The 72,089-nt window shown below is 38.1% G+C and overlaps 5 protein-coding genes across 6 annotated transcripts in view; 3 read left to right on the top strand and 2 right to left on the bottom strand.

Annotated features, from left to right (window-relative positions):
• The window catches only part of pax3a (paired box 3a), a gene marked incomplete at both ends in the record, with an annotated part of 24,489 nt that extends 12,837 nt beyond the window's left edge, over positions 1 to 11,652 (bottom strand). Inside the window, 4 exons of the mRNA XM_079453648.1 lie at positions 9,500 to 9,643; positions 9,887 to 10,016; positions 10,708 to 10,943; positions 11,568 to 11,652. Of these exons, the coding sequence (XP_079309774.1) occupies positions 9,500 to 9,643; positions 9,887 to 10,016; positions 10,708 to 10,943; positions 11,568 to 11,652 (595 nt within the window). The remainder of the gene's footprint in view (positions 1 to 9,499; positions 9,644 to 9,886; positions 10,017 to 10,707; positions 10,944 to 11,567) is intronic.
• A 16,770-nt stretch (positions 11,653 to 28,422) lies between these two features.
• Positions 28,423 to 43,070, top strand: acsl3b (acyl-CoA synthetase long chain family member 3b). The gene is made up of 17 exons (XM_079452498.1): positions 28,423 to 28,633; positions 32,598 to 32,825; positions 32,918 to 33,068; positions 33,358 to 33,558; positions 33,858 to 34,035; positions 35,769 to 35,878; positions 36,488 to 36,626; positions 36,970 to 37,120; positions 37,215 to 37,338; positions 37,553 to 37,624; positions 37,708 to 37,847; positions 37,929 to 38,101; positions 38,575 to 38,649; positions 39,064 to 39,255; positions 39,412 to 39,526; positions 39,661 to 39,818; positions 40,573 to 43,070. The coding sequence occupies exons 3-17, from the start codon at positions 32,919 to 32,921 to the stop codon at positions 40,728 to 40,730; spliced, it is 2,136 nt and encodes a 711-aa protein (XP_079308624.1). The 5' UTR covers positions 28,423 to 28,633; positions 32,598 to 32,825; position 32,918; the 3' UTR covers positions 40,731 to 43,070.
• Positions 43,071 to 50,912: 7,842 nt separating this feature from the next.
• scg2b (secretogranin II b) lies at positions 50,913 to 54,322 on the top strand. The gene is made up of 2 exons (XM_079452980.1): positions 50,913 to 50,992; positions 51,841 to 54,322. The coding sequence occupies exon 2, from the start codon at positions 51,846 to 51,848 to the stop codon at positions 53,577 to 53,579; it is 1,734 nt and encodes a 577-aa protein (XP_079309106.1). The 5' UTR covers positions 50,913 to 50,992; positions 51,841 to 51,845; the 3' UTR covers positions 53,580 to 54,322.
• ap1s3b (adaptor related protein complex 1 subunit sigma 3b) lies at positions 54,277 to 65,062 on the bottom strand. 2 transcript variants are annotated; one of them, XM_079452981.1, is made up of 6 exons: positions 64,905 to 65,060; positions 62,423 to 62,601; positions 58,850 to 58,958; positions 58,120 to 58,257; positions 57,112 to 57,195; positions 56,593 to 57,016 (listed from the first exon to the last, which is right to left on the bottom strand). In XM_079452981.1, the coding sequence occupies exons 1-5, from the start codon at positions 64,905 to 64,907 to the stop codon at positions 57,142 to 57,144; spliced, it is 483 nt and encodes a 160-aa protein (XP_079309107.1). In that variant the 5' UTR covers positions 64,908 to 65,060; the 3' UTR covers positions 56,593 to 57,016; positions 57,112 to 57,141. The 2 variants fall into 2 exon arrangements, with proteins under 2 accessions (XP_079309108.1, XP_079309107.1); XM_079452982.1 differs by lacking the exons at positions 56,593 to 57,016; positions 57,112 to 57,195 and adding an exon at positions 54,277 to 55,028 and having other exon boundaries at positions 64,905 to 65,062.
• Positions 65,063 to 69,176: 4,114 nt separating this feature from the next.
• Positions 69,177 to 72,089, top strand: part of dhrs12lb (dehydrogenase/reductase (SDR family) member 12-like b) — a 6,742-nt gene continuing 3,829 nt past the window's right edge. The window contains exons 1-6 of the mRNA XM_079452544.1: positions 69,177 to 69,671; positions 70,202 to 70,335; positions 71,312 to 71,394; positions 71,575 to 71,670; positions 71,763 to 71,844; positions 72,037 to 72,089. The exon at positions 72,037 to 72,089 is cut by the window's right edge and continues 9 nt beyond it. Coding sequence (XP_079308670.1) covers positions 69,616 to 69,671; positions 70,202 to 70,335; positions 71,312 to 71,394; positions 71,575 to 71,670; positions 71,763 to 71,844; positions 72,037 to 72,089 — 504 coding nt within the window. The 5' untranslated portion in view covers positions 69,177 to 69,615. The remainder of the gene's footprint in view (positions 69,672 to 70,201; positions 70,336 to 71,311; positions 71,395 to 71,574; positions 71,671 to 71,762; positions 71,845 to 72,036) is intronic.

Genomic DNA, 72,089 nt, shown 5'->3' with positions numbered 1-72,089 from the left:
TAGTTCCACAAACTGTTTACATACAATCTGGAAATGTTCTTACTGAATTTGTATTTTAGTCTTATGAAAAATATTGCAGCTGCCAACCACAGATTGCTAGATTTCGTGGACAAAACACTTATGCATTTGGACACAGAAATGCAGGTGTATGTATCTTTGAGCAAAGAAGCAAATGAGAGAAAAGACAGTGCCAGCTTTAAAGGTTAAATTAAAACAGTCACGCAAAGCAGACAATTTTGTATTCACTGGGGCCGCCCGAATCCTGGAGCCACACAGGAAAGGCTTCTGCCCGCTGCCAACGTGCATCACTCCAGGCATCTCACAGGACTTGGAAAGAATAGAGAAAGACAAGGCTGTCCTTTTCCACTTATCCACTCTCAAGCATGACAGAGACGTCTCTTTACATGCTATTTTCCCCAAAAGTCTGAGCTATTTTCAGCAGACAGCGGCTGTAATAATCAGCTTTGAGGAAATGAAGTCAAAAGTTCTTGTTTCATCTCTACTATCCAAACCTTTCTAGACTTAAATCTGGCAAACAAATCAGAAATAGTGAACACAAAAAAGACATTCATCCAAGAAAGAAAACAATATGTCTATATGTGTGTAAGGTTCTTTAAGCAACATCACATTACCAAGTTGCAAGCAAAAAGGTTTTTTCTTCATCTTTAAGTTTCAAAGTTGATTTTATTAGTTAGCACAGCAAAAAAAAGTCTGATGCTACAAACCGCAATCTCTAAATTACACTGTTGCATTTGGCATTCTCTCTCTGTCTCTCTCTCTCTCTCTCTCTCTCTCTCTCGGGGAGTTATTTGGCCTGATCTTTTGTTGGCCTGTTTAGTGGGAATGGTGACTGAGCTCTTTGGAGTCTGATTTCCACGCTCCATCTGTATGTTCCATGAGCTCGGTCCGGGCAGCATTGAAGCCCCTGTCACCTGCCTGGCAGGGGGCGGGGGGAGGGAGGTGGGCACAATGAGGGCTGGACGCAGGGCAATGGGGGCTCCGCAGGGGAACAGCGGGGGGCCGCCCCCAAACCCTTTCCTTCTCCATGGCCAGGGGGTTACAGAGGTGGAGGGGGGTGAAGGTGGGGGGACCATACAGAAGAGGGGGGGCATCGCTCAATGGCACCTGGGGGACCACTTTGGTGACTAAAGTGGGGTGTGGGAATACTGATTCTACTTTAAGATGAACTCTCGTCCATCATGTCCATTTAGAGCACTGACGTACGCTAAACAGGCAACTTTCGCAAATATATCATTTATTAATCGCTTGTTTTTCTTAACTTCATGACTGATGAAGCAATGACATGAAGGTTAAAGATCCATGGTTTTCATTTCAACAAATGTCCTCTCGCCCGATTGGAGAAATGGACCTAACATCATAAAGCAAATCCACCCTGCAACCTTAGATAGCCACAGATAATTCCGTTGGATAAAAGCATCTGCTAAATGATCCTAAAATTTTAAACATATAAAACTAAATTTGCTTGAATTTTTATTCCATCTTATTTCATTTATACATAAGAAAAATATTTTGCAACTAAAACAATGAAACCAGATGCTTTTCTTACATTTTGATAAAGAAATTGAATTCTGCTATAAGATGCAAATCCTTTTTCACTTTACAAATGCCTTAAAAGGCTTTGCCAAGGATGGCAGAGAAGTTCTGTAACGTAATTTCTAGAAGAAATGTCCCACCAACGTATGATCTGGTATCAAAAACTGGAGAAAAATCTGGAGACAGTGACAAACCCAAAGCATTCAGAGAGATGTTGTCCATCACAACTTCAGCAGGACAGGAATCTCACACTGTGTCCGCTTCCTAAAGCATACCTGACTTCAATATACCACCGACAGCTCCCACATCTATCTCCACTCCTCCACTCTGCATCTCTATGTCTTTTACCATCAAAATATTCATTGAAACAAAAACAAAAAATACTTCCCTAATAAAACAGTAAAGACATTACCCAAATTAATTGAATGATATAAGCCCATGAACATGAATATAAACATGAATGTGAATGTCTAAAAAATGATACGATTTGAATACTTTGTCTTCATGAAATCTTAAACATTGTCAAATTCAATTAGATTATTTTAGTATGATTTAAATTTAAGAGATTTTTACAATTTGGGAATTTAATTCAATTATTAAGAAATGTAATAATACATTGAGAATTATAATAATAATTTAAATAATGTTGCGATTAACGAAACCATTTTTTGATTGTTGAATATTGCATTGCAATGCACAACAATAGTATTGTTAATTTGTAAGTTTGTACTGTAGTTATGCGTCATAACATTTTTTTTTAGTGCCTGGGTAAAATTATAGCAATAATTTGGTGGACATTAGTCTGCACAGCAAACCATGTCTCAGGATTCATATTCCATTCACACACACAAACCCCACAAACCTGCAGTCCCAAATTGAGAGAGAAAGAGAATGAGAGAGAGAGAGAGAGAGAGAGAGAGAGAGAGAGAGAGGGCGATAGAGAGATGATCACTCTGCTGAAGGAACTTAAAGGGAATGTGCTGAATTCTAGCGTTAATCAAAAGCAAACATGAGAAGGTGGAAAAACAGAAGGCAAAATGACGCGAAAAAAAAGTCTGCAGAGAAATCGATCCAAAGCATGTTTGCTGACTTTAAGAATCTAAGAATTTGTTTAATTTAGAAATCAAGAAAGAAAACTGTTCCAATTCAACCACATTTCCAGACATTTTATCCTAAGGAAACGTGAGATTACTTCCATCTAAAACGTTTTTTTTTATCTAAATGCTCTCAAAGAAACAACTGAAACTTCTTATATTTTACTTTTCTACACCAAAGTCAGAAAACACCTGGTAAGTTCAGGCGCTTGGGTACTGACACAAACTTTGGCAAGCTTTGAGAAACAAAGACGCAGCCAAACGCAACAAAACACAGATAGATAAAGTGAGAGTAAACGCAGAGGGATGCTGGAGCGAGAGAGCCCCGGTCCACACACGACCATCTGGGCAGTTTATAGCTCCTGGTAGGGAAGACTCTTCTCCTCCTCGGGGGCTGTTAAATGGTCGGGTAATTGAGCTCATGACATGTGTTCCCCAAACAAAACAAAGGAGAGAAGAGACAAATGAAGCATTTATTTGCGGAGTGGAGGAGTGCTGGCCCTTTCAGTCCTCGCCCCGGCCAGCCACTGGTGAGTGAATTAAGGAGTATATAGAATCCCGGCAGATGCAGCGAGAAGAATGGTTAACGGAACGATGGCGACTCCATCTGGGGTTGGCATTTTGTTAAGAGGGAGGAGCGGGGAGTCACTCAACTCGCTAAAGAGCCACGACCCCAGCAGCTGCCCCGAGAGAAAGAGAGAACGAGAGGTACGAGGAAAAAGAGAGAGACCAAGCGAGAGACAAAACATATTTGCGTTTTGTACGTTCTGACCAAAACATGATGTAGCTTAAATTGCTTTGGACAAAAGCGTCTGCCAAATGCGTATCATATAAGTGAATTCATGGCATCACTCAACCAACGCATCTACTGTACAATTTCGGGCCAAATCATCATTATTTCAAGTTGACCCCGGAAAGGAAAACCTTAACATCATTAAAATTACACAAGGTATACAAATATCATACAGCATCAGGGTACCGTGGCATTACCATCTGATACGGTCACTTACAAGAAGACGCAATCTGTTGTTCTGTGCATTAGAAAGCTATACGTTAAGATCTGTCATTGGAAAGGGACACGGGGACCATAAAGGAGGGATGCTGGGGCATTATGGGTTCCCAGCATGCATTGCTTATGATGTCGGAACGGAAAAGAGGTGCATATTGCAGCATGGAAACACTCCCAACAACAGGACAAAGCCAAAACTCAGCACCCACGCAGCGATCGCACCACAGGAACACACACCACATGCTCTTAAATAGAAGAGCGTGCATTATATTGACATTATATTATATTTATGATCTTGGCAGACGATCTCCTACCAAAAATTCTAAGAGGAACATGCAAACATTGAGAAAGTACAGGTTAGGTAGATCACATACTACACATACAACAAGTGACATATAAAGTGTAGATTATGACCTTAGATCACTTGAGAAATTTACTTTTTTATAATCATACGTGACCATGGATGATTTAACACACTTCCTGTTAAACAAAAATTCACGAAATGGATGTTAGAAAATTAAAAATGCGAGCTTTAAAATATATGTTTTGTTTCAATGTGTTTTTTCAAAACTAGTCTTCAAAGCTTATTTTTTAGCTAAAAGATCAATTTAAGGCAGTAAAACTTTGCTACTCATTTCCTGTAGCAAATCAGATTGCAAGTTCCTGATTTTCATAAGTAAATGCTTCATAACATGACCATTTACAAACATATTGCCTTTGTCTTCTTCGTTTTGCATTTATTGACCGTCATAGAGACCCCGTTACCTGTCAAACTGAACAAACAAATTATTTTAACCCGCACTTCCAACAGAGCGAGAGTTTGCACAGTCAATGACCCAGGACTCCCCCTTGACCCTGCCCAGAACAGCTCACCCTTCTTGGGGTACGAAAGAGGGCTGACAACCCTGACTCTCTCTTTCGAATAAAATAAGACCAAATAACCAAACTTTAGAGTTTTGAAAAATAGTATAGCTTTGGTTCATTATCTTTTGCAGAACACAAAAGAAGATATTATGAAGAATGCTGAAATCAGACTTCCGTTGTTGGACAAAAAACATTCCAAAAAACTAAAAGACATTCTTAAAGGCTTTAAAAGGGGGAATTTTTTTTATTTATGACTGAACTATCCCTTTAAATCTCCCCCTCAAACCCAGTGCACAAGCTACATACAGGCAACAGTTGGAGTATGTTAAAAAGTTCCAGTCGCTGATGCCAGCAGTCTTTTGTAAACTCTCCAAAACTGAACCTAAATTATTTTTGTCTGAAAACAAATCAGAAATTGCATATTAGAGCTGGAAAGGAAGATTTCTGCCGTACGTGAAAGTTCTGCATGTGTAGCTTGGATGAAGTCGAAATCACGAGCTAACAATGATCTATTGTAGAAGTTGGAGTCACCAAAACAACAGGACAACATTCACAGCACATTTCGACATTTTTCTGCTATAATTTCTTACAGATTCACATTACGTGACTCTCTCTCTCTGGAATCATTTGGCAGTTGAGAAGTGAAGTTCTTCAAGTTAAGTGATTGACAACACTGTCTAGCTTTTCTCAATTAACTGCCTCATTGTGCGGCTTTATGGCAAGGCCCCTGAAACCCTCGACCTTTCCTTTCCCCTCCTTTTCATACCTCCTTTGCCAGTGTTTCACTCCCTCAAACACTTCCAAGAAAACAGAGCACTCTATTCTGTGAGGAGCCCCTATTCTCATTGACCTTCTATTGCTCACTTTTTCTTTGAGACACTTCAAACCGTCTTTCAGAGGAGAGGACTGGAAGAGGAGTCCATCAGTTGGCAGGGGCCGGACCGGGTTCGACCCCGTACCCCCGACTTCAAAGATGGTTTGCATTCATTAATTGTTCTTTGAATTAATATTTGAGGATCACAATGCTGGTGCCAGCGTGGAAAGCAGAGCTAATGAAGCATACAGGCGGCATTCATTTGGAGATAAGCTTGGTGTGACCGTGTGCGTGCATGTTGTTCTGTTCCAAACAGAATGACGAATCACGCTGAAACGATTTCCGATCATACATTTCCCTATGTGCAAATGCAAAAAATGCTGCACATAGCCAAAAAAGCAAAACAGGACGTTTGGTTTAATAGTAAGTATAAATGTTTAATTAGTCTGAAGATGTGTAACACAGAAAAACTGAAAGCGTCGGAAGCACAAAGATTGTTCGTTCTGATGAACAGAGGGCGGATGACTACTCATCTCAAATCCCGCAGGGCCCTGGAATCACGACTGAGAACAATTCCAGCAGGGAGAGAAGGGCCCTTGTTTATTGATCAGAGAGATGTCATTCTCCAGCACACAAAAACATCAAATAAGCATTTACAAATCAAACTAAATATAGCCACAATCGCCTCTTTGTGGTGTAATTTTGGATGAATATTTTAGACAGTTCAGTGGTTATACGAAAAAAACAAGTAAATAAAAGGCACCAAAATATCCGTTTAAGCTCATGTCACGCAAATGTATATTCCTGCTCATCCGCTCTTTTTTTCTCTTCGCACCCCCCTTTTCTATTGAGTATCCATCCAGTCAGCAAAGCAGGCAAAAGCCCTATTTTATTTACACAAACAAAGTCTTCCTTGCTCTCTTGGACAAAGGCAGCTGATTCTTTCATGCGTTGTCATTGCTTGATTCTCTCTGTCCTCCTGGCTATTGGCCTGCTGGGATACAATGAGGCCAGGAGAAAAGCAGCAGATTGTTGGAATGCTGCTCAATGAAACTAATTATTACATGTTGACTGCGTTCACCATGGCACGTCTCAAAGCACTAAGCTTATTCAATTGGCCTCAACGGGACTCCCTTTCAAAAAAACTTGATCCCTTTGACTGTTTGTATTTCTGAGTTTTCTTTTTCGCCTGCCGTGAATGAGAGTCTGTGAGAGAGGGGCCGTGGCTCTTTGATGACTTTAGTTACTTTTAATTAGCTAAATGAGGCTCGAGGATTGTCAGTTTTTCCAAAGTTAATAGTATAGGGAAAAGGAGGGGAGCCTGGCTTTAATCGATTCGCTCATCTCGGACGGATGGACCGAAAGGTGCGCTGGTTGCTGGAACTTCAGCCATTCTTTCAAAACGAGTTTAGGTTTTCAATGCATCAATTCGATTATCACGAGCAGTGTTTTATCAATCATGCTATAGCCAAAATTTTCTAATTGATTCTATTTTAAAAAAAACATACTATTTTATAGGTAACCACTTCTAAAAAAATATCTGTAATCAAAAATAAACAAAATAAATAAAAAACGAAATCAAAGATTTCACTTTCCTAGTGTCCATAAAACAGCTTCGAGCACCCTCAAATTTTTAAAAGCAACTTTTAAGGTGTATTCCAAGTGATCCAGCATTAGCAAGCAATAGTCCTCTACACTGCCTTTTCCCAGACAAATAAATCTGAAGGAGTCCTCGCTTTGATCTCAAGCCTTTAAGGGGCCCAACAATAGGTTTTGAGGGAGCAGGGGCCCGGAGCCAACACACCCCTCTTACCCGACAACTATAGACTCAGCAAACACGTACTTAATCAATATTTGGCTAGAGAACACCCTCTTAATTCTGAAAACACCCTTTTGAGATTTTAACGGAGCAACAAAAAGGAAAAAACAACAACTCCCACAAGCAGGGAGGAGAGAGTGAAATACAGCCAGTGCGGAATCAACCCACAGCAAACAAACGGAAGAGAGAGATTGAATGGAGAGAGAAGTTTACAGTGTGTCAATGGAGATCAGGACTCATTGAGTTTTATGATGTAGACACATCTACATGTGAATAAAAGCCAGAGGTGATTGATCCTTCTAGGAAAACAAAAACATTAACCCTGCTTTGAAAAGACTGTTTTCCTTTCTGCTTTCTCTCTGTCATTCACTGTTTTGTTCTTTTTCAATGCTGATATAGACACTAGAGTAACTTTGCTCTAGCTGATTTTCCTCAACCTGGACTTGTGACAAAGAAAGCATCTTGTTGTTAAAGTCTTATCTTAATCGTCTGACTTTTTAGCCCCAGAAAGTTGCATGGAATGCATTTCTGCTGAGTCCACGTGCCAGAGCAAGGCTGCGCGTTTCCAAAGTTCATATCAAACTATCTGCAAACAAAAACATATCGACAGTCGTTTGTTAAACTAATTACCAACTGATCTGTATTCGTGATGGCGGTGCGGGAAAGGGAACGAAAAGGGCAGTGAGAAATGAATGCGCGCCCCGGGCAGAGAGGAAGGGGGCGGGTTTTTGTCCTGAGATGAAAGTGGGGACGAATAAAGGGCTCGATTTAATCTACTAGAAAAGGTTTTCATTGCAGTGACTGAGTATAATGTGAGCCAATTGTAGCGCGGCCCATGACGCGGGGCAAACCGAGCGGGCAGAGTGCAGCGCGTATCCAGAGCGCATTCTCTCCACTTGACATCTAGAACAAACTTTCAGGCTGTTGGGGGTTAGAAGAACGCGCTGCCTGTATCAATTTCCAAGTTATTATATACAACTCCCTTTTCCAACATGCCTGAAGGCTATCTGCTGCGTTGATGTTAAAGCTCGTAGTGATATTTTGACACCCTGTTTTGAGTGTTTCCAATTTAATTTCGTTAGTGAAATTCATTATTAAATGCTTTATTTTCATGCGGCGACGCTTATGTTTCATTAAACAGCTTTGGACGCGAAACTCATTGTGGGCAATATACAGGTATAGAATATATAGATATAGAATTGTCGTAATTTGCGGTTGATTGTTTTATGGAGTTTTAAAATTAGAAATCTCTAATGGCATCATTTATCAACAGTAAACAAAAGGAAATCCGAATAATTCATTCATAAACACTCATGTTCACAACAATCGACAAGTTGCTCATAACAATTTTCTACTTTAAGCACCCAATACTGAAATATTGTAAACGCCTATCTGAACGTTTTATTTTGTTGGTGAAAGTTAAAAAATTCCAAGAAATGATCTAGGTAAATGGTCACTTTATTCAGGTCTAGAAGTCTATAAAACACTTCTGAGCCGGGACTACGGTCATTCCTGAATAATTCATCTCTCATTGCCCGTCCATAATGTCCGCTCTGCGTCTTTTGTTGGAACGTTTTTTCTTCCTTTCTTTCCAAATTTTGAAAAGCTTGGAGTCTTTTGTCAGGACCAAGCCACTGCTAGGCCGAGCTTTGTCCTGGGGAAACTGAAGCGTGAGTCTCATGGACTCTTTCGCTTTTGTTTCCCAAGTTCATCCTCAAGTGTCCGATTGTGCACTGCAGGAGCGTCTTTAAGCGAACGCTATTCTTGGACAAATGTTTGATTTACTGATTCGGCCAGTTACACTCCGGGAACGTCTCGTTTTAAAAGGTTAATCTGTATTGGTGCTGAATTCCAATAAGATAAAAAAGCAATGAACGAAGAAAGTATTATTATGTATAATAATAATAATAAAATTACTGATAATAATAATAATAAAAATAGCCTACTAATAGCAATACTACTATTACTGCTGCGACTACTTCCACTAATAATAATAATCATCCTAATTTTAAATGTAAATTCAACCTAAAACTTTGGATGCCACTTTAAATCGCAGTAAACGTGTCTATGCCATTGAAATACGTAGCATTTTAAATATAGCATATATTTATGACGTATTTTGTCCTAAAAAGACGAATAGATATGTCTTACTTATTTTACCATTAAAACAGTAGAATAGGACTATTTAATTTGACTATTTTTCAAACTTGTTTGCATGAATTTTACGAAGATGAAAACGAGAAAATGAATGAACTTATTAACACACAGGCCAAAAAAAAGCGCCAAAAATACCAATAGGGCTACAAGTTTTGCTCATCGCGTGCAGAAATAAAGTTAACACTCACATCTGTCGCCGAGAATGCCGTCGATGCTGTGTTTGGTTCTTCTTTCGTTTTCCTCGATCTCCCTTTTTTCAACATCATCATCATCCTCATCCTCATCTCCGTTTCCGCCAAATTTACAGCGCAGCATGCGGCTGATGGAACTTACTGCGAGGAAAATATTAAACCCTTTATAAAATGATACAAGCCTTGTCAGGGCAACCACAAGCATTGCTTGAATATTATTTTAACGCTTGAAATAAGCCACGATGGGGCGTAAATGTGCATCCACCAGCTTTGGAAAACACGTCATCTGTTTTCCCTAAGCAACAGGTGTGGGCAGTAATATCTTAGCATGCAACTTATAAAGCAGATAGATTCACAGAAAAAAATCCATATTTTATTGAGTACCTGAAGGCACGTTGTTTCGGTCGCAGATTCCATCTTTCAGAAGTTTATCCCGAATCTCCCAGCTGAACATCCCTGGATTTACTCTCTTGTATTCTTCGATTTTCTTGTCCACATCGGGAGTTGTGCTCTGCTATCAAAACCATTTTAACTTATTAATATAATATGTTTCATCTCAGATTATTTTCTACATAGTAATGAAGTTTACAGAATTTTCCTCAAAAGATATATTTATTTTTTTATATATTTTTAATGCTTTGTACAATTAAATGTATGCTGTCGTTGCATATTGGAATAGAACATAATATACATAACATCGATCTGTTGTTGATGAATCTATAAAAAGTCCTTCTAATAAAACAACAGTAAATATCCACTGCTATTGAAAGTGCCCCAAATACAATCAAAAGCAGTTTTACACCTGATGATATAAAAGAAAGTTTTACAATTTCACCATAACTTTTTATTCTTTAATTATTTAGGGAATAATATATGCACTGTTTTGAGGCCCTTAAATGAATACGATGAACCTATAATGTAACACCAAGTAGGTCTGCAATAATCGGCAATTTCGAGACAACTTAAAAATTCTGTTGTCCAAATAGTTGCTTGCAAAGAAATAATTTCCTGAATTTAAGGTACTGCGCAGAACCTTTATAATACTTTAAAAACGTGCACCATCCAGTCTGTCTTTTAATGTACACAATGCTAAAATTGTGGTCGTAAACTATGACCGTTTCTCATATGACTGGTGTGAACTTTTCTAAATACAATTATTAATACACAGAGTAGGCTATTATAAAATGGCCTCTACGATGTCCTACCTTGGGTTTGCTTCCACCGATAGCACCGGGCCGAATGGATCCGGTCTCCTGGTACCTGCATAAAATTTTGGACACGCATCCGTGGGAGACGCGCAGTTGTCGGGAGATGACGCACGGCCGTATTCCGTGATGGGCCATCTCTACTATCTTATGGCGGATGTGATTGGGCAGAGGGCGTCCGTTTATGAAGACTCCACCGAGCTGGTTCACGCGGCCCTGACCTAACGGCGTGGAGACTGCGGCAATGAGAGGCAAAAGGTTATATCACTGAATGACACTTTGTCAGACTGTCTAAAACGAATTCATAACGCTAAAAGTGCATATAAAAAAGTTCACATAAAATGATAAACGTAAGACAGGTGATCTAACATCAATAGAACATAAACAACAACAAACCACTACAGCTATATTACAAGTATTAATCGTGAACCCTAATTATCTTTATTATGATGATAAATATGAATACATTCTATTTCTGTTAGGTAGGTTAATAATAATATGTCAAACTGTGATTATAAATTATTAGTGATTATAGGCTAATTTACAATCCTGTAACACATGTTTTAATAATAAAGTTTTCAGAATGAACCAAATGAAAAAACCCGAAAGTGTTTTATATGTTTTAAAAAGTATCCATTATTATCAAATATAATAGCCTAACATAAGCGTGTTTAATAAGTTCAACTACATGCTATTTTGGGACTAAAATTATTTATTTAAATGTTTCAAATAACTTTAACAAAGCCATTTGTTTCCTTTTTAAAAAAGAAGAAACAAATAAATCGGTTTAAGGGACAAATCGTAAAACTTTTGACACTTGCAAGTTCAGGCTGTGTTAACCAGAGATGCTAACGTCTTACCCTCCAAGGAATAGCCTCCTCTCGGGTAGTTCTGGGGTGGCGTGGGGCGCATCATCCTGGAAATGCCACCCGCAAATGCGGTCATATCTCCGTTATTTCTGCTAGAAAGGTAGAAAGGATGCGACGGGTCCTTGCTGGAAAAGTGGAGTTATCCAAAGTCGACGCGCTTGTGATCAAGTGTCAGCGAGTTGTTGAACTATCACCGCTTTAGCGGAGATGATGCGATACCGCGTAAAGTCAACTTCAAAAGTCAAAACGTCGCCGCCACTCTTCTGAAGTTAATCACAGATGTCCAGGTTTGAGGTCGCTGTTTGTTTCTCAAAGCAGTTTTGGAAATAAATCTCTGAGATGCGTTCCGCTGTTGTTGACACACTTGTTGTTGTGAATTGAAACGGCGATCAGTGGTGAAACATTTTATGAGTTGTAGAGTTGTTGGATCCTTCTGACCAACGAGGACTGTGATTGGTCCGGGAGGGAGGGACTTAAGTTCTGGGACCACTTGCCGATTGGTTCAGATTCTGAAACTTTCTTCTGCCATGACCTCGGGAGTTCAAGGCGATGTCTGATAACATGCTCAAGAATAAACCGGCGCAAGTAGCAACACATAATTCAAGAAACGCGTTATTTTCATTAAAATAGAGAATATTTGATTTCAGCTAAATTAGAGTTTGGTTCAATGCAATGACTCAGACCTGGGTTGAGAGTTTACCTGTTTTACCTTCTGTTTACCAACGAACTCTTTTCCTGGTCAATATTACTATTAGACGTATTAGAAGTGTATGTTAGCCGTAACTTTATATAAACCCCAAAAACTGCAAAACGCAGAGGTATTTATTGTATGCACGCAGACAGTATAGTCACTACAGAATGAAAGCAGCAGCTCGCGGGGGTCTCAGCAGGGTATGACGCCGAGAGTGCTGTAAAAGCTGTCTGTAGTGAGGAATACAATTGCGAAGAACCGTTATTTATAACGCAGAGACATTCAATATAGTCATCCCACTCATTCTCTTGCATTGCAGCGGAATTCTCTCCCTCTCTCACTCACAGCATCTTACATTCACACGCCCCTCCTCTGTTCCCTGAAGTTACTGAAGTTCCTTTTCTTTACGGGAGCTCATTGAGAACCTCACGTCAGTCAAATGGCCCCCTTCATTCAGTGAGTGAGAGACCCCTGATCAATCAGGAATCACACTTTCAACTGAGCGATTCGCCTTAAAAAAAATTGCACATAAAAATAGGTTCATATTTGTTGTTTGCTTTATGAGAATAAACATTTACCCATTTCCCATTTAAGGCACACGTATATATCATTATTTGTATGAGCTCCTCGGGAGTCGAACCCACGAGCTTTGCGTTGCTAGCACACGCTTTGCCAATTGAGCTACAAAAGCAGGAATAAAGACACAAATTAATTTGGCAGAGTTTAATCTATCAAAAAGGCGCATAGAATCACATTCGTGTGAAATAATTTTATTTAATGTCACATCATTAACATATCATGACATATCACCGATGCCGTCTAATTTCCATCAGACTAATGTGACAAATACGCTAGCTGTCATCCCAGAATTATCAGCTGTCCTAAGAGACGTCGACAGTTCAATCCAGAAGTAAAGTGCACCTCTGCTCCTCGCTCCTCTGGGTTACGGGCATTATCGCATTGCTGTGTTCAGATGACCATGTTTCGCGGCTCGCTGAGGGCGCCGCGGATAAGCGCATGTTATTGCCGTGCACGGTCCCAGGTGCTCCATAAACGGATTAACGCAGAGTCGTGGTGCGAGGAGCCCGCGCGCCACAGGCCAGGCTGCCCTCAGAACAAGGCAAACACCACAGCAGCCTGTCCTGACTTTAATTGACATCTGAGAGTTTCTGCCGGATTGGCCGGAGGGACAAAACATCAAAAGTTATATTATTGCAATTAATGTTTACATTTTTCCACATGAGTTCGATTTAATCTGTTGGTATGCATATCCACTCAACACCATATCCCATAACAGTCTACACAGATTTCACAGATAAAAGGCTAATTACTGATGATGTTCATATTATTGGTCATATGGTTAATGATAACTTTTTCGTTTTGTTGTTGTATATAGGCTACCCGTAGACGAGTATAGCTAATTAAAATGTAACACCACCATGTTTTTTTAATATTTGTTTTCGATGACAATTTCGTGATGAAAAAAAGATTTTTAAACCCATAAAATTATTTTTGAGCTCGACCAATCATTCGAAGAACCTAAAACAGCCGCTCATAATGCATAAGTTTGATCTCCAGCTGTAAAACAATTGTATTAACACAAAAACTAACTCTTTAATGCATGCATATTTCATACTAGTATGGTTTTCAAAACAAAAAGCTGCAGGTATGTCTTTCACAATAGGCCTACAAACCTGAAATATTATTACCCTAATAATAATTGCATACTTGCGTAACGTGCATTCTGATTATTATTAAATTTTCGGTGCTATTGGTAGGCTATATGCCACTTTTGGCGCAACGGATTGCTTGTTAATTTTTTCTCATCTTTATCACTGTTATTGCCTTTTTGTCTTGCATGCTGTATGATGACGTGCAGACTGCTTGCGTGTGTGTGTGTCTGTGTGTGTGTGTGTGTGTGTGTGTGTGTGTGTGAGAGAGAGAGGGAGAGAGAGAGAGAGAGAGAGAGAGAGAGAGAGAGAGAGAGAGAGAGAGAGAGAGAGAGAGAGAGAGAGAGAGAGAGAGAGAGAGAGAGAATACCTCATAGCACACCCACATCATACCTCGTTTTAATTAATTTTTGCATTACATATCTCAGAACAGCCTGATATGAACAAATGTTTGCAAACATGCCCCCTTTGCCTCGTACAGTGTATTAAATAATGTTAGAATGTTTTCGGATTGAATAATGTCTATTGCACACAATAGGGCTCGTGGTAACTCGATATGACCATAAAGTGAGTGTGGATATAAGCGGAATGAGGAGAGACTCAGTTTGATTATCTTTAAAGGGATATTGGATATCCGTGTCAAATCAATTTTGGAGTGAAAAATCCAAGGCAGAAATTTTCTACATCGGTGGAAGAAAAGACATCATAAATAAAGAGGCAAACGCCACACTGGAGAAATGTAAGCGCCCCTGGTTTAGTTTAGGCTCTTAAACCAAATATCCCCGGGATGTGTTTCGTAGAACTCTGGAAAATGCCATTATGATTAAACTCAAGAACAATGTTTCAGCTCTGCGGAGTGCCTCAAAAACGCAGTGATAGACTGAAAAGCAGAAGCGATGTGACTGGGGAAAAGGTTTGATCTTTACTCTCGGCAGTATGTCATTTATGATAGTAATTTATTTTATTAAACTTTGTAAGATTTGGATGATCGCTAAAGGACCTGATGAATGCGCGATGTCGTTGTCTGTCAGTATTTAAATTAGAATTTCACAATACAAAAGATTATTTGTATTTAAATGCATTTTATTTTTATGATTTATTTATTTATATATATTTTTTTACTAGGACTAATGATTTAATCGGATTGTTATGATGTATTGTTATACCTAGTATTATTGTAAATATTTGATCATATTAACTTAAATATTTTTTCTATGATAACCTCTTTGTTGCACGTCATTATTCAAATCAAGTTTCCCCTTGGTGACAAATATATTTCAATTTCAGTTCAGTGACAAACATCAAGTGGCCTGACACAATCACACATTAAATGTCCAGTAACAGTTACAGCACTCATATAACACACTGCTAATGGAACAACAAAGAGCAATGTTGGCAAAATAACTGTTGTTGAACATCCCTCCCTACTGTGGACTGCTTAAGTAAATATTTACCACTCGAGCTGCTGTGGGAAACACGTCGCTCTTACAGTAAAGTGACAAACCACTCAATAATAGTCCTCTTCACAATGGAAGCTCGCTGTTGTGATGACTTTATTTACCCAGGGTCATTAGAATAACTATGTAGGGATAGTTGTTAGCGGTTTCCTTCCCATGCTAAATGCGTTTGCTCTGGCATGGCACAGCTCAGTAACAGGAACTGGCAACAATGTAAAAAATAACTTTGATTTTATTTTTCATCTTTTATATACCTATTTGTATGTGTCACTAAAGTACATTCACTAAACTAAAATAATTTCAAATGTCAAATCAAATGTATCCAATTGCAAATAAATGCATGCATAAAAATAAAATAAAACGCATTTGTAAATGATTTTTTTGCTCGAAATTGTATATCGACCAGGCCTATTTATAGGCTATATAATTGCATTGCATATGATGTGTACAAACATTGATTGCATTTGCTTGTAAATTATCATTGCACATATTATTATTGATTCCTGTCGATGTCTTACATATGAAAATGGTGACACCTCACCTTCACCCTTATCAGGCTTTGCTAACGAGTTTAACAGTCTCCACTAATGTTACATTGAGCCGCTGCAAACGGTGAAGTGTTTGATGGTACTAATTAAACGGTGGTAATGAATGTAAGTATCTCAAGGCAATACAGTAGCGCTGGAATTCAAAGGAAATTAAGACTTTTGCATGACACAGGGTAAATAAAGTCACCCAGTAAGGGCGAAATGGCCTTTGGAAATGAAGCGTTTGTTCTGAGGGCCTCGGGGCACAGTAATGTCTCTACATGATGGCAGCGGGACAGGGAGTTTATTGCCCCCGTGGTGAACCCCGGGGCCAGTGTTTCGGCATTATCGCTCTCAGGTGATCAGGGGACAGTAGCGCACCTCTCAACAGGTGGTAAGCCTCAGACATACGAGGATTCCTCTTCTGGTTCGTGGTTTGAAATACGTACGCGATCTGCTTCTAAGGGAAAGCCCTCCCTCGCGTTTTTGTATCTGTCATCAAAATTCCATGCGTTAAAAGGTATAGCTAGTTCACCCAGAAATTACAATGCCGTAATCAGTAACTCATTGTCAGATTGTTCCAAACCTTTTGAAATGTTTTGCATAACACAAAAAAAATATTTGGAAGAATGTCAAGTAACCAAATCTGACCCCGCTTTGTATTTATTTTCCCTACTATGGCAGTAAATGGGGGGGGGGCGAGATCTGCTGGGATAAGGACATTCTTCCAAATATTTTCCTTTGTGATCATCAGAAAATATACATGCATACAGGTTTGGAACAATCTGAGGGTGAGTAAATGATGACAGAATAACTATACCACTTTTTTACAACCACTTCAACTTCCTCAAGCTGTGAGGTGCCAACAGCTTCTGACCACAGGAGGGCGCTTGGAACATGAAAAAGACACAAATAAATAGTTGTGCCACTATTTGGTGTGATTACAATAGCCGATAAATATTTCACGACGAAGACTACACAACTTAAGAACTTATAGGGGGACATAACAGTTCATCAAAAGCACAAAAAATTGTAACTAAGTATATTCTTAATATGTTATTTCTAATAGTATGACATTCATTCATCTCTGACTGAAGAGCAAGCGTCCATGTGGTAAATCCCTCAGTCCGTCTAACATTTTTTTCCCTCTCAACATCTGACCAAACTGAGAAAAAGATCAGGCGAACGGTAAACACCACAACCCCAGTTCACCATCAGCATTAGGAGCTGTGTTGATGTTTGATGATTCAATTGATGATTCGATTGAATTACTCTGAAAAATTAAAGGCAACTTATTTAAGCTGATCATAACTAAAGAAAATAAAACCATACACTTTAATATTCATTTCAATGTGATCGGTAAGTTAGTTTGAAATAAGCGCTGTAAATGTGCTCTGTTCAGCATTGTTGGAAAAAGGTTAAATATCCTGAAGAAAGGTACTAAATATTTTAGATATCTTGGATGTAATATTACATTATTAAATTAAAGGACGTCTATATTTTCCATAAATTCAAGTGATTAGCGACTGCGTGTTATTTCAGGACCACCGCCTGCGGACAGCTCTCGCGCTCTGCGTTGACACCTCTTGAGTTCCTTTGAGTGTTCTGTATGATACAAATGTATCAATTCAAACAACAACAGTCCGTGCTTTATTTGATGTTTAAACGAAGCGACTCACAGCGGAGAGCCTCAAGAAGACAAACACTAGAATCTTAACATTTTATTACCATTATTAGGCCTGCCATTTAATAACAAATTCAATACTTAAATAAGACATTTATAAAGCAAATAAAATAAGTAACAATATTTTTCAAGAACGCATGGGCTGTCACACAAACAATGCGTAATGTCTCTGTGTGCTGGACTGAGCGATACAGAAACAATCTGTTTATGAGCTAATATTTAAACACTAATATCTGTAGTAATAAAGCAGTCAACGCAAATTAAATTTTGGTTAACAACGCCCAGCAATGCCACCTAGAGGTGTAATCAGGTAACAACGCGTGACTTCATCTATTATGTGCCTGCTAATCTAATGGTTAAACTGGTCCAAATATGACTATTTCTGAGTAACTATATGACATACATTTGTGTAATGAAAAACGTACTTCCTAGGAACATGTCGACTGCTCTTCTATTGGTTTATTTAAAAAAATAACCATACTTTTTCTCAACAGGTGTTGTTCTAGCATTGTGAAACCTGAAAACTTGGTATAGCACCTCTCATATTATTGCCTCCCCATACATATCGCTTCATTGTTTCCTCATTCCTCCGAGTTGCTTTGAACAAAAGTGTCTGCGAATTGCCTAAATGAAAATGCAGTTGATTTCTACTGTATAAGAACGTCCCTTTATCAAGCTTTTGTTTTTGTAATGATTGGATCATATCAGATTATCAGTCTCTCGCCATAGTGAAGCCTGTGTCCTCTGCTTTACCCCGAAGAGGCAAAGGAAGGCGTAGATCTGGGATGATCTGAGTTCTCCAGACAGCCTCGGGCTGAGATGATCTCTCACTGCAAACATCTTCTAAACAATGCTGTCCTTTAAACATCTATTCTGAAAAATATCTGTTAATCATGAGCTTTATTGCTGCAGCTGAGCTATAAATCTTTACATGCCAGGAGTTAACACGTAATGTTTCAGGCAGAGAACTAGCTACAACACAGCTTTAACACCAACTATTACGCATACACGTATAGTATACACACAACATCAGGTCACTGGTATCCTCATATTTGACATGAATATGACAAATACAAAATTGTTTTTAATCTTTGAAGAGTTCTGTAAATTGTGTGAGACACACACACACATACGTGCCACTAAGATAGCCTTCTGTTCCTTCTAAGGCGGTCACAAGGTTAATGTTAAGAGGGTAGTTCCTGTCAATAGCACAAGTCACAGTGTGTTTTTTAACTATGTGTAATGGATTTATGATTCATGCATAACGTAAGCACCAGTCTTAACAGCATTTAGACATGAAATCCATGTCAGTAATAATGCATGAAAGCCATTCCCCAGCTATTAGTCTGAAAACGTGTCAGATCAGAGTAGATTGAACAGATAGGAGAGAATTAGACAGATGAATCACTGAACGAATCATTTGAATCAGTCAAGAATTGAGGTAATAGCTGCCTATTATTAAAAAATGAAGTCTTTTTACACAGTGTATGTACGTGAAGCTGTTGTTGGACACTCCATAAACCAAAAGAGAAAATATTTGCTCTTTAAAACTGTTCTTTATACTCTCCAAAGCACAATGAGGATTGTTTAGCTTGAACTAGAAACCAACCCGTTGCCAGCATTGAGCTTTGACCACCGTGGTACACCACACAAGTTTTGTTTTCAATTAAATTGCATTTAATAGTATGTAGCACAAAATGAAGAGATTACAGGTGAGACCTGAAACGCAAAAAGACTGATGGTAAATCTAGAGCTTTTTTGCATATAAATGGGATGTAATTTCACCTCACGGATGGCAGGAGAGAGAAGAACCCAAGCGCAGGCAGCAGTAGCGCACACACAAAATGTTTATTGTAAAATAAAAACCCACGATGGGGAAAAAGACTGAAACGTAACTAAATATAAACATGAAATCAAAACTTCCCACGAAGGGGGCAAAACTAAATAGGTCCAAGAACATTATAAATTATAAGCACGCCAACTTGACTGGTAACTGGACCAAGGGTACTCCGAATACAAATGCGGATAAGCATGATAGACATGTTATGTTCAATGAGAATGAGAATATGTTCAATAAGACAATATATAGGGAAATACTAATTAGGGAAGATTGAACAGGGATGGTGACGGGCATGTGACAAGGATTAAACATGTAGGGGACAGCCTGGACAGGTGAACGGAATGATATACTAAAGGGGCGTTAACAACAAAACAAGGGGCGGAGCTACATGACAAAGACACCGGTTACAAAACCAAAACAATGCCATGCCCTTTCTCCAGATAAAACACATGGGTCTGACATGATCCTGCCACAAGACTCGAAAACCAAGACAAGGAGAGGCAGGATCATGACTATATCCTATGACTATGCTTAAAGTTTGCTAAATCAATTAAAATGAAAACAATTAAGTTATTGCACAACTGTACATTTTGAATACTTCAGTCATTGCACAACTGTATCTTTTTAATAATGTTTCTCGCCTTGGAATCATAAGGTTTTCTGTATTCTAAGCGGTTTTGAGAGAGCAACCTTCAATGGTTTTCCATTCCAGTTGACTTTGTTCCTTAAAACTTTTTATTTTAGAATTATAAATGTACCAAAATGTACACAACGTAAAGTGTGAATATTTGGAATAAGATTACGTGAATAACTCAATTTTTACAAAAATGTCAGACAGAACCCTATAATTCCAAGTGTCAAACTATTTATCGTGATTAAACGCATCCTGAATAAAAGTTTGGGTTTATAAGAAAAGTGAAAAAGTTATATTGTGTATATTTTATCATATGGGTCAAAGACGAAAAAGGGTCAAGCATAGAAGCATAAAAATAATAAGTGTAATACTGCTTTAGATGCATTTTCCCCTTACTTACAGAAGACGCCCAAAAGCATAAAAACAATAAGCGTCACAATGGGCATCTTCTGTAAGTAAGGGGAAATATATATATATATATATATATATATATATATATATATATATACTGTATATACTGTATATACTGTATATATGATTGGTAAAAATATACATCTAAATATTTCCTAAATATGTAAACGTAAGTATGTGTATGATTCGTGTTCATAAATTCAAAATGTATATGCACAGGTCACATGAAAACACAAACTTTTATTCTGCATGCGATTAATCAGATGACAGCCCATGTTGACAATATTTTCCAGCGCTTTTGTCTAAGGTGGGACACTTTGTTATAAAAAAATTACAATAATCTATAATGTACACATAACTTCACTAAATCAAACAAACAGACTACACATTGTGGCTGAACTTTAACCCTAAGTAATACCTCCAAATGGTTTAAAAAGTCTCACATCAACAATGCAGGGTTCAAAAGACATTGTCCACTGTTTTCTGAGGAGAGTTTAATCAAACAAAGTGGTCTTCTTATGCGTGCACCCTCACAGAAGGTCATCTACATACGCCAACACAAGCCATATCTGTTTTGAGATAGTGTCGCCTGTCCACAGCGGCCGGTCTCTCCAGCGCTGCCCCTTTTTTGTTAATGGGCTGCCCACTTCAGGCCTGACCAGCTTTTGAAAGAGACCCTGGAACAAAGCAGGTATTTGTTTCAAAAAAGTGTTATTTTAGGAAGAGACTCAGAGGTCTTGAGTTAAAGTCGCCCCCTTTCGAGGTCATTCAAAATCCTCCTCTCTCGGCTCGGCCTGACCATGAATACAGCCACTTCAGTGCCCTCGGAACAAAAGGGCAGGAAGAATGCAGGCGACTGGGGGAGCGGCAGGCCCACTGGGAGGGCAGGACAACATGCTGGCTCAGACTCGGAGGAGGGAGTCTGTTTCAACCAGTCTGCCAGGCTTAAAGTTAAAGATTACCTTTGAAATGTGCACCCCTCCTGTCTCTCTCTCTTGCCATCTCTCAGACCTGCGGGCAGGCGTGGAGAGCAGTTAGATGAGTCTCGGAGAAGATCCTCTTTGATGACAGAGAAGGATCTTTTTGTTCTCTAATCCTTCTCTGGTCTTAAACATTTTAAGCCCAACTGGTCCTCAAAGAGAGGCTATGCTGAAGCCCGGACCACAATGGACACATTCTTCCACACCCGTGCTTGCCCTGGACAGGGAAGAATCTGCCCTCATATCTCTCAAACCGTTACAAAGTTCAGAGTCCCTCACAAGCCGGTCTTCAGCACGTTTGACTTTCACAGCAGGTTGTCCAGGCGAGCAATAAGGTGCATATTAAAAGCAATGTTAAACTCAACAATTCTGATTAAAATGTAAATGTATTAAAATGTTTCACGTTAACATAAAACAACACTAATGTATTTTTGCTTGCTTTGTTTGTTGTTTAATCATACTCAAACTGTACTTGTTTCCGAAGGCATTGGGTGGAAAACATAAAAAAACTAGGGGGCTATTGATTTGAATACACTAAAATCAGATTAGTGAGATATTATACTAAATATTATATTATATTGATTTAATTATATTAGATTGAAATGCAGGTTTGACATGAAAAGAGAGTAAATTATGACAGAACATTCATTTTTGTGGTGAACAATCACATTCATTTTTTTATGGAAAGCTGCTGCAATGATTTAAATAAACAAATAATGAATAAAAGTGTACTAAAATAATCCTGGAGACACCTTTCCTATACTGACAAGGCTACAGACACTTGGGGTGGGCTCTTTTCACATGGCCAGTAAATAATAACCTAGAAACCACAAAACTATTCTAACATCATGACAGCAAGACAAGCACTACTCACATTATCTTCAGCAAGCAAACTAATCTAATTTATTGCAAAAGTCTTAGGTATGTTATTATTTTCAGCCTCCAAAAATGGCAGTTAATTACATCGTCGGCTGTTAGTCAGTAGGAAATACGAATTAACATTTAAAGAGTTCGTTTGCAAAATCAGATAACTGCGTGTTTACGTTTATTTACTATTTTATAGTTTTGTGCATTCCAATTAATATCAATAATTGCCTGTATTTGTAATAATCCAGTGAGATGCAAAGAGAGAACTTAATCAAACGTATGACAGACTGGACATTCAAAATCAAAATCTGGACATTCTTTTTAAAACAACAATGAAGAAAGCTGCTTTTCCTTCACTATTTGCCCCGACAACAGTCTAAACAAAAACGAATAAACTACATTTTTATATAATAAAGAAATGGGTAACACTTTACAATAAAGGCTGTTAACATTAGTAAATATCTAGGCTAACATGAACTAATACAATCAATATCATTTTTCAGAATTTATTTTGAGGGATTTCCAGGCCTTCTCGTAGACATCATGGAATACTTTCTCTCCACAGGTATTGGTCTAGCTTTTTTTGATAGTAACTTTTTATTAGCACCTGTTGTATTATTGTTTCTGTATGGCATATGGCTTATTGCTCCCTGGACTCTCTGTAAGTCGCTTTGGATAAAAGCATCTGCTAAATGACTAAATATAAATGTAAATCATGGTTATAGTTGTTGTCAAGGTCCAGAAAAGTAGTAAAGGCATTGTAAAACTGGTCCCTCCATTCATCCGCCCAACTTAATTTTTTGAAGCGACGAGAACGCTTTCTTTGCGTAAAAACAAACCAAAATAACGACTTGGGTCTATATGTTCTCCTCTGTCATGTCAGTCTAATGTGCGCGTTCACCAGAGCACTTCGCACATTTTGATTTGGAGAAAAAGTTTTCCTTTAAATACTGTTAACAGTTAAAACTTTTGAATGGAAAACATTTTAGAACATGCTGAAATTAACATGAAATAAGATAAATGCTTTGGCGTGGAAGCAAAAATGTGATGACATTGGTCTTTCTCAGCCACTGTAGTGCTTCAACATGGAGACTTGCAAACTTACCGCTAGTTGCCACTAAAAATCACACAATCGTCTTTTAACTAATACCTTATTGTAAAGGATTGGCAAGAAATAAATAGGCAATATTTATATTTGATTTGCAAATCGTGCCATTCAAATCAAGCATTTAACCCAAAGTCTTCAGATGATGAGAAAATATTTCAGTCAAAGTGCAAACTGTTGACTGGTATCTGACAATATGATTATGAACAACAATGGATATACCTAAAGTAACATGAACAGACAAATTGACACGGACACAAATATTCATACAGCTTCAGGCCGCTAACAGAGAACAGGGGGCTTGTTTTCTTGTGTCACCTGGCCAGCAATCATTGCATTTGACACACACATGACAAGAAAAAGATGAAAGCGTTCTTAAACAGATTCTATCAGCCCTCCAGCATCACTCTCTCTCTCTCTCTCTCTCTCTCTCTCTCTCTCTCTCTCTCTCTCTCTCTCTCTCCCACACTGATGACTTCATGGAGACCAGTGTTGCCTTGTCTGTTGTAATTGGGATCAAACTTTTTAAATAGATTACTGTTAAAACAATATAAGAAATTAAAAGGAGATGTTAACACTACTGGCAAAAATTATTGATCAAATCACAGTATATGTCCAGACCCTAATTAGCATATTGACATCACAATCAACCGGAAAAGACTGCACTTTTAAAGGTTCTTAATGATGTTTTGTTATCTGTGGACTCTGGAGACGCTGCCGTTATGGTGTTACTTGACCTTAATGCAGCATTTGACACAATAGACCATCAAATTCATATTGCACGGTTAGAGCGATTGGTAGGGTTTCAAGGTACTGTTTTAAAATGGTTAAAAATAGACGTTTTCAGTTGCCTTGGGAGAATGTACATCATCTTCAGCTCCACTTACATGTGGAATTCCTCAGGGATCCATTTTGGGTCCTGTTTTATTTTCATTATATATGCTTCCAATTGGGTGTATTTTTTAAAAGACAGCATATCCTTCTACTGTCACGCTGAAGAAGAAAAGTAGCTCACTAGGGCCGTTTTATGATTAAGGGAGAGTGATGCATGCATTTGCGTACACTCATTGTCTCTCTGTTCTTTTGTGTTTGAGAAAATTTCATTGAGCTTTTGTCAGACAACACTGGCTAGTGCACTTACATGTGTCAAGTGCACTTACATGTGTTGGTAATGAGACACCACATGGCATACGGTGAGTGCACTTATGGTTAAGTGGAAACAAGAGGTGACCTGGGGCCGATTCAATAAGGAGGTTCAACCAACACGGAGTTCAAATGTGAACTCTGAGTTGATTTACACTAAGATGCTAAACTTTTAGCTTTTGGTTTCAGAACAGCTGATTTGAGTTAATTCAATCACCTCAGGCTTACGGTTGTTGCTAGAAGTGATACAGCTACGGCCGGAAGTGATGCAGTCAAGTCATAAGATTAAAATAAATTAGATCAGCTAATGCTGACCTACCCCACGCTAAACCTAACCATACAATAATAAGAAAAAAAGTAATTAGCTGTTAAAATTATTCGGTATTGAAATGCGCATGCCCAGTGGAGGTGTTTCTATCTCTTCTAGCCAAAACCTTCCAATCGCCTACTTATACTAGCCCTAATAGTAGGTAGCCTACTGTTTTTGTGTTGAAATAGTAGGTACTCTTGGGTGCATGGCAAAAGAGATTGCACACACTGGGACATACTTACAGGAAACGGAAGTGGCCGTTGTTACCTAGACAACATTATGGCCAATAACTGACACACACATCAAAATACAGCTCTTCTTTCCATTAAGCTATATATTCATTCATTATTTTGTATTTAATGTCTACTGTATACTTACATTTGGTAATTTTGTGACACATCAGTTATATCATTTATTAACTGCGCCTAATCGCGGTGAGTTGTGGGTAATATCAGTGGGTGTCCATCGTTCTGCACTTAGAATTTCTACTGGAAGTAGTAGACCATCCGTGAATCTTTGGAATACTATTTAATATACTATTATAAATAATTACTATTTTATACTATAAAATCATACTATGATTTGGGACATACCAATTCAACAATACTATTAGGACGGATAGTATGCTGATTGGAACGCAGGGCTTGGCTTAAGCCACAGTCAGACTTGACTTGAGTATGCGAAGACGTTCGGAAATAATGAAGGTAGAATTCAATTGAAACGTGTTGTGTAAACACTAATGGTGCAATTACATGTTTCTGTCTTACTGGTTATTTTTTGCTAATTTTTCTGCTTTATAATTGTTTTACAAAAAAGCCATTAAGTAACCTACAACCAATTTGTAATACTTTTATGGCTTTTGGGGGTTTATTTCTCAAATCTGTCAAGAAACAACAGGTTCCCATTGTGACAACTTACCCCATATAGTGTCGCAAAACGCCTCATTGTTATGTTTACAAAAGAACCTTGTGTGATTTGTGTTTGTTGCTGTGCAATAATGAGGAACATGTACAGAAGCTTTTTGTAAGAGTTTAAGTTATAGTTAACCATACAATAGTCCTTCCCTCTATTATAACTAACTTCAATCTCACTGAGTATGACCACATGATAATGTAGTGAGCGACCTCTGCTGGCTTGTGCAGCAACTCTTTTAAAGGCCAAATGCTTTCTCAGGTTTGAAGATATGCTTTGGGATGGTGAAACTTTTCTGAATGCAGTATACTTAGTTTATGGTGTTTTTATATGTGTATCTGTTCTAAATACAGTAAATGAGTGCACAGTTTTCAAATTGTGCATAAAACCGAGGAATGAACATTTAGATTTACATTTACATTTAGTCATTTAGCAGACACTTTTATCCAGAGCGACTTACAAGAGTTCGGGGAGCAATAAGCAATATGTCATAAACATTGTTGGCTGTTATCATCTTTATTTTAAGCCTTCATACCCTCAAACAGATATATAAGCATTACTTACCCAGTCGTGTAGATTCAGTTCACAGAAAATATAGGTACCTTATACAATACCTGTACCTGGTTGAAGATGTATTCTTGCTTGCGCCTCTGGCCTTCAAGTTTTATCAAAAGTTTGGAGTGTGATTACATTGGTTAGGGTAGGATTCTCTCAAGTGTTGCTAACTATAATTGCCCAGCATAAATAAAAATCATATCAATTGCTAAATCTAATAAAGGACAGAAAAAATTAATCAAAATAAGTAAATTTGTCCCAAACAAGCCAGCAGATCAATGTACGTACTGTACACACGTATCAGGATTATGGAATTTGCCCTGATCATGTGTGTGAAGCTGTGTATAAAACATTACAGAAATGATTATAAGAGAACTCTACGTTGAGAGATGTAGCCTAGTCTTCTCATAGCTGAAAATAATATCAACATTTATGAGAATTTAAAGCTAATATAAAGCTTCTTGCAAGGAGATTGAGAGTTTTTGACTGCATTTGTAACAATTTAGTATTTTGACTATATTCCCAAACATCAGCTCTCACTATCTTTCTTAACCAGGAATCATAAAATACAAATGCCAAAAAAATGAGGGCTGCCTCGTGACATGGTTTAATACAAAGACGGTTTAATGCTGCTCAAATGTGCCATATCTACACCAATATTACATAATTGTAACTTAAAGTGAATAGGCTACATTACGTATAGACTAAAGGGCTCAATTTAAGGCTGGTTTAAGAAAAAAACATTGTTATTATTGATCTTGATATTGTAATGATTTTAAATGTCAAATAAAACATTTAACAACTAATCAAACTGCATGTAATATGGTTTTAGACTTGGCAGGCAAACCATTTGAAGCGGACATGTTCTGCCTTTATTTATCATCGTGAGGAATACAAAGTGTGGACAAGCTGAAAAGCATGTGTCTTAAGGTGAAAGCGTGTGACTTGAGAGCTTGGCAGCATGTCCACAGTCAGTAGACGAGCCCAAATGTTGTTGTATAAAGAGCATTCTGAACGTGTCCAAATGTAACGTAAATAATATGAGCATTGATACTTTTGTATTTTGTACCAAATAAAAAGACAAAATCACAACATGCCTAAGCTTTTGTGTAGTTAGCTATATGTTAATTAAGGGAAAGGAAATCTTCTAAATTATTCAGCAAGAGGCAACAAACAAACACGCACATCCAGCACCTCAATATTTGAGGAAAGCAACATCACAACAGAACTAATAATCATCATGTTAAAAAAATCAGACTTGTTCATGTCGCAATGCATGTTGGGTGAGGCCATAATTTATCTGCAAACTGCCTTATTGTGTATGCAATTTATTACTTTACGTTCTTTAACATTTGAGGCTAAAATATGTATTAAAATATTGGAAATATTGGAAACGTATAAAATAGTAAAATGAACCATAGTAAACATGCACTGAAATTCCTCTTATGCGGCACATTTGGTCGGAAAAGTTGTTTTCTTCACTTTTTGTGTGAAGAGCATCAGCTAAATATATAAATGTAAACTCATCTTCGTATGAAAATCTATGCGCCGCCCGGGAATCGAACCCGGGTCGCAAGAATGGGAATCTTGCATGATACCACTACACCAGCGGCGCCCATAGATGTACACGGTAGTCTCATGTCATACTAGCCATATCCACACATATCGATGTTTTTAAATCTGAATGATATACCAGACAGATTTTTTAACGTTAAGTTTTGCTTATCAAACTTTGTTTACTAGCACGACGAAATATTCAGACATTTCATTCATATTATTTACCAAAACAATGAATGGGAATTTTCTGGGAATATGTGAATCGGAACTGCCAGCTGTTCGGGGGGATGCAGCATTGCTCACCAAGAGCCACCAAAAGCATTAATGACAGTATTGCTACGGATACACATCTCTATTCTACCTGCAGCTAAAATCCAATGCACAACTTCGATAAACATCCACACGAATTTACAAATAAATCAATGAAATCAATAATGACCGCTTGTAACCCCGGCCTGACGTCACAACAGCCTCTAACACGCGCCACCCGGAGCCAGCCAATCGAAGTGCGGAGGACCCGGCCCCTGCCATGACAACGCTTCCATCACTTCCGGACTGAAGCGACGGCCGGTGCTTGCCAGAGACCGTAATATACAGCGACCCAGAAAAAAACAACAATCCTCGTTTTTTAATCATCGCGTCAAGCTGTATTGTTTGCCTGTGCCGTTTTAAATGGGATTGTTGTGAGTCTGACTGAAGAGGCGGAAGAATAAGGTAAGCGTTTATTGTTTGTAAGCACTGTGTTGCAGATGCGCGCGGAAAGGGTTGGTTTATATTTTAAAGACTCGCATAGGCGAAGAAAAAGGCAAGATGGGGGTTATTGCTCACGTATGATGATCGTACATGGTATGACAGATCGGAGCAGCTAGAGGAATGCGGGATACGGGTGGTACTGGAAGTGCATTCCTGTCATCCTTATCATCATCCAGGCCTCTCCTGTTATCAGACATGCTTTCGTGCATACGTACATACAACACTCGTCTTCCCCACGATTTCTCTCTTTTACCCACATATATATGATCTAACATTTCTTACCCCATCAGCTGGGATGCTTTCGTGGAAACCAGGTGGCATTGCAAAATTGAGGACGATGTGTTACATGAATAAGAGTAGAGATAAGTGGCACGGAACTGCAGTTTTTTGTGGTTGATTTATAAAATAGTGGGTTAACATGGAAGTCCAGCTTTATGTATTTGTACATATGACAGTAGATGTTAAAGATGTTTGAAAGATGTACTGGCTATGTTCATAGACAAGATTTTACTTTATTATTCATTCGTCTCAAAGATTCGTTTTGATAGACTATATCCAGCATATTCATTTAAGCATTTTGTTGAGAAGTGACATCGTATTTAGTTGTGTTTATGACCATTTAAAGAGCTTTACACACTTCAATGGTGTATGCCGGATACATGTATTGACATTTTAATTACACGTGTATGTCACCAACCATGTTTTTATTTTTGAGGTATGGATAATCTTAACATGTTTCACCACCGTCCGGTTAAACACTGTTCAAGTCTTACATTTTCTGATAGCATAATAATGCATTCCGGTATATTTCCACGGCTGTCACCCATATGATTAAACAAAACTTAATAAGGTGATATTTAGCTAAATCCTCAATAAGATTAATGATGACATGATTAAAGGATGAAAATGTGTTTTCGTCTGAACTGACCTTTAAAGGGATACTTCACAAAAAAAATTCATTTACTCACCTTCGAGTTGTTCCAAATGTGCGTACAATTCTTTGTTCTGGTGAACACAGGGAAATATATTTTGAATAATGCTTATAACCAGACAGAGCACAACACCCATTCACTCCCATACCATTGTAGGAAAAAACAATATAGTCAGAAGTGCCCCAGAACTGTTTGCTGTCCTTATTTCTTCAAAATATCTTCTTTTTTGTTCAGCTGAACAAAAAATGATAAAGTTACGTTTCCTACAATAGTCAATGGGTGATGAGATCTGTTTGATTATAAGCATTATTCCAAAAATCTTTCTCTGTGTTTATCAGAAAAAAGAAATGTATGCACATTTGGAACAACTCGAAAGTGAGTAAATGATGACAGAATTTTCATTTTTGGGTGAAGTATCACTTTAATACTTGTCCTATTTCAGTGATTCAGTGATATTTTAATAGCTCATTTTCATGGAGAGAAAATGCATCACGAAAGATTAGAAACTGAAAGCTGTCTGTGATCTTTCACAAATGCTGATTTAACAGTTTTCTCATTTTCTTTTAATTGTACAGCACTTTGGTACAACACTTTGGTTTATAAATAATCTTGATTTTGACTTCATAGACTATGCAGTAATCACTTGTGAATTACAATCAGTAATTCAATTACAGGGCATGATTTACACACGTGTAGTTTGTGACAGAATAACGGAGTACCACATGCTCAACAGTTCTTGGTTGTGAGTTGACTTGACTTTTCCTTTATTTTCACACCCTAATAAACTGGCCAAACAGGTCTGATCATACATAGTAAGCTTTGGTGGTGCCTGAAGGGTGTTGTGGGTAACGATGGGGATTTATTTAGTAATCCAGCGGGGTGTGTGTTTAAAAGGCCTGCTTTAACTGACATGTATTTCTGTTCCTTGGGTTTGTTGGGTGAGCCAAACAGTGTCTGCACTCGTGTGTCTGTGTTGTGGAGTTTGATCACAAGAAAAAAGGCGCTCTCCAAACTTTATTTTTGTTTCATTCCCTGGTGTGGTAACATATGATTGGTTCCTCCTACCCACCCACATTATTCAAACTACTTTCAGAGTAGGCTTGTTTCCCTTCCATGATACTCATTCTCAGTAAATAAGTGCCGAAGTATGGGAAATACTGAAATCATAAAGCAATAATATGAAAAAACATATGGTTATAATAGTGTGCAATAGTGTTAAATGGTGTTAACCGAAATCAAAACCTTCACGAAACTCAGTATTTTGACCTTGAGCAGGTCTCTCACGTGTTTTTTTCAAGAGAATGACTGTTGTGTACTTCAAGTGACTTTTAATAAAAGCTTATAATGCCAAATGACTGTACTAAATTAGGGTATAATTAAAATCGAGTCATAAGATATCTCCCTCTCTCCCTGTCTGTGGTTTTGTGTTGTCGCAATGCAGGTGAGTTTGTATCAGATTGCTGGGGGTGATGATATGTGATGCCTAAATTTGGCTCAAGATATTCACTGTACAGTATCCTGTAAACTAGTGTATGTCCTGTGTACCATTTCATCACATTCGTGCTGGGTGCCTTCAATGAGCATCAATGAAGTGACTGAGGACTGAAGTTGCAGAGAGGGTGTTATAGAGGGTAATTTTTCATTTACGAGAATGTGTAGTACATTTGCTTTAAAAATATCAATGGTAAAGGTGGTTTGATTGCACCTGGTTATGCCCATCAAGGATTTGATTTGTAAATATGGAGTTAACAACCTAAGTGAAAGGAAGGTTTCAAATGATGTTCCACAACAGGTTCACTTTAACACCACTAATGTAGACATTTAGGAGTGAGTTAAAGGAACAGTTCACCCGGTCTTCAATTATTCAAAATCTGTATGAATTTCGTCCAAAACTGTCTCTTTAAGGTGATAAATTCTGTTACACAGAATATGTCTGCATAGTACACTTCTGTGTAGTCTGTGAAATTCCAGTGGTAGGTGGTCAGTCACATCTAAGTGTTACCTGTCTCTAGTCGAACATTATTTGATATTTCACAGGAGTCAGGGAATGTGCTCTGTGTTATTTCCACACCATGCTCAACTTTCAGAGAGTTGGAGGCCAGTTACTTTACCGTATGTTGATTATCACATCGGTTGTCTGCTCACAATCGACCACCCACAAATAGCTGCTTAAGGAGCCTGTTTAAGAAGTCTCGCTAGAAAGCTAGCAATAATGTTTTCTGAGGTATGAGGAGCATTGTGGGTTTCTTTTTATTTGTTATTCATTTTAGGTTGTTTTGCACGTCTGAAGATCGCAAAGTAGGACACAAACGAAGCGCTGCTGTTTTACATCTGTTAAGTCACGTCTGTATGAAGTGATTTGTATAAATGTCAATATATGGGTCATTATATGGGTCGCTCTGCTCTCTAGATATAGTACCGGACCCTCAAAAACCCACTCAGGTTGACCACAATTCCCCCGATGCTGAAGCTCACGGAGAGCAAATGTCTGCAGTACAGCTGATATTCCAGAACGTCTCTCGTTCATCTTTTTGACCTTCCTCTTGAGTTTTGAAATAAGCTACACATCAAGCGTTGAACAAGTCTGTGGTCTGTGTTTTTCCTATAGGGAAAAAAATCCTTCTAATTTGTGACCTTAAATTGTGCAAAAATATTTCAGTATTGCTCATGCATTGCTGCATTAATGCAGATTTTGTATATGTCATGGATATGTTTATCCACCCCTATCTCTTTCTCCTCAGCACACATGTGTTCATGAACAGATCTTAAACAGAAGAGTCTTCATCCCTCAGGGCAACAAAGCCTTGTTTATTTGCAGATTTCACAGTCGTCACTATTGCCAGCTGTCCCCAGTTAAATGGCAACACAATGCCCTATCAGAGCCATGGCTTGGCAGCGCAAATGACACGTCAAACTGTGACGTTAATTGAGTCTGCATATCTATCCTGGAAAGTGTCATAATTTTCATTGCTTCTCTTTTAATTTCTTTACAGGAGAGCTCATCCTGATTCCCGGGAGTCTTTGCACACTGTCAGAGCTGGAATCTGGGAGTGGGACAAAGAAATGGAACAGGAAGTTGCCCAATCAGCCAGCACGCTTGACTAAAACCATCAGACAGACACATTATTTACACCACACAAAACACTAGCAAAGAGGCTAATAAGACCCTTAAAAGAGGAGAAACCCCATCACGTACGGAGAAGCGTAAAGAGCAATACAGAGTATGTGTACGAAAACAAATAAATAAAGAAGTGGCACAAAAAGAAACCATGTATAACTGACTTCACTTTTTCCTCATCTCCTGATCTCTCAGGATGAAGTTGAAGGAGGATATGTCTCCTCTGATTCTGCAGGTCTTTCGATCGGTGGTCTGGGTTTATTCAGTCATCACGTTCATACCTTGGTATCTGCTCTCGGGAGCCAGCGAGAACCAGGCCCGAGCCAAACGGATCAAAGCCCTTTCAGTGAGTACATCTATGGGATTAAGCAAACCCTGTAATACCTTAAAAGTACAGTAAATGAATAACCGGACGTGATCATAAACTAAAAATAAAACGATTGTCAAGCTTGGCTGAGGGGATTTGAATCTCTCTCATTACTTACTGATTTCACTCAATAAGTGAGTTGCTGGTGATGATGTTTTATTTGTGTGATGAACAAGGTGGATTTAGATTTATTTCCAAAAGGACAAGGTTGGTCCATTTAACTCCAAATCTTTTCCCATGACCTCATTCTGGTCTCTTGTGCTGTCAGGTTAGTGGGAAAACTGCAGGGCCGTACCGGGCGGCGAACAGCTTGCAGCGTCTGGTGTCCTCGCTGCACGAGGGTGTAGACACGTTGGATAAAGTGTTTGAATACGCCGTAGTACATTTCCCTAAAAGAGACTGTCTCGGCACTAGAGAGCTACTGAACGAGGAGGATGAAATTCAGCCTAATGGCAAAGTCTTCAAAAAGGTACAAAAAATTATCCAAAGTGTTCATTATTTTTTGTTTCTCTGTGTCTTATAAATACACTTACCACATACGTACAACATTAAAGTATAGGTCCTTTCTGTCTAAGGTTATGTAGACAGATCCCGAGAGAACTCGTTCGCAAGCTCTCTTGAGTGTGACTGCACTCCAGAGGAAATGCTTCAGTGGTCTCTCTCTGTAAACAGTGCGTTTATCTCCAGCCTGCTATTGTCCAGAACTGTTAACATGATACTGGAGACAAGAAATCACATGTTGCCTTTCTCCATCTTCTCTCTTGCCAGGTGATTTTGGGGGATTATAACTGGTTGTCGTACGAGGACACTTTCTATCAGGCTCAAAGGTTTGGCAGCGGCCTTGCTGCACTGGGTCAGAAACCCCTGTGTAACATCGCCATTTTCTGCGAGACACGGGCGGAATGGATCATAGCCGCTCAGGCCTGCTTCATGTACAACTTCCCATGTGAGCACAGACACACACATGCAGATGTCCTGTAGGAGCCGTATTGTGCTTAGTAGAGGAAAATGGAGAATATCTGGCAAAAGATAGCAGATCTATTGTGATCTGTCAATATTAGATTCAAAACTGCCTCACACTGAAATCAGATATGTTATTTTTGTAGGCACACACACATGCATTTGGCAGGCAAATTGATACAGATAATCTCACTTGCTACATCCCAATTTTGCATGCCATTTCTCCAAAACAGAATGCAAAATTATTATTTCCGTTTTGGGTCGACTGATTATCAATGTCGATATTTAGCATTTTTGTGATTATCGACATCGATCATTTTCAAAGTTGATTTTCAAAGTCATTTTTGATAGATTTTGCATCTTGTAAAAACCTTTTTAAATAGGTTTTTAATAATATGGTGATTCAAAATTAAATAATAGATTTTCTGCGTGAAGTGAGCGAAGTGCGGATGGAGGGCAGCAAGTGATTTTCTCCATAAGGAACTCACTATCACAAAATGTTTTGCATCGTTTTTGATTGTTTAAATTGATTAAACCATGATACCACACAGTGTTTTTATTGTGTAGCAAAAGTTGATGTTTATGAAGGGGGAAAATGCGAGAATTGACTTAGAAACGGAGGAAAAATAGTTTGTAAACCTAAAAGGACCATTGAATTTCTAAAACGCTTATCGAGGTTTTACGTACCTCAACAACGACCAGGGAAGCCCACATTTCTGTCAAACCTTCGCAAAACCACATTTCTGTCAAACCTTCGCAAAACCACATTTCTATTAAACCGTAATTGTAATAATCACTAGCTACTCTTAAAGACCAGGCACTTATTCTCGGGGTAATAATAGTCTCACGTTAAGCTTTTTTATTTGAAATAAACCACATAACGTGGCTCAAGGCAACGACAAACTGAGAACATAAAACTTTTCTGTTATCATGTTTATGTTTGATATCAGTGATAAACAAAATGTATTTCATTTGGTTTTCCGTGGTTGTTGTTTTGGTATGTTGAGCTTTTTACTTAACACGGATTTTAGGAAAGAAACGCTAAGCACAAGATTTCGTACTTTATCTGTTTAAGAAGGGCTCTGTCTTTTAACAGAAGCTAGAGTTTATTACAAATAAGGTTTGGTAGAAATTTGGGTTTACCTGGTCGTTGCTCAGTTCGTTAAACATAAGGACTTTTAGTTTGCTAAAGCGAATTCCTGGAGAAAATCACTTGCTGCCGTCCACGTGATTGAAAATAAAATTTCAGTGAGCTATTTTTAGAGTGTGCATGCGACGCCCGCGTCAACACATGCAGACTGCTCGGTCCTACTTCTTCTGTGGCGATGCCGGCTTGCGGTTAAAAATCATAACAAACTCATTTGAAAGTGGGGAGGGCACGAACAGGATTTTGAAAAGTGGAGGGGACGTGTCCTACTTGTCCCCAGTGGAGATTACACCCCTGTTACCCACAACCCCTTACTTTTTCAATGGTAATGACAATTATGCAAAATGGGATTAGGCCACTCAACGGATCTTTGTGGCATTGGAAGGGAGGTGTGAATAAGTGTGTCTCTATTTAATTCAACAATCATTTTCATGATTGTTATTAGGACAATAATACAATATTATCAAAGCTTGGAGTATAGGTACATACATAACACAGGTAAAACATATTGTAACTTTACAAACATTGTATCAAGTGATAACATATGTGAACCTTTTTTCTCCGTGTGTTAGTGGTGACTCTGTATTCTACACTGGGAGGAGCCGCTATGTCTCATGGTCTGAATGAAACCGAGGTCACTCACATCATAACCAGCAAAGACCTGCTGCAGGGCCGCCTCAGGGTGAGAACATGCTACATACATCGGAAACACAACACCCTTATACGCACTAAAAGAGGTCTACAGGGAACACGTCACAGCCTCACAGCTGTCACAACATAATAGTGGAAAATGTCCAGTCTCTCTCTCTTTTTCTGTATCTTATTTGGTTAATCTACTGGACCTAAAACCAAAGATAAATAAATATTCATAACAAATGCAAATGAAAGCAAAAAGAAACCTAAAAATGTTAACACAGAGATATTTACTATTTATAGGTAGCCTATGCGTTTAGGTCAAATTATCATTTTAGTTTTCATTCTGTGACCCCTAATAGTTTTTCTAGTATTGTCTCTATTTACATTTATTTGCAGAAAATGAAGACTGGGTAAACAGGTGAAAATAACAGAAAAGATGCTCTTTATTTTTTCATACCTCAAATACTGTACTGAAGTTTATATTCACTTTGAAACAATGCAACAGTAATATTTGAACATGCCGTTTTTATTGCAGTTTTCATGTGTCTTGTCGTGCTGTCAGTCTTTCACATTGCTGTTTGATTTGACACTGGACTGGAATGGCCACAATGCATCTAGAAATGCTGATTGAATGGTCTCTCTCCCTCTCTGTCAGGCCATTCTGATGGACGTTCCCAGACTGAGGCACATTGTATTGGTTGATAAGAAGCCCAGCCGCTGGCCTGATCTACCCCGTGGCATCATGGTCCACAGCATGTCTGCCGTGCAGGAACTGGGATCCAAACCTGAGAACCGTAAGAGGCCCAACTATCTGTGTATCTCTACTAGTGAACAAAAAAAACCTTCATTTACTGTATCTTATCATGTTTTGTGGTTACCAGCACCACAAACGGATGAAAAACCAAATTAGCTTGCAAAGATAGATTTTGTTGGAAAAGAAGGATGAGTTTCCTTGGCGGGGTATTCCTGTCAGAGGAGGACAGCAAATCAGTGTTAAGAGCCCAAACACTCAACCTTTGTGTCAGACGCTCAGGATAAAACCCTTCTCGAGATGTTTAGAGAAGGTTTCTCTGAAGGATTTTCATGAACGGTGTGTGACTAAAGTTTTGTGTGTTTTTTTTTTTCTTGTCCGTGTAGTTACGATCTCGCGCAGGCATCCTCAGCCGACTGATATTGCAGTGATCATGTACACCAGCGGCTCTACAGGCATTCCTAAAGGAGTCATGATCTCCCATAGCAACATCATCGCTGGCATCACCGGCATGGCTGAGCGCATCCCTAACCTGGAGTATGTTTCACTCACCAAAACATGTTTTCAAATGCAGTTTATTTGGATTTTGTTAAGGATATTTAGTTAACAGTGTTTTACTTTATTCGTGCAGTGAGAATGACACTTATATTGGCTACCTGCCACTCGCTCATGTCCTGGAGCTCAGCGCCGAGCTGGTGTGTGTGTCACACGGCTGTCGCATTGGATACTCATCACCTCAGACTCTTTCCGACCAGGTACAAACAGACACACACACGTTTTGATGTGTTATCGTGGTATTACATCCTGTCTTGCAAAATGGAGCCAAAAATCTGACTTCATCAGGTCGTTGTACATCTCTTTAGAGTCTAAAAATATGTAGAATAGGAACTGTTGAGTATGATAATATTGCAAAGTTAATAAAAACTGTTATAGTGGCATTCCTTATTTTTGCTTCTTTTCCCCCCACAGTCATCCAAAATTAAAAAAGGCAGTAAAGGAGACACCAGCGTACTTAGACCAACCCTGATGGCCGCCGTGCCGGTAAGAGAGTTCACGTGTACATGTGTGCAATAAGAGCGGTTGAGTCTAACACGTCTGTGAAAGATCTCTCTCTCTCATTGTAGGAAATTATGGACCGCATCTATAAGAACGTCATGACTAAAGTTGAGGAGATGAGCAGCGTGCAAAAAACACTCTTCGTTCTGGCGTACAACTATAAAATGGAACAGATCTCCAAAGGATACAGCACGCCGCTGTGTGACAGGTATAACACAACGGCCGAATCCACAAAGATTTTATCCATAACACACAGTAATTCAGTGTGTCCAATCGCTTGTTTCTGTAGGCTGGTGTTCAACAAGGTCCGCTCGTTGTTGGGCGGTAAAATGCGGGTGCTGCTGTCTGGTGGAGCTCCTCTGTCCGCAGCCACTCAACGGTTCATGAACATCTGTTTCTGTTGTCCTGTGGGTCAGGGCTACGGCCTCACCGAGACCTGCGGAGCCGGGACTATATGCGAGGGTAAGCACGAGAGCCACGAAGCCAAGGAACCAATGCAACTTATTCCTTTAGCCCGATGGTAAAGAGTGGTGCTAACAATGCCAAGGTCATGGTTTAGATTCTCATGGAACATACACTTCAGAATAGGGACCAATTCTCACTATTAACAAGCTGCTTATTAGCATGCATCTTATTGGCATATTGTCTGTTTATAAGTACTTAAAAGCACATATTCTGCCTGACCATATTCTACATCCCTAATGCCTAAACCTAACAACTACCCTACCAACTATTAATAAGCAACAAATTGGGAGTTTATTGAGGCAAAAGTCGTTGTTAATGGTTTGTTAATAGCTAGAATTGGACCTTCAAATAAAGTATGACCAAAGTTTTTTAACACTTGAGTGACTACTACTACTTTAAAAAGGCAGTGAATGTCTTTATTCATGAGGTATATGAATCAAGAGGTATAATATGATTGTGTGTGTGTGTAGTGTGGGATTACAACACTGGACGGGTCGGAGCTCCCCTGGTTTGCTCAGAGATCACTCTTAAAGACTGGGAGGAAGGTAAACTCTGGTTTAATGAAGAACTACTGATTCTTACATTTCTTAAATGTTTGTAAGAACCACATAAAGGGACAGTTCACCCAAAAATGAAAATTCGGTCGTCATATACTCACCCTCAGATTGTTCCAAACCTCTATACATTTCTTTGTTGTGTAAAATGTCAGTAACCAAACAGATCTCATCCCCCATTGACTCGCATATTATTTATTTTCCATACTGTGGCAGTAAATGTGAATGAGATCTGTTTGGTTACTGACATTCTTCCAAATATCTTCCTTTCTGTTCATCAGGACAACAACATTTATACTGGTTTGGAACAACCTGAGGGTGAGTAAATGACAGAATTTGTGTGAGAACTGTCCCAATAATTCGATTGAAATGATTAGGTACATTTGAGTTATTCTTTCTGTATAGGAGGCTATTACAGCACAGACAAACCAAACCCACGAGGAGAGATTCTGATCGGCGGGCCCAATGTCACCATGGGTTACTATAAGAACGAGCAGAAGAACCGAGAGGATTTCTTCGTGGACGAGAATGGCCAGCGAAGGTTCTGCACTGGAGACATTGGGGAGTTTCACCCTGACGGCTGCCTCAAGATTATCGGTACAGATACAAACATGAACTGTAATATTAGAGGACAAGTGGCTTATTCAAATGTATAATGCTCGTCACTTTGGATTAAAGCATCTGCCAAATGTTTGACTATCCTAGGATGTTTTTTTTTTTTTTAGTTTTGGTGTGCTTGTGTGTTGTCTATAGATCGTAAGAAGGACCTGGTGAAGTTGCAGGCTGGTGAATATGTGTCTCTTGGGAAAGTGGAGGCCATCCTGAAAAACTGCCCCCTCATCGACAATATCTGTGCTTACGCAAACAGGTCAGAGAAAACACACGTGTTTGATCATTCAGCACGTTTTATACATGTTGCATATGTGTGTAGTACAGTGTTGTAGCAGTAATGGTAAAATGTTCTCTCTCTCTCTCTCTCTCTCTCTCTCTCTCTCAACATAGTGAAGAATCTTATGTGATTGGCTTCGTGGTGCCCAATCAGAAGCAGTTAAGCGCCCTTGCTGAGCACAGAGGAATCAGTGGATCATGGGAAGAGATCTGCAACCATGAAGCGATGGAGAAAGAGGTTCTGCGTATTATCACTGAAGCGGCTATAACAGGTCAGTCAGCAGCAGCAAACTTTGTTAAAATGTCTTTTTTTATATATATGGTAGATGGTTTCAAAGCAACAACATAAACAAACGTTATTGTGCTTTTGTGGCCCAAACTTAACTTCCAGTACACATCTGTACCTGTAGATTATTTCTGAAACAAGCAAAATAAATAACGAGTAAATAACATTAGCTAGCAAGTTAAAAGTATGTCTAACCAGTATTATTTTGGGTCACAAGTAGTGGAACTGTTACTTGGCTAAACTTAAATGCGTCCCATTCAACGTATTGTGTATTTAATAAAATAAAAATACAATAAAATTCAACAAATTGTTGATTTAATATAATTATTATACCATTAAATATTAATATAATTGAATAAGAATAGAAATTAAAGAAAATAGAAAAAGTTACCAGACCAATTAGCAAACCAATTAGCAAACACCGACAGGAAGTTAACTTCCTGCACGTGCGTCCAATAAAACAGTCTGTACAGTATGTATTGAAATGTTTTTTTTGGAGGGGTGAATTGCTGTAGTATCTGTGAGTATTGTGGTTGAGAAATTAACTAATAATAATATTGTTAATATTTAAATGTTAAATACAATTAAATAAATAAAGTAATTTAATATAATTTTAAACTGTTTTTATTGATCCACTTTATTTAAAAATACGAAAGCTAGATATCTCAGACCAGTTACAAATTCAAAATTACACTGCCCGCAAACAAGCAACCCTGTTAAATGTGTCTTTTGATCGACAGAAAAGCTGGAGCGCTTTGAAATCCCAAAGAAAATCTGTCTGAGCGCTGAACCCTGGACTCCTGAAACAGGCCTGGTTACCGACGCTTTCAAACTCAAGCGCAAGGAGCTGAAAACACACTATCAGGACGATATCGAGAGAATGTACGGCGGAAAGTAAATGAGACGGGGTCTGCCAGCGGGGTAATGGGGAAGAGATGAGGGGTTCACACCGAACCACAATGCCTATATATACGCAGAAAACCCCCCACAATCCTCAGCCTTCCTCCTCGGTGTGATACTCTGCGATCAAAAACACACTTGAATTTTTGTTCGAATATTATTTGACCTAACCATAAACAGATTGACAACATGCGTCACCTGCTGGAACAGATATTAAGAAATGGAAATTTGACTTTCATTCAATTGTTTTGAAATCAATTATTGTTACGAAGATGAGCTTCAAGAATGATAGAGTTTCAACCTACAGACTGTAAACTTTTGAACTGCTTTTGCTTCGTTCCTTCAGGTTCAGTTGGATAGACGTGCTCCGCCCTGCCCTAACATGAGTTCCATCATTTAGCACAAGCGGTCACACTGAATTTATACTGTCAGTCTATAGAGGAAAATGTTTCCATATTGGTCATATGTCTTGGTTTTTTGTTTCTTTAATTTAGACATTTCTTTACTCAAAGATTGCATTTGGAACATCGTTGTGTATCGGATGCTTCTTATTCTATTTCAATGTTACATTTTCCTGAAATGGTCATTTTGATTCTTTTTTTGTGACGTGGAACCTCTGCATCTTTTTGTACCTACATCCCAAAAGCCGTTACAGTTGAGCGTAAGATAGTAATAGTTGTGACGTATTATGTAATTCACATTTATCACTGTGTACCTCACAAACAGCTGCAGAGATTTTTAAAAGTCCAGAAGCGGAAGTGAATGTTTTCTCATCCACATAGATTTCGGGTCCACCGAATAACTCCATACATGCAGCAGATATTCCTTTGATCTCCATTTGTTTGAATTTGTAATGCCTTTTGAAAAGTGTCATGTGCTCTTATGATGTAAGCCATTGTGTTGCATGGAGGTTTTCCAAGGGACTCAAGTGTGCGTGGTTTGGCTACCCTATTAGTCATTTTATGGGCTGTTTACGCATTATATTGTGATATCGTCATCGTAGGAACCAGATCTGTGACGAATAGGAAAAGTATGAATTTGATGTGCAATATAAATGTATTCTGAAACATGTCAAATGAAACTCACAGTAAGCACAAATGTCTCAGACCCTCTTTACTGTAACAGAGGAGACGTGTTTATTCTGCTTCATGCTGTGCGGATCTCTTGTCTTACAGGGTTATGATTTTGACAACTTCGTATTTTACTTTGCATGATTCGGGCGATGTAAAACAAACATATAAGCTTAGGCTACAAACATTGTATTGCGGACCTTGACAAATGTGGCATTTGCAAATACGAGCAAATGTTTTCTAAATCTGTACTTTTATTTGTTATTATTTATGTGGAAATGTACTGTAACCGTCTGTATTCAGTCCTTGTCAAGGCTAATAGGTCAATGTGTTTGGATTTTGTTTCTTGTTTTCTTGATTCGTTAAGACAGTTTTAATTGGTCATAGAAACACTTCAGCTGTAAATTCTTGACATATGACACTCTTTTCGTTTTTTTTTCATAAAGGAACTGAGAGCAAATGATGTTTCAAAATCAGACTGCCTTTCCTTAGCTTGATGGAGGATGCCGAATGCCTATTTTTACACAGTGGAAATTAAAAGTGGTGTAAAGGAATTTGTACTTTTGATAATTTATTTCTGTGTTTTACATCAGGGAGGGTCTCATTCCCTCTGACCAGCTGCTGTACACTTCGCTTACCTTGATTATGCTTGAATAAGTACTGCAATGTCATTGGTATCTGCCACGAGCAGCCGACCAATCGAACTGTCAGTCCAGAGAGATCTCCATCATCTATGTTGAATTTTGGCCATACAGTATGTCTGATGCATTGCAGTAGTAGCGTCAAACAGGCTTCAATTTATTAGATTTAGATTCAACCAAACTGTTTAAATGTATCTTAAAAATAGGACTTTAGGATTGTGTTAGAGAAACACAAAAATTATATTTCGTGGACGTAATCTTTCTGCTTTTATTATCCACTTTGTAAATGTGTCTGAAACACAAACTTAGATGCATAGATCCATTTAGCAGATGTACAGGTGTAATGCTTCCTCTGAATATGTTTAGTCTTTGTTATCGAGCAGGTGCGGGATGTGTTTATGGGTAAAGTTCACATGGGTGAAGCAAGAAAGCATTTTATTTATTTGCAATTTGGCCTTGAAACTATGTTACACAGATTAAAAGTTTTGTGATTTGAGTGCTATTTCATTGACTGTTTTTTCCTTCGGTTATTTGTAGTTCTATTATTAGAATGTTGTAATCAGGGACATCAAGATTGTTGAGAGACTATTTTAAACTGAAATGTAAAATAAAAAAACGGGGATGGATTATGAATTAATTACTATTTACGAGTATAACAGCTTTGGAAGGATTTTAATGTAATTAATCTGCGTTGTTTATGAGTATATGAAAACAGGCTGTCTGTTTTAATCTCAATATCCCTAAAATATATATTTTCATCTATAAACAATTTCAAATATATAGTAGCATGAATGAAGTTAGTTTAACACGAGCGTTATTTGCCAGTAGGTGTCAGCATGAGATAACATACCCAAGAGAGAATAACTCCATCTCATTCCATTTCTATTACATAGACTGTTAAATAAAAGAAACGGTATTAGATTAATTAGGTATTAGGTAAAAGTTATTGTAATTTTCTTATGTTTCATTAGAATACATAAAATTTGTCCACCTTTACGAGTAAATGTAGCCAATATGTTACATATGTAAGAAAGGTTTGCAAAAACAGATTGTTATAAGCAATCATTTTTATTTTAAAGCTGATCTTGGCTTCCTGTAATAATTAAGAGGGGTGACGCATTTAAAAAAATGTTTTCATATACAAATTAAGTCTCTTCACGACCTTGCACGGTTGACGTCAGTCCTCTGATGTCTCCATTCATTGCAGATGTTGCCTTAAAGCTTTGCCATAGCTTACACTAGACAAGAAAATCAGTCCTTAGCGCAAGCTTCGGTGTCCATGGCAACCAAGGGTGCAAGCTGATGTCTTTTGTGGAGATCATGAGCATAGAAACGGACCGATGTGACATTCTTAGAAACTTAAAAGTCCAACATAAAAGTCGGTGTGTCTTTATGAAGGAGAGAAGATGTCTTGATGAATGCAAGTAGATGATCTCTAAGACGTCGAATAAAGCATCTTTAAATTAAAGAGTGACTCACACACAGCTGTGGGTCAGAACGAGATTCAAGTCATGACTCATGTTTTGTGTTACATTTAACCCCACATTTCATGATGGCGCTACCAATAAACAGAATAGAATAGAATAGAATAGAATAGAATAGAATAGAATAGAATAGAATAGCTGACTTTGATGGCTGTCTGCAACAATGTTTGCATCCAAATATAGTTTACGGTTCAATAAAACCCCATTAAAAGGGTCATGCATTAAACACAAAGTGTCAATAGCATAAATCATGTCCTGATCCTCTCGTGTTCATACACACACATTGATCTGGCTAAATGAACACAAACATACATGCGCATGCACAATACAATATCAACTTTCAGAACCAGATGGGCTCTGTACCACAGACACCATACTGGTGTCTGCGTGTGTGTGTGTGTGTGTGTGTGTGTATGATAGACAGCCGGCTGACTGTTGAAATGTGTTTTGCTCCATCTGTGGTTCTTGCTTGTGTGAGCTGCAGAATGACACACAAAAAAGGTAAACAAAATCATTATCAGGGAACGACGAGGGGAACCTTCATCCACACCTACCCGAAGATAAAAACATACATATAGAAAACACAAGTCGACAGAATGAAGTGGGTATCTGAATATGAGTCAGTGTTGCGTTTCCTCCCTCTTTCTCTATATCAGCTTCAATTTGACGTGTTTTATTGGCATGGCAAACAACTTTCATTTGGATTTCAAAAGTGTTTGCTGATCAGAGAAGAACTATAACTAAAGCAGAATGCACTGCTGTGATTTTAGGATTTTTGGGTAGGTAACATGTTCCTAGTGTTTTTTAGCACTCTGCTGTTATTTGGGGGGTTTTTGCCCAGAGTCAAAACAAAGTATTTCTTAAATCCCTTGTTTAATGTATATTATATCTATTTCTTACACTTATTTTGTCCTCCACGAGGGATAAAAAGCTCAGTGTGTCTTTAGAAAAGCAACAACACATCAACATGCCGCACGAGTTTAGGAATCATTTATGTCCGTAGCTCAATGCAGTTTTGTTCAAATCCAATATTCGAGGAATAGAAATAGTAATACTAATTCATTTTATAAGACTATAATAAACCACAATAATTAAGTTAAATGGAAGTAAAAAACTAGCTTTATACAGTTCAATTTTACATATTCAAACTGCAGTTGGTGTTGTTTGGTGTGAAACTGTGATTGTCTGTTGGAGTGAATAAGTGTGTGTGTGTGTGTGTGTGTGTGTGTGTAGATATCGATATGTCTGGTATATGAGTCATCACTGGGATATTTATAGCCCCTCCAACGAGAAAGAGAGAGAGAGAGAGAGAGAGAGAGAGAGAGAGAGAGCTATGTTCATGTGTGGGAACAAAACAACTAATGAGAAACATGCTGTGTGGTCAACTTATTATATGCATGTCCCCCCCCCCCCCCCCCCCTCTCTCTCTCTCTCTCTCTCTCTCTATCTCTCTCTCTCTGTCTCTCCCTCTGTGTGTGTGTGCAGTGCACTGGTAAAAACAGTCCTCCAACCGCATTCATCTACGCACGCTAAGGTCATTTTCCTCTATTCCATTGCACTCTTAGCTGTCTGTTTTTCTCAGAACTGAGATTCATTAAAAGTGTGAAAACTGGCTCGGTTTCCGTCCATCAAAAGAAAACTCCTATACACACACAAACACAAATGTATGCTCATTTCTGGACTGTTTATAATTATAACCACATCCATGATATTGTGTAATGGGAAAGAAATTCACACAATCCCCCACAATACCAAGTGCCCTCATGCTGGTTTGTTTGCGTGAGCAGGTGTGTCAGTAAACACTTGCCAGATATTCAGAAGCCTCTAATCAAACTCAAATCAGTGCATTTAATATATCTGGTTTATCAGATTCTTATCTGCTGAAAAGAACTGTTAGAACTATTGGATGTTAATCCTGGTGCTGGAGTATCTGACACCCTCTGCTCTTGGATCTCTCTGATAATGCTCTGATGATGTGAATCAGGTGTGTTCAATAAGAGAGACTCATTTGCAGTACTGTCTGTCTACAAAATTAAGAACCTTAAAGGTTTTTATTTATTATGGTCTACGGTGCGTCTGTTTGAATGATTTAAGAGCTCTGCAATGCTTTAGATTCCATTTCTTCCAGAAATGTGACAAAGCAGAAGTAAACAGATGGTGTTGAGCTACTCGCAGCTGGTGAACGCAGCGGCTACCTCACACGTCTGACCACCAAACATGATGCTGGCCGTTCAACAAGAACACAAGGTTAAAGTCGCCAGAACATCTGTCTGTTTCAACACTTAAGGGTCAGAGGAACGCCTGAAAGAATTGTAAAAAGTGCCGAAAAAGAAACGAGAGAGACCCCAAGACAAGGAGAAACGGTTTGATGTCGATGTCCATTTCTTCTCATAGAGATAGTGATGTTTTGTTAGATAGAAAAATGAAAAAGGCCTCTGTTCCACACAAACACGCAAGCAAATACGTCATTCAGATCGTGAGTCAGAGAAAGGTGAAGGAGTGGGGGATGAATGAAAAAGTGAGAGAGCAAAGCAAACATGGAAAGTCAAACAAAAGAGAGAAAACGGGTAATAAAGAATATGTGTAGGAGTTCAGGGTTACATACAGTTTAAGCTTTAATGACTTGCTGTTTATAAACACAGAGAATATATTTTATTTATTTTAAAAATGTTATTTGCACCTCTATGGATTGACAATGGAAGTCAACCAACTTAGCAGGGGCTTCAAAAATTCAAATGATGAAACTAAATGATGGACAAATTTTCATTTCAACTATTCTGTTCTTTATAATTATGCCTTATCTTGAATGTGAAGAGCCCTCGATCCATATCTCTATGTACTCAGCATGAGCTCATATTTAAAATTTGTTAAAAGCAAACCCAGCGCAAAAATGACAAGTGTGGGAGAGCAAGGGAGAGATAGACATATAATGGATAACTGATTGTCTTCTCATCCTTATTAGATCCCACCAGCCACACGCTGCCTCACTTCTGCACCTACAAAACAAGAGAGATGAGTGAAAGACGTAAAGCCGAGGGTCACCATGGAGACAAGGACTCGAGAGAGAAAGACAGGGAGGAGCGGAGATGAGAGAGCTGATGTGGTAGAACACAAGCTTGTGTTGAAGGCACAGAGATGGAATCGAGGCTCATCTGTCATGAATGTGAGATGTTTGAAGTCTACATTATTCTAAATACACATAAATTCATTTATTTTGAATCATTCATTGGTGATCATTATAAAAAAGGTTTATCTTTGCTTCTATATTCCTCCTATTTCTTCTTTTCCTTCTATTTCTCAGTCCCTCCCTTCCAAACTCATGGCATTTGAATGACCCTAATGTTTCCCAAGGAGTAAAATTAAGGATTATATCAGCATTTTGAAGGGTGCGTTTGTTACCATTATCACTTAGGGATGATGAAAAACAGATAAAAAAAATCAAAAGACTGAAGGAGGGAGCCAAGCAATATCTAGGGATCCAGAGTTAAGCATGTTTCACCCAAAAATGATGCCAATCCAAACTGGTTTGACTTTCTTTTTTCTGCAGAACACAAAAGAAGATATTTCGAAGAACATTGGTCACCAAACAGCGCTGGCTCCGATTGACTTCCCTTGCATGGACGCGAATCCACAGAAAGTCATGCAGGTTTTAAACAACATGAGGGTGAATAGAAGATTTTCATTTATTGGGTAAGCCTTCTCTTTGACTTGGTTGAGTCAGCAACCGTCTATGGTACCCTTAGCAACTGCATAGCATCGCCCTGGCAATCGCCCACGAGAAGGACCAGCCACATTTTCTTCAAACAATGAAAATACTTGGTATTAGCACATATTGTATTATTGTTCCTGTATGACATATCGCTTTATTGCTCCCTGAACTCTCTGTAAGTCGCTTTGGATAAAAGCATCTGCTAAATGACTAAATATAAATGTATTTTCCTACAAAAACATTTGAGACAAAAGTGATTCCTCAACAAAAACTGAGTGGAAGAGCTTTTATGTACCAGCTTCTGAGCAAAACAATTTGATGGACACTCCGGCCTATGTTAAAACAACATCTATGACTCATTTCCACACACTTTAGTAACTGTCGTATTGTTTATGACACACACAGGCTACCAGGTGTCGAGGGCCGCTGCAGAGCCTAGAGGTTTCTGTTGACTCAGGAATAACAACCATTGATTGAGATTCTCAGAGACACACAACAGCGCTGTCAATCTCCCTGGCAACCAGAGGGAAATAGAGATAAGAGCACAGAGAGAAAGAGAGATAGACACGTTAGGGAGGGAGCGCATGGCACACAGGAAGTAAATGATGAATTGACTGATAGATTTCATTGCTTGTATCTATGGGATTCGTGTCAGTCAGATGATTCACCACCACTCCCCTTTAATTCTCATTTACATTCCTGCTCTCTCTCTCCCTTCACTGCGACTGTCATCTCATCGCAGCATTCTAAACACATAAAGAAAACAAAAGCTTTCAAAGATCTAGCCGAGATGTTAGTTTGGTATCATCTGTATTGGCGATATCTTGCTTAAGTTTAACTAGAGAGTTAATGTTTTATTTCAGTTAATATAGTGGGAATGGTACCAAATAGCCGGGAGCCATTTTCAAAACAAAAACTGAAGCATTCCTGCTAAGGACTGTTATTATTATGATTAGAGATCAAAACAGCCCATAATTATTAAAAAATTTGGTTGTGTCAAAATTAAATTAAAACCAATAAAAATTAAACTTTTATTAACTAAAAAGTGGTAATGAAGTATTCTAGGCCTGTCATAATCATATTTTCACTGCACGGTGATCGTGGCCAAAATAATTCGAGGTATCACAATATCTATTTAAAATGTATACATTTGCAAATAGTGTACTTTGCATACTGTGTTGTCAAAGTTGACAAGCACTTTTTAATAGTTTTTATTGGTTAGATATTTGCAAAATCCAGTGACAAACATGAAGGGTGACTACTAATAATGATTAATATAAGAATCACGAAATACAGAAGGACAGCGGCGATTTCTGTTTTTCGAAAGGATTTGAAATAGGCACAATATAAAAAATTTAAGAATAATAAAGTGTGTATCTTGAACTGTAAGCAACCATATTACAGCCATCCAGAACACTTTAACAACAGGATAGCAACACCATGGCAACCCACGGTGGTGATATGTGACATCCAACAAAATCCAATTTTTGTTTACCAGACATTCGTTTTAGGATCTAAACAGCTCCATTCCAGTCAGCAAACGTCATTTGTTTTTCTCATTTCAGAAAAATTAATGTACAGAATCTCAGTCATATCAAGAGATTCCCCTGTCAACCCTCCCACACTTTTCTCAGCCTATCGAATCGTCCATTACAGTCCACGCACACATGACTGTAACCTCCTGCTGACACCTCCACAGCGCCTATTTATAGCCAATTACAGCAAGACATGTTTCAGAGTCATCATTGTTTTCCGCAAACGGAGATTCTGCTAGAATAATCGTCATGCCAAGAGTAGGAAATTCAATGGATTGTAGACTGATACTGTGTGCTTGTAATCTAAAACTTTTTCATAGATCTTTTTTACAGTACAGCTGTGTTATCACTCCTGATTGCTAATGGAAGTCAGTAGACATGTATATTTTATGAATCAAGCAGTAGAAATAGTAAGGGTTGTTTTGTATTACATTACATGGACACGTCCCCCAAATGCACACGCAGGCTCATGACTCATATACGACCATGTGACTGTGCAGCTAACGTCAAGAGGGCTCGTCTCCCCCTCTCCCCAGAGTGCAGTCAACCGCTTGGATAGGATCAGCGTGTGCTAAAAACAGTACAGAGATGGGATGCGGGGAACTTTACAAGACATGTGTGGCCAAATGTTTGCATTTGTTGGGGAATTTACAATCTGGCCCTTCAGCCAATGTGGGAGAGAACAACATAAAGGCTTTCTTCAATAATTGATGGCCAAAACATCCAAATAAACATCATATTTTTATATCACACCACTATCTACACATTGTGAAGCAGTCTGCCCAAATTCTTCCCCACAATACCTTCCTTACAAGGTAATTTTGCAATACAGAGGCTAACAGGATTCTAAAAATACTTCAAACAAGGTGCCTGAAATAAATCTAGGAAAAACTCCCTCTGCAGAGATTTCTCTGTTTTCCTGGAAAAGTGATTGGGCATCTAATCCTGCTTCTGACAGTCCACAGCGCAGGGTCTAATGAATGCTCGGCTCAGTTGGAGAGAGCTACCACCAGCATCTGAACATCCATCACAGGCCTTCTTCCATCTCCATATGAGCCCTGCGGTGTGCGTTTGTGTGACTCATCGCCTGCCGATTTAACTCTGTGGTGCCCAGGTAATACTAAAAGACAATGAACGTTACGACTACTTCAACTGCGACCATTTTTATGTTTGTTTTAATTGGTGCAATCATGAAACGGGAATAAAAATACCCAGACTTTTATGTTCACAACTTGCGTTACATAGATGAATACATTTCAAAGCATATATTTATGTATTAGTATGTCTCTTTTCTGGATTCAGACCCATGACCTTTACGCTGCTAATGCAATTCTCTACCCTTTAAGTGACAGAAACACTATTCATTTATTATGATTTATTATGAAGACATTCCTGTAGCTTAAACCATAAAAAAAATTATTTCTGTATAATAGTGATATTTTAGCAACAACAATCTATGCAAAAGTCAGTTATATAGCATATTCTGTCTATTGTCTAAGTTTTACATTTCAGATTTACATTTACGCATATAGAGGACATTTACGCATGTAGAGGATATGTTATTATTTAAGAATAAAACGAGGACAAAACCCAATTGGTTGCTATAAAAGTCTTGTGTTTCTCATCGCAGATGAACGGCATGAATGGTTATCGAATGCATGCGCAGGCTCGTTGTTGCGTGCGCGCCGGTGACGCACGGGTCAGGTGGCGCCTCATATAGCGCGGGGAGCTGTCCGGTGCTGAAACACAACCCAAGCGCTTTCACATGCACGTCGGACATGCTGGCCAAGCTTTTTCACATCCTCTGAGATCTGCACACAGGTACGGTGGCTCGATTTTATACACTTATTTACAAACACCTATTGCATTTGCTTTATGCGGGTTATAAAGACGTAGAGCTATTATTGTATGCTTTGCTTGGTTAGATACCATTACTCATCTTTGCCTTATCTATTCGACTTATCCTCGCCAACTGTGTTTGTAAAATATATTTCACCTGGGCTTTGACTACGATCTTTTTAATCTTAATTGCCTAGGAAAATCTCTTCTTGGAGATCTGTAGCTACAAGTGAAAGGTTACCTTGACAACAGGCGGTGACTCATCCGGTGCTGTTGTCGTTTAAAAACATGTTGTGTTCCGACTCTTTTCATTGCTGCTCTGACGCTCGCTGCATTTCTTCTGCACGATCCTGAAAACATTTAGGGTCAAAAACAAATCTGAAAGCTGCACACATAGGGTGTTTAAACTTAGTTGAATTTTTATTTTAAATGGTCAGTAGAAATTTTGCAGAGCTTGATAAAATGTTTGAATTAAAATCTCTATAACGTTGCTACATTTCAGGCATTATCTTAAACACTCAAATGCTAATGTTTAATGTATTTGTATCTATTTCTTTTAAAATAATTTACCTTATTTCTACAGTTTTTCTGACTGTATTTTCTGGAAAGTTGCAAATTGTGAGAGGCCACTGAAATGTATTTGAATTTAACTTCAATTTCAAGTGAATTTTAACCGTAAATGCTGCATTGAATGCATTCTGCCTTGAAAAGCATTTGTTTTAGCCAAAAAATCTATATTTAATGCACATTATTAATTAATGCACAAGTAAATTGAAGTAAATCGAATACAATAAAAGAGTGAACTAATTTTCATATGTATTTATCTCTAGGTGGTATGATGTCATCACTACCAAAACTGTCCGCCAAAGGGGTGGTGGTGCTGCTCGCCTCCCTCCTCCAAACTCTCACCGTACAAGGCGCCTCTGTGCGTCACCACCGCCTGCGAGGCGGTGACCAGGGTGGCTTCCTGGCTCCTAGCTCTGATATGATCAAAGCTCTGGAGTACATCGAAAGTTTAAAGCAAAGAGCTGACGGACCAGAGAATCCCACTGGAGACTACGACGAGGTGGACAAATTCCGCTTTCTGGTGCAGCTCGCCTCCCTACAGGACGAGAATGCACCCAATCGCGAGGACGCCCAGCGCTGGCCTGACAACAAGGTGCCCCAATGGGTTCAATCTTTGCTCAGGATGCTGGAAGAGGCTGGAGAGAGCACAGGCACCCAGCCTGCAACTGGTAACGAACGACGCCCTCACAAAAGCAGGCGCCCGATGACGGAGGCGGAGAGCACCGACTACGGGGGCTTTGTGAAGCCGCATAAGAAGTATCCATTGATGTTTGAGGATGAGGAGAACACCAGAGACAACAAACGAGCGACGGAGGATCTGGACGAGCAGTACACTCCTCAGAGCCTCGCCAACATGAGATCGATCTTCGAGGAGCTTGGTAAACTGTCAGCCGCACAGAACCAGAAGAGAGAGAACCAGGATGAGGACGATGGCGAGGTCGACGATGACAGGGTCAGAAATCTGGCTTACGAGGATGTGGCCGGAGGAGAGGAATGGGTGCCACTAGAGGAGCAGATGGAAACGGAAGAAATAGTTAAAGGAAGCCGTGAGGAATATGAAAGAGCGCTGGCAGATACTGGCGAGCAGAGCGATCCAATTGAAAGACGAGCCGGCGAGGACAAGGGGAATCCAGATGACGACACCAAACTTGTTGATTTCTACCTACTGAAGGTCTTGGAGATGACAGACCAGGCTCAAAAACGAGATCTGATGGAGGCGAGGAGGAGGCTTCAATCACGACCCTCTCTAATAGACCCTAGGGCGATCAAACAGCTCCTATCTGCTATTTCGATGAAGCTGCAAGTGCCTCCTGAAGATCTGGTTGGAATGCTGTTCATGGAGGAAACCAGAAAACAGCAGCGCCTTCCCGAGCCTCAGCTGGCTAGGAATCCTAGCCAGCCTCGCTACAAAAGTCGGGTGATCAAATACTACAACGGCCGAAAGCCAGAAATGACAGTGAGCAACATCCCTCCTGATGTGAAGACGGAGGATGTCCTTAAAATCCTCGGGTTGGGAAACCTGGCCAACAAAAACGCTAAGTTGTCTCTACTGAAGCAAAGGCCGTACAAAACAGCCATGGCAAAATACTTCAATCCAAGTGGAAGGCGAGGAAGCTTGTTCGACTTAAACAAACCTCTAAGCAAAAGAAAACAAGATTTCGATGACGATGATGATGTAGACGAAGATGAAGAGTCGACCTTCCTCGCAGCCAGACTCCTCGAGTACCCAGACACAGGGGATCGCAAAAGAGCCATCGACTCCGCCGCCAACGGACAGCTGCCTTACGAGTTATACGAGGAGGCCATGAAAGATTTCTTTGATCAGGTTGACGCCGGGAAGAGCACGCTCGCCAAAAGAGACACCCAAGGGAAGGAGGAGGTGGAGACGCCCCAAAAGCCGCCCGCTGAAGATTCAGCTCTGGAGCATGGAGAGCAAACACCGCCGGCATCTTTAACAGAAGAGGGTAAAGAGCATTATGGGAAAATGGCCGCAGGAATGTGAGAAGCGACTGCATGTTCATTTTTCCACGCCCATTTTCTGATACGTCCAGCCCTTTTGATATGGTTGCCATGTGAACAACTTGTAAACTGTCCAATTACTGCCTGTAAGAATATCCTACTAGCCCATCTTGCTGCAGGAGGGACCTGTCAGATTATGGGTGGGGGAAAAATAGCAACTACCCGTGGGACATGCCTATATCTCCTCAAAAGTAAACCAATGTTTAAAGTGCTTTAGTTTTCATGGAATTCTATATGATGTAAATATCTATATCGTATATCAGTGTGTGGGAGTTTAAGTGCATTTTATCTGTTGTTTATGAATCGGTGGTCCTCGATTTGTTTTTTGGCTCCTTTTGTTGGTATCACGAGAATGTTTCCGTATAGTCGTAGGACTCCTGCTGCAATCATACGCGCTATTTCATGATGAAACCAATAAAGGTGGATGTAATCCTCATTTCTACATCATTTTGTACCTGTTCTGAAGTGTGAAAAGAGAAACATGAATAAAGCATTACCGTATTATTTTTCCTCTCGCTGTATTGTGTTGCCTTATTAAACGGAGCTTTGCATATTCCATTGAGGGTGCAGAAAGTCTGTGACAACTAATAAACAATAGCTTACTTGTCTTACATATAGAAAGTACTATACCTAAAAAATGGTAGTTCTTGTCACTATTATATTGTGTAAAATGTATTTTAAAGAAAGAAAAATACACTGATTGACATATGAATAAAACACTTTGATATCAAAGAAAAGCCAAGGGTGTCCGATTCCAAATACACCAGAATGTAATGTACATTCATAATGATAAATGTCAAAGCATTAATTTCTGTGTGAGAGAGCAGCAGTTGCATTTCAATACAGTGACAAACACATGAGAGAGACAAAATTATATCAAAAGACATTTTTAATAAGACAACATCAACAAAAGGAGCTCAATAAAGCAGCGTTACATTTCCATTAGACAATTTTTTCTTCATCTCCTGAGACATGCAACATGTTAAATAACATGAAAAGGCACTTCAGATAAAACAAGCTTACAATTATTGCAAATATATGATCATTATATATTTTCATTTTGGTATAAAAGTAAAAATGTGTCTGTTTAGATTTATAGTTGTGTCAGCGCAGGCCAAGTTAAACTATTGAAATTGTGCATTGCCATTATTAAATTGAATTTAGACTACAAGCTAAAAAAACTTCTGTATTATACTTTTTAATTCAAAAATTCTGCTCAAACTCTGATTCATTTTTTTTATTAAAACTGAGCGAAACTGAGAAAGATGTTTCAGCTCTGAATAAACATGGATGCAGCCCTCATGTATAAAGTTTAAACAGGAACATCATACGCTGAGAAAACCTACAGTGTGTAGGCAGAATGTTTCCTTGTCGTCTTGCATTCCATCTGCTGTCATCAGAAGGCCGGTTTGTTCATGTATTCTTCCATTGTCTGACAGGGAAAAACACATAAACAATTACTTTTTTTAGGTACTTCTGTACCTAAGGTTTCAGCTTTAAAGATTTTTTTTCTTAGAAATATATTTTAATAAATAACCTTTGCTTATTTTAATAAACTGTGAGCAAAGCAAAATAATTAAAACTACAGTGCTAGTTGCTAGTTATTTGTTTAGTTTAATTGTAGATTATTGTATTATTTTATACTTTTGTAAATTTTAGTTGATATTTTAGCAATTTATGTGCTTTGGTTGTGTTATATATTTTGAATTGTATTAATAAATGTATTCAATTTATATCAAGCTATTTCATTTAAATAAAAATTATAATTTTAATTCAACAATTTTTATTCGTGTATTTTAAAAATTTAGTGTCTCGACTTTATTTCAGCTTTTTGCGGAGGCAACATTTGCAATTACTTATAACAACCCTGTGTCAAAATCACCATGACACGGATGTTGCGATTTACTTCTTTTCTGTATCATGACATGTATCCAAGTGAAACGCCTTCTGAAATTAGAAAAAACTGTAGGGCGGGGATTTATTTTGCGTTTCCCTTTTTGATTGGTTTGCTGTAAGTTTGGCCTGGAGGGGAGGGCTAAAAATGCCTGGCCATTGGACAGTCAGAACAGTACTACCTCTTTTTTGTTGCTGACTCATGTGGTGAAGAGTTGTTGTTGAGACGGGGAGAGAAGCTTAACATTTTTGGTTCAAGATTACAAATACAAATGAATTTTGAAAAAATAATGGTGTGCACGGATAAATCATTTATAATAATCACTGCAACACTGTAAAACACTTAGAATGGTCCTGTTTGTTTGCATGGTGTTTTGTAGTTTATTGTAGCATTACATTTTTATTTATTACTTATTTTACTTAAAGTAATGTTTTTCATTTCAACAATCTTTATATGTGCATTTCAGTTAAGTTTGGGTTTATTTTTGGTTAAAATTTGAGTGGCCCGAATTTTATTTCAGCTTTTTTTCAAGGCAACATTTTGAATAATTTTTGTTTCTGTTAACAATACCAACCCTGGTATAACTGTTCTCCCCTTTATTTGAGGCATTCTAGAAAACCGGCATTTAACACAGCTAATAAAAGACCTTCGAAAAACCCCAAACCTATTTATTTCTCTCTAGCTGTGTCTGAATTCTCACCCTATCTCCTATAAAGTGCACTATATCAGGTGTCCGCCATTTTGTAGTGTTGTCCGAATTCTGAGTAACAACTCATTCCCGACGTTCGTTCACTAGTTTTTACCCACATGGCATTCAGAATTTTAATGTACCTCTCGTTCACCCATTATTTCCCATGATACAGTGCGAATCAACAGTCTGTTTAGAATAAGCTGGTGGAGAGTGACCGTTAATGCCATAGATATCAGGTTAACGCCACGAATGCACATTTATACTTTTACCACGTTTATACTTTGTTCTTGTTGACAGTTATTTTCTACTTTTTGAGATTAAATTGATGTATAGGTGGTAGTGGTTCTTTATTTTAAGTATTTTAATTAAACATAATAAATGTAATAAAATAAACGTGGCAAACTGTTTTTTAATTCTCTTTATTAAAAACTAATACAAACACGTGACAAATAAAGTAAAAATTAACTTTTTCAACCATTTTATTAAACAATCCATAAAGCCACACAGGTGCATTATAAGCGTTAAGATGAATGTCCACGTCAGGACTGTCAGACCCAGGATATATTACGTCAGTGTCCGAAATCGTTCACTTGTTTTTATTCACTTCTTCCCTATATAGTGGACTATTTTGCATTCACTATATAGGCAATAGTGAATGAGTGAACAAGTGAGCGAATTCAGACGCAGCTTCTGTCTCTTTCTCATCTTTAAATCAATAATGTTTTATGAAGGTGATGGCCAGAATGGAGCTCTATAACCGAGAATCATTAAAACAGCTGTAGGTTCATATCCAGGCAGGATGCTCAGAAATGAGTATTGATCGAAGCCTTGAGTTCTGAAGTCACACAAATGAATGAATGTTTTAAAACAAGATATTCAAGGAAAAAGCTCATCTTTTAAGCATGGGCATGTACTGTACATGTTTTGTACCGTTGAACAAAATGAATTCCATCCTTTGATTCAATGAAATGACTTGAACACAGTGTTTCCTCCTTCTTCGAAGGCCATTGACATCTGATGTGATGAGATAAGATCAGATCAAATCAGCCTCACTAATGCTGCTTGAAAATTAGTTGCGACTTCTTAGCCAAATCCTTATTAACCATAGAAGTTCATAGATTGCATATATATGATATACGGTACACACATATGCGTCAATCTATTTACACATCTATTCACGTATGTCTCTCTCAAAACTTCAGAGTTCTTTAGCTATGCCAAGGTCATGATTTCGAATCCCAGTGAATGCATGTTCTCATAAATAATTTATAGCCTGTATGCACTGCGAGTCACTTTGTGTAACGCGTTAGCCTAATACATTACTATAAATGTAAATATGAGCTCCAAATTATGGAGTAAATTATTTTTTATTTGAAAACAGTACAATTTGAGAACAGAGAACCTGAGCTACCTAGGTTGCATTTTAGGTATGAGTCATCAATAATTATATATGTGACCCTGGACAACAAAACCAGTCTTATGGGTAAATTTACATCAACTGAAAGCTGAATAGTTAAGATTTTTATTAAAATAATGGGTTGTTAAGATGGGACAATATCTGGTGGAGATAAAAGAGTGCAAAACTCTGGAAGTAAAGGGTGCAAAAAATCTAAATATTGAGAAAATCGCCTTTGAAGTTGTTAATCCGAGGCACTGTAGCAGACCATACACTCACAAAAATAAAGTTTTTATATATTTTGGGTTGAAAATGTACAAAATATCTTTATGGAACATGATCTTTACTTAATATCCTAATGATTTTTGGCATAAAAGAAAAATCTATAATTTTGACCCACACAATGCATTTTTGGCTTTTCCTAAAAATGTTCCCGTGCTACTTAAGACTGGTTTTGTGATCCAGGGTCACATAGAGATTTGGACAGAAATCTGGAAGGAGTTATTTGAAAACATCCTGATAACAGCAGCAGCAAGTCTCACCTCCTGCAGCATATCTGATGCTTCTATAGACTTTATAACAGACTGTTTGGACGTCTCCTGGATCTCTCCACCCATCAGAAACTCATCGAGAATGAAATACGCCTTCTCAAAGTTAAAAATTATGTCAAGCTCACACACCTGTATTGCAGGCGAGACAAAACAAAAATGTAGCAGGCAGAAAGTGAAGAGTGAAGAAAATAATTTAGCTTTCAAATGTTAAGGGTTGCTTGAATGAAATCGCTCTCGTAATCTTAAATTGAATGCCTAAATGTTATACAATTGAATTACACAAAAACATATGAATTCTTCTATTACAAATTGAAATGCCGGAAGTTGAAAAAAACAAGCAATAAAATCCCAGTAGAGATGGGAACTCCTTCAATACGTTTAAGGGGAAACTCCTCCTAAGAATGAGAATTCGGTCATGAATTACTCACCCTCTTCCAAATATATTTCTTTGTGTTCAACAGAAAAAATAAATGTATACAGATTTGGGACAATGGAGGATGATTAATTCATAGCAGATTTTTCATCTTTGGGTGGACGTTTAGCATCTTAGGTTGAAACCGAGGAAATGGATGATAGAACTGGCACATTTCTGCATATTGTAGGCAATGTGTGACAACACTGAAGACTAAATTAACAATTTTGATTATTTGTGGTAATGTGTTGAATGTAAATAAATGAACCTGCACTTTTAAGCATTAGGGTATATATGTAAAATACTTACATTGCCAAAGTATTTGTCAAGTAGCTCCACGTAGCGGTGCAGAATCTCTAAAGCCAGAAGTTCATTGTCCTCGTTATCCAAACCACAGCAGAAATACAAACTGGCATATCTACAGAAACAAACACAACACCAGCATAAGATATGCTAACAAAGGATTGAGATGAACTTTTGTTATTGACCAAATACTTATTTTCCACCATAATTTTGCAAATAAATTCTTTAAAAATCAGACAATGTGATTTTGTGGATTTTTTTCTCATTCTGTCTCTCATAGTTGAAGTGTACCTATGATGAAAATTACAGGCCCCTACCTTTTTAAGTGGGAGAACTTGCACAATTGGTGGCTGACTAAATACTTTTTTGCAGTTTTGCTATTTCAGTTTTGACTGAAAAGATTACTTTAGAATTGCTTCGTATTTGGCATGTGTACATTTTTCTGTAGTCTGTAAATAGTAGACAACATCCTTACAAATGTCATCTACACCTGATATTATGTAACTGCTGGCATAGTGAAACTTCGTATGTGTCACGATGGAAAACAACAGGGGTGAGGAGAGCGACAGGTTAGGAGAGCAGTGAACCAGAACTGTGAGATAACACTCTCAGGAACACAAGTGTGTAGATTCAGAAATATGAAAAGGTGTCAGGGCAATAAAGAAAAGTCTGCTGCAGCGTACAAATCTCCGCTGAGTTGACACAGAAAAAATAACCAGTCTTTGAAAATGGTATAGTGTAAAGCCACAATATGGAATAATTTTGTCATGAAATATCCAAAATTCACTTGCACAGTGTGATAAATTTCATGCAGTTGTGTACTTACATTATCCCAAATGTTCCCAAAAATGTGCATGCATGACTGTTTTAAACATGTAAAACTGTGTAGCATTACGCTACCAAATCAATTGACAAAGTTCAATATCATTCGCGGGCTAATGTAGCATTACATTCCACATTTCTTGCAAGCTAATTCATTCATTACCATGTCCGTGAACATGATGGGCGATCTCCATATGCCTCTGGATGGTGAAAACGACATGTCCCGTAATTCCACTCTCCTATATTACGTCATTTAGCTTCGCCTTTTGTTGTCGTTTCGAAAGTGCACCATCTAGCGGTCCAAATTTACATATTGTGGCTTTAAAACAACTATTCAATAAAACATATCTATTTACCTAATAGTTCAAAGAACGGTTCAAAGAATTCAGCAGAAAAATGCAAAGCACCCTCTTCTTATCAAAAGTTATACAGATTGCACAAGATGGTGATTTTGCATTTATTTATGATTGTGAATCGTAAAAAACTTACAATTATTTTAACAAGAAAAAAAGAAAGAATAATGCCCCATCTCTAAACCTAGTCGTACCATAAAGTAAAATTGAGATTGTCATAAGCTTCCACCTCATAAAAGAGCTCAAATTTGTCATGAGATTGTGTTGTCAAATATGGTATTTAAAAAATGTCTTGAAAAGGTCTTCAGATAAGTGTACTGACTTCTGGGTTCTTAAAGGGACAGTAAAATTTAATGAAAATTCAAATGAGAAAAAGTATTTATTTACCCTCAGGTTGTTCCAAACCTGTATTAATTAGTTTGTTCTGCTATACACAATATTTGGAAACATCTATTTAGAATATAAAAAGGCATACATTTATTGACATTAAATACAATATACTGTATATTTAATGAAAACATTTTCTATTTCATTATTCTGTGTTCATTATTTTCAACCCTTTTCATAATTTTGCAACCTTGCAAAGCAATTATTCACATTTTATCTCAAACAGCAAGCAAATAAATAAAAAAGTTATAGGAAATTATAACAGAAAAGGAAAACAGATGTTACAAATGACCTGAAATACATAATATTATCAAATATTATAGGTGACGTAATCATCAAAACCTGTAAGATCTTAAAACATAAAAACACCTGACCGTCACAAAAAGGAAGATATTTGGAAGAATGCGCGTAACCAAACAGATCTCATCCCCCAATGACTCCCATGGTATTTATTTACCCTATTGTGGCTGTAAATGGAGATGAGATCTGTTTGATTACTCACACTCTTCCGAATATATTCCTTTGTGTTCAGCAGAACAAAGACATTTATACTGGTTTGAAACAACAGGCGAGTAAATGACAGAATTTTCATTTTTGGGTGAACTATACATTTAATGTCTGAGAAGTTCCACATATATTTGATATGTATATGCCTGTTCAGATCCTGCTCTGGGGTAAAAAGGGGGTCATTGTTTATAAAGCCAACACAAGTTTACACTGGAAAACAAGGACAACTCAGAGACAGCTGTGACATCAACTAATGACATCAGTAATGACGGGAAACCCAACTGAACTGGTTAGAAACTACAGCACTGGGCTTTTAAAGAATGAATTCATTTAGATCACATCTTTTGAAGATTAATGAAAAATTCTGGGTCTTACAGGCTGAGCTTAAAATAAATTCAATATTATCTACATAGCGCTTTTCACAATGTGCATTTTTCCAAAGCAACTTTTCAGGAAAAAATAAGAAACTAGTCTGCACTACTGTTGTTAAAATAAGCACATGTTTGCTGCTCTTCACGCGGCGTGTCCTTGGCGGCAGAGAAGTAGAGCGCGGAGCAGAAAGGGTTAACATGACTAGATAAAGATATAAGAGGAAACAACGACAAATTACATAAATGTTCCTGAGAGCGAGTGTGAAGTGATTCTCCGTTGTGTAGACGTGTGGTTAGGTCATGTTAGGCTCAATTTAAACAACCAAAATAGTCAAACGTTTTTAATGGTTTATTAGACTGTGTCTCGCGGACCACATGGAACAAAATGCAAAGGTCCGGATCCAGACTACAGTCCGCCCATTGAGGATGCCTGGTCTGTAGTTTCCTAGTTCATTAGGGTCCAAGTTTGTTTTCTTGATAAGAGGCTTAATGACGGCCATCTTAAAGGGTCCTGGGACATGGCCTAGATTCATTGACGAGTTGATAATGTTATAAATGGGCTCAATTGCAACAGGTGGTAACTCTTTTAATAATTTAGTTGCTATGTGGTCTAATAAGAATGTTGTAGGTTTAAATGTTGCAATAAGTTTTATTAAATCTTCCTGTTTTATAGGTGAAAAACTCTGTAGCCTTTCTTTTGGGGCGATGGTTGGTACTAATTTATAGGACAGACTTGGAGGTTGAGTTTTTACTATTTTGTTTCGTATGTTTCTGATTTTCTCTGTAAAAAAATGAATTCATTGCTACCAAGGTGCGGTGGAATAACCAGGTCAGGTGATGTCTGTTTATTTGTTAATTTTGCGACTGTACTAAATGAAAACCTTGAGGATTTTTGTTGGTTTCTATGAGGTTACGGAGGTGCTCAGCCTTTGCTGCTTTAAGTGCCTTTTTATAACAATTTGCACTCTCTTTCCAGGCAATTTTATAGGCCTCTAATTGGGTTGGTTTCCGTTTGCGCTCCAGTTTACATGAAATAAACACCGTCAAACACACTTTTTTACAAAAACAATGAAAAGCCCATTAGAAGTCTCATTTCAATGATGGAACGTGACGTTATCCATCAGGTTTTTAACGCTCACCTCTTATAGACAACCTTTAGGTCCTTCCAGTGCAGGAAGTTACATGTGCGCGGTTTCCGTGCCAACACCAAAGCGGTCATGTCCTTTATTGTCTTCTTTCTCTCTCTCTCCGGGAGGGGCAGGAACCATTTCTGCAGCCGTAACTTCCCCTGGCGACTGAACAGCAACAGGAAATGCATCTGTCAGATAGAAACAGAGGACAATTCATGAGAGCCCATTTTCATACTTTTATGTTTTTGGGTGGGTGTGGTTTGACTCATAATGAACCAGGCTGGTAAACAGAAGGTCATGGGTCAATTGTGATTTATTTTGCCATGGTGGGAGCAATAAGCATGATGGCACCCATGGACAATTCCACTCAAAAAAATCCAAAGCATAACAGAAAAAGTGTCATCTTTATTAACACGTTTTATTAAATATCCTCATTAGTGTTGCTTTTAATGGCTTTTATAGGACTGTATCATATTAATGTTCTTCAAAGTTTAACTTTTGTGCTTTAGAATTTAACTTTTCTTGTCAAAGTGAGTTCAAATGCCCTGAATCCAGATATTTTTTAAATTATCTCCTTTTGTATTTTAAAAGTCATACGGGTCTGAAACAATATGGGAATGAGTAAATGCAGTTGGCGCACATGTTCAAGACACAAAAAGCTATGGTACAGTAAAAATGCAGAAACACTGCCTCATAATTTCCAGTTGCCTCTCTATGTGTCCATAATAAAAGAACAAGAACCACATCTAAATTGTGAAATACAGACAAAAGCAGAGACAAAGACCGAGAACCACACTGACATGAACTAAATCAATACGACTATGAGACTCAATCTCGGAGACAAAGAGCCCCTGCTAATCCTCAGGATGAATCTGGATGTGAAAGATTTTCCAGAGCTCAATGCATGAAAACTCATCCTCATTTTTGTACCTCTCCCCATTTTGCATGCAGAGAAAACCGGCAGCTCTTGAAAGAGCCTTGTTCTAATGCAGACTCACATCATAGGTGGCGAGAGAAAACTGGAAAGGACCTTTCTGTTGTTGAAAGTCACACAAACCTGCCACAAGAAGCCTCTATCGTGGAGTTATCAGGCCACATCACATTAACACGGAAACCTGAGTCACACCTCTCAGAAAAGATGAAAACACAAACTGGAGAGGTGTTGCATAATAAACAATTCATCACCAAAATGAGTAATGACGTTCGATAGAGAAATATAATAATCGCTTTTTGGCGATCAAACAGAAGTACAGGTAAACATTTGCACAGCGTACTACAATCTGATATTTGACTTCGTAACCTTGTTTTGCTTATAGTCAATGTTTTCTTGTACAGCTGCTTTGTAACAATGAAAATTGTAATCTATAAATAAAGCTGACTTGACTACTCCCATACTTCTGTATAACTATTAGTAGTATGTAGAATGTGAATAGTATTTACATTTTTGTATTCTCTATTCAATGTTATCTATGCTCTATATATTCTTACAGAAACAACCTCCACGTCTTTAAATGAAACAACATAAATATTTCTGGAATATCCTTAAAATATCAGATAGTGCTTTAGAAGAAGTCGCAGGTGCTGTATGACACTATGATGAGAATTTGCAAAATCATAAGCTATTTCAAGCTACAATCATACAGACAATTATTTCTAAAGCTAAATATGTTTTGCAATAAATATTAACATGTATTTCACAATTTCCATAATTGTTCTTATACATCTACGATTTATTCTACTACAATGGGTTTTCTGTAAAACTTGTTCGCAACAATGCAAAGTGTGTTAATATTTGACAAGTAACTATAATCATGCATTTGATTTGTCATGTGAAGTAATGATTTATCAAAACCCGAATATTTTAATACACTCGTATAAAAGAGATTTGAAAAGATACATTTTGTTAATGAACATATAATTGATACAATTTAAACTACAATTCTGAAACGTATTTTTGTATTGTTAAGTATTGATTGTGTCTTTCGGTATTTCACACTCCTGCAAACATTAACCAGAGAAGTTTACAGAGGGACGGGCTTCACACCGTAGCCCACTTCTGTATATCCACCGGTCTCCCAAACTCCAGACCTCCTGAACCTGGACAAAGACCTTCAGCTGTCCGATCACAAGAATTGCCTTACATGTGGCCACAATGAATCGTCCGACACTCCAAAGTCAAAACAACCGGTTTATCCAGGTAGGCTAGATAAAATGACGTCACGGAAACGAAACCTTAAAATTCCAGCTGCCTTTAATCTGGATCCCGATACTTTACTTACACAGTCGGAAAAATACTAGTTTACGTGAAACACAGCACCTCTGTTCCCTCAGCTAACGAGAAACAACAGATCAAGGACGACAGTTTATAAAATCCGCAGGTGCGCGCATGCGCTTCGACAGGTGCGCGCACACCTGTTTGTGTTAAATAAACGCTGTCATGCTACAAATACGCGATCTGACTCTGTGACTGATCAATTTACTCTCAACTTACCATTCTGAAACGGAGACGTGTAAACAGAGGGTTGAAATCCACAGAATTCCTACTTACTTCCCGGCTGGTCAGTGAGGCCAGCCGGATCCACCACTCACTGCCTTTCCCGAACTGCGGGGGGAGAGAGATGCGCACATTGAATGCGCAGATGCCTCGCGCGCCCCGTGCCGCCTCTATGATTGGTCCAAGAGCTACACCTGCCCCGAGGAAGGGCGTACCTAAAGACGCCTCGCTTTTTGCTCTTTTCCTTGTAATAAAAATAATTCGTCAACACTGCTTACATGAACATCTATGGTGTTAATTAATGAATACAACATATTTAATAAATACATAAAGCCATAAAATTTATTTTACAATATTAATAGTTCATAAATAGTTCATAAAAAGGTAATATTAAAAAAGGTTTACTTAATTAATAATATTTTCAATTAACATAAATAATTTAGAATATAAAAAGGCATACATTTATTGACTTTAAAGTCCCGGTGAAATAAAATATTACAATAATTCTTTTTCCATGAAAAATTGCAGCGTCTATACTAGACAGCACATCAATGTGGGTCATTTTCTTTTTAAAATTCATGTACCCTCATAATCTTCAATTAATTTGGAAATTGCACTTCCGCCCTGAAATGACTATAGAGGGTGTCATCACTTTTTGCTGATGTTCACGTGGTAAAATGACGACACGTTCCTACCCTCTATTCATCTCAAATGACGTAGACGGCTTAAATCCTGCCCTTCAACTATCTGCTGCCAATTTCATTTCAAAATCAATGCTACGGCTGTTCTTACACATCCGATCAATTCACAGTTAAAAACACAAGCCACACCCACTAATTGTCTCCTTTGAAATTTATTTTTGTCGCTACCCGATCCGTCCCGGAAACATGATTTGTTCCGCGCATGCGTGAAACTGACGTCACTTCCTATTATCGCCGACGTTTTACGACAGTTTTCTCGACCTGGGAACAGCTCGGTTACGTCGTGCAGCCAAACCCCTTTCATTTATTCAATGATAACTCCTAAACTAAAGAGGTGCATTTTAAAATGTTAAATCATATATATCCAACAAAATAATTTTTAAGAGTAAGATTTAACGTTGGTGATTCAAATGTATGTCAAATATGCAAGGTAGAGATAGAAACGGTTGAACACTTATTTTATCAGTGCAATTTGGTAACCATATTCTGGAACGATGCGTTGAGCTGGTTGCAACAAAGATTACCTGTAAGGCTGATATTGTCGTGGGAACTTATTAAGTTTGGACTATTAATTAAGGATAAAAAGTTATTTTTTGTAATTAATAATGTGTTGCTTTTATTGAAATTTTATATACACAAATGTAAATTTTTCTAAATTCCTCCACGGTTAGTGTCTTTCAAGGAGGAATTCAGAGTATATTTAATGACCGTGAAAAAGTTGAAAAGCCCTAAAGCAGTGTATTTGTACTCAGTGTTGGAAGATTTTGGTTTTATAATTTGAATAACTCCACTACTTTGTTTAATTTATTGTTTGTTTATTTATTTATGTATTTTTTTTCACTGTCTTCATTGTATTTATGAATGATATGAATATTATGTTCTAATATTTGTATGTAAGCTAAGGTTGGTTGTGAATGTTAAACTATGATTGTCTTTTTTTGTTAATGTTCTACAATGTTAATAAATAAAAAAAAATAAAAAAACTTTCATTATGTGTGACAGCGGTATGGATTCATTTGCTTTTCACGAAAGACTTCAAAAATGTATCTTAAAAGGAGAAATTCCTGACTGTCCTACCGGGCATCTTCGAATTAAGTAGCGTTAAGCGATTTTATATTTAACAAAAAGGAGAACTGACCATCTAGAAAACTATAAAAACCTTCACAGAGATGCAAATTTTTTCGATTAAAATACTACTATGAACTATTAGCTTTTACTATTAAAACCATTACAAATGTCATTCCTTGCAGTTTGGTTTGGGCATGATTCCTGTAGGATTGAATTGTGTTATTGGTTATAAAATCAATTTATATAAAAAATTGGTTAAATTGATGTCATGTTTTTATTGACTTTTATCGATATCAGATAGTCAGATAATATGAATTTTGACTGCAACTTTCATGCTTTTTTTTCTTATTTAAACAGGAGACAGACTCTTCTACGCCGGCCCAACTAAACAGTACATGCGGCTAGTTGTCCTGTCCGAGGAAAGAAGAGTGCTGTTCTTGCAGAGTGCTATAATAACCCTGGAACTGGCAATCACTGTGGCATCAGAGGCAGTTGCAACAGTTGTTTTTTAAACTAACTGTGAATGCACTTTTCCTTTTCCAGTTTTTCCTCAACAGTCCAGTGGGGATTCTTGCGGTGTCTACATGCAAGTCTTTCAATGTAATTTGTGTTTCACAGTATGCTCTCAGCATCTGCACATCATGTCCCTTAATATTCACAGAGGTAAGCTGAATTTTTCACACAAGTATGTCATTTAACTACTGATATGTGTAAATTGTTTTTGTGTTTGTGTGTTTCAGGAGGAGGTGCCATTTATTCGCCAGTGGTGGTGCATTAACCTCATGGAAAGATTTTGCATAGAAGGGTATGATAGATTCTACAGATATAATTTCAGTATCTTGGCTGTATTAAGTAAGCTAAAGCTATTAAATAGAGTTCATATACGTTTATTTCAAAGGCATGGACAGAGGTTTGCATACTGGACTGAAGAAGCATCCCAACTCCTTCAGGGGATCGTTGAGACTGTGTTTAGGGTGTCGAAATTCACCACCACCAAACTGTCACCCAGCAGAAGAGTAGTGGATGACAAGGACATTGATAAGGTAAATTATTATACAGAAGTGGTTATACATTAAACATTTGCATGCATGCTGAATAAATAGTTTAAATGTTGTGCCATTTTAGTATGCAAGAAATAATTTAGTCAACCAATTAGAATGCAACATAAACTTCACTTACTTCAATAGGTGCAGGACCCAACCATTGTGCGAGACCTAAATACAGCGTGGGACTGGGTACAGAATCACAGACACTTATTCCGTGGGGAGGTGACGGAGCCGGCCTTTTTGCAGATGAACAGGGGTGATCGACAAAATGCCATCAAGAACCTCCTGGGGGGTCAATTCTCTGAGGCGAAGGATGACTTTTTGTTTATATTTTACTACCAAGAAGACATGGAAACATTTTTGTCATATTGTGTTGATGAACAAAGCCTAAAGGTCAATGCTATGTTCAACAATGAGAAATGTAGTGTGTGAGTGTGTGTATGTGCGAGTGAGTGTGAGTGATTGAGAGAGAGAGAGTGTGTGAGTGAGAGAGAGTGTGAGTGAGTGATTGAGAGAGAGAGAGAGAGAGAGTGTGTGTGTGTGTGTGTGTGTGAATGAGAGAGAGAGTGTGTGAGTGAGAGAGAGTGTGAGTGATTGAGAGAGAGAGAGAGAGAGAGAGAGAGTGTGTGTGTGTGTGTGTGTGAATGAGAGAGAGAGTGTGTGAGTGAGAGAGAGTGTGAGTGATTGAGAGAGAGAGAGAGAGTGTGTGAGTGAGAGAGATTGTGAGTGATTGAGAGAGAGAGAGAGAGAGAGAGAGAGAGAGAGAGAGAGAGAGAGAGAGAGAGTGTGTGTGTGTGTGTGTAATTGAGAGAGAGAGTGTGTGAGTGAGTGAGTGAGTGAGAGAGAGAGGGTGTGTGTGAGTTAGGAATAGAACAAATGTATGAATAAATTGAATCAATGCATATATAACTTTATTCTGTGTGTTTCTTTAATGCAGACATTTGTTAAACAATCTAGAACAGTTAAGTAGAACCCTCTTTAGAAAATTAAATGAAAGAAACACATCTGTATTTTCCAAAGTCTGTCTAGAGAATTTAAACAATTCAGTTTAATTTGACCATTTATTTAATTCAACAAAGTGAATTTATGCCACATTTAGTAGTTATTTTTTATAACAAACAGGCATTATAATGCAGCAACAATTTAACAAGCCAGGAAATATCTCAAAGCAGCTTAAGAAACACATTAAGAAAAAATAAACGTATAGGCCTACAGATATAATAAATACACTTATTAATAAATGTAATACAAAATCTATAAAAACACAGTGGGCGTATCGGGTGGCGAGTGTAAAGCATAATAATAATTATATTATAAATAATACCCGAAACTGCCGTAAAGTGTTTCGATTGATTTCAGACCGGAAGTGACGTCGTTTCGCGCATGCGCCGTACAAATCGTGTTTCCGGGACGGATCGGGTAGCGACAATTTTCACTCGGAAATGTGTCGGAATACGGAAGTAAAAACAATTCGAACTTCCGGTTCACGGGCACACGGGACAAAAAATAGTACATTTGCTTTTTAATTATTTTTTGGTATTTTGTGCAATGTATTTTTCAGCCCTTTCCATAATTTTGCAACCTTGTAAAGCATTTTTTCTAATTGTAGCGCAAACAGCGAGCAAATAAAAACAGTTAGGAAATTATAATAGAAAAGTAAAACAGAAAAGTTAAAAAATAACCTGAAATACAAAGTATTGTCAGATATTATAGGTGACGTAATCATAAAAAATGCCTAAAATCTGTAAGATTTATAAAACATGTGACCATCACACATGTGTGAGGACCTGTTATGTGTCACTAGGGGGCGCCGTGTAGAGCTACAGTTGTCACATAATCTAACACTCAGCTGTCATAACACTTCAGTCCAGTTGAGAGGAAACAACAGAACAAATGTCTCTCTACAGGAACATAGTCTGGTTTGTCAAAGGAATGCTGGAGTATACAAGGTAAAGGCCTCTATAGCAATATGATACATTATTAAAATAGTTTACAATTTTCTGGCAACTTGTGTTAACAAATGACTCTGCATACTAATATGGCAGTGTTTCTAAACTCTGAGATGTTTTTATTGCTGTGTTCATTGCATTAACTCAACGTTTTATTTGTTGTTGTTTAAACAAATATTCGACCAGAAATATGAAAAATCACAGCCTTGAAATGTTCCCTGGCAACTTAAATTGTGTTAGATTCGGTGGTTTCTTGAATAAATGTTGCTTTTGTAGTTCACCAAGTCATGTTCTGTGATACGCATTCATCTGTGCTCCGAGTTTAAGGTGAGTCATCAAGCCATTACAATGGGCCCTATTGAGACCCCTGATACTCACTCAAGTGCCTTGTCATCCCGCACAGAAGCTCCATTGGCCCCTGATCAGGGTTTTTGTCTCTTCTCTCAGATACACAGAGGTCACCCAACAATTCAGAATTGTGTTAAAACTTGCACTCTGAGATAAACGTTGTTGTTGGATGTTTCGAGCAGGTCTGGATTTGAGAATAACTCCAAGAGCTTTGCAGCAAAGGATCTTGACGTGTCCATGGTGGGACGTTCCTTGATGATCACAGGAGCCAATAGCGGAATAGGGAAGGCGACAGCCATGGCGATAGCAAAAAAAGGTTTATTCTTCAAAAGATCACCTGTTGCAGATTTATAGAATATGTATATTAGAATTATAGTAAGTTATAATTTGTCAAAAAATGCAATACTGCACTATGGTAACCTAAGATGTAGGGTCAAAGGTCAATATATCTGAAAGATTGTTATTGGCCATGCAGTTAAAATAATGATACAATTCTTCTTGAGTTAGTCGTATTTAGCCCAGTTTCCATCTTTGGAAACAGAACATGTGTTGAAGGGCATTGTTGAGTAAGCATATCAGGGCCATTGAGAAATATAGAGCAGTCTGTGTGTCTTGTTATGGGCATGTTGTAAAAAATACAGAAATGAAAACTGGGCTAGTTGTTACACTTTTTACTCTGGTGAATATTTACTGACTTTATTTCCTGTATAGATTGTGGTGGGGTGAACGAAGATAGAGTGGGTGTGGCATCCCATCTCTGTGGCACATTCATTTAAAGGTCCAATGTGTAATTTTTTGGAGGATGTATTGACCAAAATGCAATATAATATACAAAACTATGTCTTCAGAGGTTTATAAAGACCTTACATAATGAAGCATTATGCTTGTATGACCTTAGAATGAGCTATACTACATATCTACAAACACAGCGGGTCCCCTTGCATGAAATTCACCATGTTGTTTCTACAGTAGCCCTAAACAGACATACTGCTCTACAATGTGCGTTTCTTAAATACATTATCTCCTTTGGGAAAGAAGCAAAAGTGTGATGACATTTTGGTCTTCTGTCATCCTCCATAGTGCTTCAAAAGGGAGTCGAGTGAGCTGTTGGTTGCAATTCATAATCTCACCACTACATGCCCCTTAATTTTATACACTGGACCTTTAAGCAGAAAGTGCCCTTTAGGGAAAACTGAAATATTGTCTAACTATAGAAAGCACCAGAAAGCCATAAAAGATGGCACCCTATAACCTTCAAGTTACTGAGATTTGTCCCATTTCTTCTTCAAAAGGTGGCACCGTTCACATCATCTGCCGAAACAAAGAGCGAGCCGACAGAGCCAGAGATGAAATCATCTCAGCCAGTGGAAATTCTGTGAGAATCCGGCCAAACTCTGAGCATTGTCTCATTAGTTCTTTGCTTAATTTAAGTTGGAAAAATGTTTGATCCAAAGTGACTAATTTAGTAACAATTGATGTAAATTTTTGTAAAACAGCTGGAAAATGGCTTACCCTTCTCATATTGCTCTTAGCGTGTAATGTTTATTTGTTTTAGGAGGTTTACGTCCACGTGTTGGACCTCTCAGAGTCAAAAAGGGTTTGGGAGTTTGCAGAGGCCTTTAAGAGGGAACACACCTCTCTCAATGTTCTGGTATGAGCTTCATTCCTCACTATATTTAAAAAAACAGTAATGTTGCAGGTGCAGGACAGATGAAGAAGTCCTCTGTCTCCCACACTACACAGATCAATAATGCCGGATGTATGGAGCATCAGAGGGAAATTAACTCTGACGGAATGGAGAAAAACTTTGCGACCAATACTCTTGGTGAGTGGCTAATAGAGAAATATTGTACAAAACCATCATCTTCTAATCATGTAAAATTGTCAAACTGTCGAAAAAGCAACAAACATACACAACTTACAATGTGTCAATATGGGCATTAAGTTTGCAAATTGCAGTATTAGTTCTCTTGGGGTTCAGCCTCTCTATCTCGCTTTCTTTCTCTCCCCTTCGCAGGTGTTTATATTCTCACTAAATGTCTGATGCCGTTGTTGGAGAAAAGCAGGGAT

The sequence above is a fragment of the Barbatula barbatula genome (genome assembly GCF_947034865.1).
Source record: "Barbatula barbatula genome assembly, chromosome: 3".
Lineage (NCBI taxonomy): Eukaryota > Metazoa > Chordata > Actinopteri > Cypriniformes > Nemacheilidae > Barbatula > Barbatula barbatula.
This window is presented reverse-complemented; position numbering and strand designations above follow the sequence as displayed.

Excerpts from the sequence above, each read along its gene's own strand:
- acsl3b (XM_079452498.1), top strand. The coding sequence starts at position 32,919 with ATGAAGTTGAAGGAGGATATGTCTCCTCTGATTCTGCAGGTCTTTCGA. Across the intron at positions 36,627-36,969 it reads GGGATCCAAACCTGAGAACC|TTACGATCTCGCGCAGGCAT; the intron begins GTAAGAGGCCCA and ends TTGTCCGTGTAG. Across the intron at positions 39,527-39,660 it reads ATCTGTGCTTACGCAAACAG|TGAAGAATCTTATGTGATTG; the intron begins GTCAGAGAAAAC and ends CTCTCAACATAG.
- scg2b (XM_079452980.1), top strand. The coding sequence starts at position 51,846 with ATGATGTCATCACTACCAAAACTGTCCGCCAAAGGGGTGGTGGTGCTG.
- ap1s3b (XM_079452981.1), bottom strand. Across the intron at positions 58,959-62,422 it reads CTAAAGGTTGTCTATAAGAG|ATATGCCAGTTTGTATTTCT; the intron begins GTGAGCGTTAAA and ends TTGTTTCTGTAG. Across the intron at positions 58,258-58,849 it reads TTGACAAATACTTTGGCAAT|GTGTGTGAGCTTGACATAAT; the intron begins GTAAGTATTTTA and ends CCTGCAATACAG.